The sequence below is a fragment of the Rattus norvegicus genome, chromosome 10 (genome assembly GCF_036323735.1).
Source record: "Rattus norvegicus strain BN/NHsdMcwi chromosome 10, GRCr8, whole genome shotgun sequence".
In the NCBI taxonomy this organism is placed as follows: Eukaryota; Metazoa; Chordata; class Mammalia; order Rodentia; family Muridae; genus Rattus; species Rattus norvegicus.
In genome coordinates, this window is record NC_086028.1 from 54,444,858 (window position 1) to 54,516,497 (window position 71,640).

At 46.8% G+C, this 71,640-nt stretch overlaps 1 protein-coding gene and 1 non-coding gene across 3 annotated transcripts; one reads left to right on the top strand and one right to left on the bottom strand.

Annotated features, from left to right (window-relative positions):
* Positions 1-8,895: 8,895 nt before the first annotated feature.
* Positions 8,896-33,782, bottom strand: Gucy2d (guanylate cyclase 2D, retinal). 2 transcript variants are annotated; one of them, NM_024380.1, is made up of 20 exons: positions 27,986-28,041; positions 26,959-27,697; positions 26,560-26,864; positions 23,636-23,987; positions 23,247-23,331; positions 22,933-23,035; positions 22,528-22,629; positions 21,116-21,196; positions 19,442-19,648; positions 19,168-19,324; positions 18,616-18,765; positions 17,179-17,327; positions 15,998-16,161; positions 15,720-15,912; positions 15,159-15,333; positions 14,817-14,915; positions 14,605-14,699; positions 14,362-14,447; positions 14,048-14,158; positions 12,987-13,122 (listed from the first exon to the last, which is right to left on the bottom strand). In NM_024380.1, exons 2-19 carry the CDS (start codon positions 27,686-27,688, stop codon positions 14,065-14,067), a joined length of 3,327 nt encoding a protein of 1,108 aa, NP_077356.1. In that variant the 5' UTR covers positions 27,689-27,697; positions 27,986-28,041; the 3' UTR covers positions 12,987-13,122; positions 14,048-14,064. The 2 variants fall into 2 exon arrangements, with proteins under 2 accessions (XP_038942841.1, NP_077356.1); XM_039086913.2 differs by having other exon boundaries at positions 8,896-13,122; positions 26,959-33,782.
* On the top strand, positions 30,898-31,002 carry LOC120095371 (U6 spliceosomal RNA). Its single transcript, XR_005490849.1, has one exon. It is a non-coding gene; the product is annotated as a U6 spliceosomal RNA (small nuclear RNA).
* Positions 33,783-71,640: the final 37,858 nt, after the last annotated feature.

Below are 71,640 nucleotides of genomic sequence, written 5' to 3' on the forward strand. Positions count from 1 at the left end.
GGTGGGTCAAGACATTAATAAACTCTTGAAAGCCGGTGACCCTGTGTCCGCAGAATTTTTTAGTTATTGGTGTAAGTGGGGTAGAAAAGGCCTTGATGATTTGGGCTAGTGTAAGTAAAACTTGTAATAAAAAAGGGACAAGGTAATGGTAAAGTGTTTTTGTGTATGCGTTCTTTTGGAGTAATGTTTTAGTCTTTGGACCCTGATTACAGATAGTTTACAGCCTAGACATGAGAGAGAATGGGTTTGGAAAAACCAGTCCTCCCGGACTCTCCGTGGATGCTTTGGAGAAAGAGAAAAACTTTCAGAGCTCTCCTGGGAACAGAAGAAAGGCAGGAGACGTCCTGCCTCTCTGCTGGCTCCTATTGGAGAAATGCTTATTTCTGGTTCTCGGTTCCATAGGTAGGATAGCTGGGTCCCTTCGGTGGGACACCATCTAGTTTTTCCCCTCTATGTCTATTGTCTGTCCTTGGTGCACCAAGCTGTCCATGTCTGTCAGTTTATGTCTGTGGTTTTTGTTTCTCGTTGTTTAAATGTTTTATGTTTCATGTTCAAAAGAAAAAATGGTAAAAACTTTATCTGCCGGTCGTTCACACCTTGATTTGCTTTTAATTCATCTCAAAAAAAAGGGAACAAATGAATAAAAAACAGTTTCAATCGGCCTTTGGAGTCCTGTACCTCTAGCTAGGAGCCTAGGTCGGCTGGAGAAGCTGCCCGGGGGCGGAGCGTCCACAGGAGCCAATCTTAAAACTTTTTTTTTTTTTTTGGAATCTGGGGACCGAACCCAGGGCCTTGCGGGTGCTAGGCATGCGCTCTACCACTGAGCCAAATCCCCAGCCCCTAGGAGCTGATCTTAAAGGCGCCAGCAGCTCCTCAGCTTCTGTGATGTGGGAGCTGATGGCTGTTTCTCTTAGAAAAATCCCTGACTTATTAGACTTAGCAGGTGACAAGGTGCTTCTCTTAAAATCACAGCTAGAAAAGTAAAAATGGTGTTTGGTCTAAATATTAAAGATATGTGTAGCCACTTCAATTTTGTTTTTGACTGGTTCTAAATGTATAAATCCATGCCTTGGTCATGGATTATTGGCTTCTAAGTTATTGGATATGGTTAAAAAATTATGGGGCTGGGGATTTAGCTCAGTGGTAGAGCGCTTACCTAGGAAACGCAAGGCCCTGGGTTCGGTCCCCAGCTCCGAAAAAAAGAACCAAAAAAAAAAATTATAACATCGGTAACAAAAAGTTGACATAAAACTGGTAATTTGGATGGAGTCATTCTAGACAACATGTGGCATGAGCCAACCTAGGGAAACAGGTCTAAATTGAGATAATATTTTTATGGAATTCTTATCCTAGAATCCAGGCTTCTAAAAGAATTTAGGGCAATGTCTCTTTTTTGAGGTATCAGAGCCCGCACCAATGTGGGTTCATATGTAGGAATTGGCAATCAAACTTTGTAGCATGAAGGACAGACTCGGTGTCTTGGAGACTAGAATTTGGAGACTAGATCGTTTGTTGGAGGTTGAGTTTTGCTTTCCAAAGTTGTGGTTTGCCCTGAAGTTACCTGTATTTTGTTGCTAATTCTACTGTCCCAAGGGAAGCTGCCTAGTCCTACTCAGAACTCAGATGACTTCCCAAAGTTGTGGTTGTGCTCTGGTGTTACAAGGAGAATTTAAGGATTGTGATTAAGGATTGCCAGTGTTACATTGACTAACTCAAACTTATTTATAATAAAAAAAAATGGCTAATAGCCTTATTATGTCATTTTGTCACTTCTTCAATGTAAGAAGTTAAAACTTTAAATGTTTCAGCGTATATGGAAATTTTTTACTACAAAACATTGCTCTCAAAATGAGCTTTAATATTTGGGGAGTAGCTGTTACACTACTCCAGAAAAGAATATTTGAAACTAATTTTAAGCTTCTAAGGATATGTTAATTGGCTAAGTACCTCACCTTACCAGAGGACTTAGGCCTTTTTTTGTTATCCTCATTGGAGATAAAGCTTCAGTTGCGTTAATACAGAATTGTAGGCTAGAGTCTTGAAAGTATTTTAAAAAGAAACCTGGTGAAACATACCTTATTCCAAACATCAATTAAATTGGTTATTACAAAATACTGATATTTGGCCTATTACATATACAAATTTTCAGGCAAAATTGATAATTTTACTCTTTGCATGCTTTTCTATTTACTGTAAATTTGTGCATGCAACCCATAGGAAATGCGCTTACTGTATTATAGGTGGTTCATCTAACGCGAAGGCTACATGTATGATTGGATCACTTGTTTATTCTCTTGAGTTTCCCCTGCTTCAGCACAGACTATTAAATTACGTGCTGTAGTCACTGTTTTTTAAATGTGAAGAAATCAAGCTTTCGATTCATATACTGATAGCCAATGTGTGGCTTGTGATTTACAATTGATTTCAATTAGTTAATGCTTTATTGGAGACAAGTTTTCTACATAAAATCAGTGAATGATGATTTCAGTGTAAATTTGTCTGACAACTCACTGTCCTTTCAGTGCTCTGCCTCAGACAACTAAACGAAACCATAGACCCAGCTCTTTGGAAATAGTAATGGAGTTGATAACACACCCTCACAGAAAGAGGAAGACTCCATTTGCTTGCTCTCAATGCCCAGCCTCACCCTGCCAACTCAGGGATTTCTAAATGAGGCTAAATCTGGACTTTGTTACAGGATTTGGCATTTCTAATTAATGCTTATGTTTAGGTAAATAAAGCTGGTGAGGTGCTGGAGAGATGGCTTAGTGGTTAAGAGCACTAAACACTGTTCCTTTATAGGCCATTTAAGAACTCAAACTGGATTGCCTGGACCCCTTAGCAAGGGAGGACAATGATACCAGGCAGATTATAGGCCTTACATAGGAACAGTTAGTGAAAAATTCTCATTCTTTATATCACCAAAACAATAATGCTGGAGACAATAATTTGGTATACAAGGCAATTTATAAATACAGGTGCTCAGTGTCCTCAATTTAATCCTCGAGGACTTATCTTAATAAATAATATCTTAACTATATCTTAATAAATAAAAAAGGGGAGTTATCCCTGTATGCTAAATAATGTTCCTTTTATTTCAATTTTAAAATTTGTATGCCAAGGAACACTCTGAGTTTATGACACTCTACAACTAGGCATACTTCTGCCTAGGTAAAATAGAAAGATCCACATATTGGCATGACCCTGTGCAGGTATTTTTATGGGGAAGAGGGAATCTTTGTGGTTTCTCTACAGGAGGCTACAGGACTGTGCCAGCTGCCTGAGTGCCTGGTGAGACATGCTGATCCTGGGAGCATGAAGATTCAGGTCTCCTGGGTCGGGTCCCTGGAGTCATTCCTGTGCCCTTAGAGGAAGATGGAGACTTTTCAAGATTTACCCTCACCGAAGTATCCTGGGTGGAGAACATATGCTCCCTCCTCACCAGCTGTTAGAAATATGCAACCATACCTTGGTTGTTAACAAACATCATGAGTACCTGCTCGACCCAAACCATACTTATCTGGCATGTTCATCAGGGCTGACTACCTATGTAATAATATATCTGAGTTCTTGCAGCAGCGCGATTATTGCGTATTAGTACAATTACTCCCCAGAATCAGCATACTTGAGCCAGAGACTTTTCTTAAATCCTGGGGAAAGGGCTCGGATATGCCGCACAAAGTAGAAAGAGAACGAGTAACTGCCATCACTCTCGCAGTTCTCCTAGGACTAGGGGCCATGGGTGCAGGCACTGGCATCGCTTCCCTCATTACTTCCCATCAATACTATTACCAGCTTAGTGAAGCCATAGATAAGGATATTGCTGAACTAAGAGATGGATTAGCTAACTTAAAAGACTCAGTTGCCTCGTTGTCTGAAGTAGTCTTACAAAATAGAAGAGGCCTAGACTTAATCTTCCTACAACAAGGAGGACTTTGCGCAGCCTTAAAAGAGGAATGCTGTGTTTATGTAGATAAGACTGGACTTGTAGAAGACAGTCTGCAAAGGTGTGAGATAGCCTAGAAAAATGGAAAGAGAGAGAGAGAGAGCAACAAGAGTCTTGGTACAAAAACTGGTTTTCTACATCCCCATGGCTCTCTACCCTGTTGCCCTCAATTTTGGGACCCCTTGTGGGCCTACTTTTGTTGATTTCCTTTGGTCCTTGGGCCTTTCAGCGACTTACACGCTTTATTAAATCACAAATAGATTCTGCTTTGCCTAGAAATTCTGTTTCAGTACATTATCATTGCTTGGAGACCGGTACAACTAAGAACCAGAGAGACAACGAAAAAGATGAGGTGCCCACTACTTATCGGGAGAGGCTCAACTTCCACAATCTCTTAAATTAATGCCATCTGGTCCCTGCTCTTTCGCCCCTGGGCTCAAATAAGAGGTGTGAGAAGATGACCCAATGTAGCTATCTTCAGCGACGGGCAACTTCCTCTGACCCTTGACCAATCTAAGACATGGAACCTTGAGGGTTACAAGGTGATCCTGTGACAGATAAGGCTGGGGATTGAGAGGTTGATCCTAAGACAGAGGTGGCTACACCCCATTTAAACGTACGGGCCGGTCAAATGCTCCTCTACCCAGTTTCTCCCCCAATAAACACACACGTATAGCCCAGAACGGTGTGTTACAGCATAAGTTCATTCCTAGCCATTGGGGTACAGTCCTAACTGCAAGAGTGGCTCGCCCATGGCCGAGCTGGGCACTCTGTGAAGCATGTCTGATCTCTCTCAGACCACTACTTCCACCTAATGGTCTTTTATAAAAGAAAAACAGGGGAGATGTAGGGAGCCATATTGGATTTGGGCCTGGCCACTTTTTGACTGCATGGCTCAAAGTGGCGTGGTGACTCTGGGCTGTTTGGCCAGAGATATTCACCCCTAAGATGACTGCCATAAGTCTTAAGATTGGTAGACAAAAGCCTCTCCCATGAATTACAGCACAAGAAGATAACATTCAGGGGATGCCTCAGCTGGAGCAGATACCAGTTATTTCCTGAGTCAACACCCGGTGTCTCTACCGCCTGACCTCATCGTCTACCGCCTGACCTCTTTGCCTCCTGCTATCACTTCCTATACCCTCATCCCTCCATTCTTCGTGTTTCACAAAGGACACTCCCACTACCTGAAAGCCTTAAAACTGTAACGTTCACCCCAATAAAGGAGACCTTGACAACAGAACTTTTGCTTGGTCTCCTTCTTCTCTTCACCCCCATTTGGCCTACAGGTAGAAAGCCTCTTCGGACCCTGAATTACTGGGTCCCTGCTGGCGGGGACAATAGTAACTAGGTTGATGTCTTACCTTATCTCCTCTCAGGGTTCGTTGTACCCCCCTACTGAGAAAAATGCACTCTGTAGGAAATATTCTATGAATGACAGCCCTCCCCATGACCCGTCCAATCCATGCTGGGCCGTTATCAGATTGCTCTACTCCAATCTCTGGATCCTTAAAAGGATTGCAATTAACTTTGGATTAGATTTTTCCTCAGGTCCATGCTGCTCAGCCTGAGTGCTGACCACCTTGACCATACAGGCCAAAGAGGCTGTATTGGTTCACCGCTTCAAAATTGGCCTGCTTGAACCTAGATGCAAAGGACCTTACATCATGATTCACTGGATGTCTACTGCTAATAAGGTTGTTGGTATTCCTCCCTGGATTCATCACTCAGCCTCATAAAAGCACCCGAGGAACCTGTGGAAGAGGAGCCCAACCTCCAGAGGTGGAAAGTGACTGAAAAGGAACCATTAAAAAACCAAACTTTCTAAGGATTCAGTAACATAGCTTTAGCATTGTGATTTTGATGTTGGAATTTGCCCATGACTGTCCTATGACTTAACAGTTTTCCTGACTTATTTTCAACCCAAGCCAACAGAACTTTGAAGGGAAATAAAAGGCACCCCTGTCATAGGAAACGCCCTGATAGTGTCTTGCCACTCAAAAGATTACTTTTATCACCATGGCCCATAGCTTGGTCAAAAGAAGCAGCCTTTAGCCATATACGTGAGGTGGACTAATCAAACTGACCAATCCCAGTGTGATAATACAGACTTCATCATAATCAAACAGTCTTTAAAGGCTTCTAATAACAGAAATTACAGTTGTGCTAAATAAGAAGGGGAAGGGAAGATTCTTAGTCACCTCAACTGAAATCAACATATCAGAGTAACCATGTCTGTAACTAAGGGTATGGGTTTTAACCTCTGGCTCCATCTAGCCCTAAAAAGCCACCACGAAAAGTTCTGTATCAAAGGAGATCCCTCTATTCCTGAGTTCTTAACATGAATATGGAATAGAGGTTATATATGAACATTATAAAGGGTTATATATGATAATTATGCAAGAATAACAGGGTGTTGATGGAGCATACCCCAGCAGTATTTCTAGAGCTGTAGCGGACATTCTTATAATAATCTTTCCCCTCTACTATCAATGCTAAGGTTGTGCTCATGTTCCCTCCCATTGTAATTCTGCTTCCTGTCACAGCCTTCCCTCTGGTAAGCCATTGCCCTTGGGATGGGTGGGTTACTGCGAGAATAATTGTTGTTCTGTTCTCCCCCGGGACACACAAAGGTTTGTGTGGGATAGGATGCGCTATCCCCATTCACTCAGCAAATCTTTACAATCAAGAGCTTTCCCTGAAATTGTGGTAATTCCTCCTCACACCTCCTAGACCCCACCCAACATGGCTGCGGCCACCTCAGCAGCTTTTCTTTTTTTCCTTTTTTCTTTTTTCTTTTTTTTTTTGGATGTTTCTACAAAATCTAATTTAATTAATATGCAACAAACACTCACCATGTAAACACATCTTTAAAAAAAATCTGATAGTAACTCCAAGGACCACTTACAGGCTTTCATAAAAACATCTTATAGCAAGAGTTTCAATACAGAATGGTTTCTATGTCAAAATACATTTTATAGAGGGGGAGGAAAAAAAAAGACACTGAGGAATGGCATTGGATTCAACATCAGCAACTGCTCCTGAATAGTCTCTTCACCCTCTAACTCTGACATACAGGCTAACCTACCCCTCTATACCTTGCCCGTGCTTTTTATTCACTCTATTGGCCAGTTACAGAATACCAAGACACGATCACCATGCTTGCTTCACTATGGGCACCTCGGCAGCCTGCCTGAAGCATCACTTCCTGAGGGCCCCAGTCCTGCCCAGGCTGTGGGTCCTCGTTAGATGCTGAGACGCCAGGACTTTTCAAATCTCTCAGCTTCGAGACAACACTTTAGGAGTCACACAGTAGGTACCCAATGCAAAAATGGGGACAAAACCAAAACCGAACCAAAACAAAACAAAAAGTCACATAAAAGCCACATGTGGAGATTGGTCACACGATTTTACTGGTCTTTTGAACAAATGTATTCCTCTGTGAAAAACTCCTGCAAAAGAGACATTGGAGTGTATGAATTCAACCCTGAGCATTAACACTGCATTCCAAGGAGAGCGGTCACGAAGCTGGTTTGATGGAAGTACAAAGCACTGATACTCTCTGTGTGATCAGGTTTTTACAAAAAAAATACATAGTTTTCAATAAATAATGCTTAATTTTACAACTTTGATACAGCAACGCCATACAGTTTCAACACACTACACTCTGCAGGCTAGATAACCTCTACCAGAAGACATGACTTCACCATGCATTTCTCAGCAGCTTTTCTATTGTCCGTCCTAGTTACAGACATAGTTGTCCTCGGTGTCGGGTTACGAAGAGAAATCTCTAAAATAGCCTGTTTAATTGGCAAAAACGGCTAATAGTACAGCAAAAGTATTAGTCAAAATTAATCAAGAAATGGGAGAACTGAGAACAATGGTTCTACAAAATAAGGATGCCAGAGATGGCCTCTGGCTAAAATATAATCTTGATTACCAGCAATTTACCAATATGTACTGTTTTAGTATCTCTAATTTTTCTTATGCCAGTGCCAACCAATTGATGATCTACATTTTAAAAATATAGACAAAATCTCTCACCTTTTAAATAGCTAATATGGCCAATGGTTCTCCCCCTTCTAGTACCTTCTAATATTATCTCTATTGGCTATCCTAGTCAGACACTGCACCTCCTATGTGTTACCAGCTTAATAACTCATCAGATAAAGACGGCTAGAATCATTGCTCTCTGACAACCTTATTAAAAACAGTGCCCTATCCAGGACTTTACAGGAACCTCTCTGCCTCCATTTGGAAGACAGGAATTCTTTTGTTAATGATTATAAGTTCTTATGCTTCTGTTTCCTGAAACTTGGTTGACTTGTTTGTAAAAACACCTTGACCACTGTGGTGGTTTTGAAAGAAAATGGCCCCCATAGAGTCACAGGGAGTGGCACCATTAGGAGGTGTGGCCATGTTGGAGGAGGTGTGGCCTTGTTGGAGGAGGGTGGGCTTTGAGGTCTCAGACACTCAATCCGGGGCCCAGTGTGGCTCTCTCTTCCTGATGCCTACTGATCCCTCTGTTACTGTGCAGCACCATGGTAGTACTTCTATGCTTCCCTTCATAATGATAACGGACCTCTGAGCTGTAAGTGAAATGTTTCTCTTTATAAGAGTTGCTGTGGTCACGGTGTCTCTTCATAGCCATAGAACCCTGACTAAGACAACTGCAGGGACTTGATTTTGAGAACCACGACCTTCTCTAATCAGTGGTGATGACTACCGTCAAAATTTTTCTGTCCTCTTCTAACTGTTCATTGCCCTGCTTCTGCGAACCTGCTTTGTAGCTACTTCTGATTGGACGCCTTAAAAGAGGGCCCAAGACAAGTCAGTGCTGCTCTCTCCGATCTGACTCAGGAGGTAGTCACTGGCCAGCTCTCCGGTGCACCTGAGTAGAATAAAGACCAGGAATTGTGGTGGTGGTAGCAACACACACACACACAGTGGAAGGATGCATATCTTTATTTCAGTCACCACCATCCCAGGACCCAGACACCAGGATACACCACCTGGTGTGCTGGGTGCAAAGTACAAAAGATTCCTATGAACACGGATGACCCTATGATGTTGTGTTACAAGTCCCTGCCTGGGTGTAGTTCACCCCACTTCCTCAAAGGGGAGTGCCTGGGGTCCACCCCAGGTAGGCAGGTAGAGCAGGGACCAGACTGAAAGAACAGTGCACAGGAAGGACTGCCAGTGAGTCCTGAGGCACCCCCTGGGAACCTACACAGCAGCTGAAGAAAGTCCCTGCTTTGGCTATGATTGGTCCCAGCTACAGAGCCATCCCAAAGGCAAGAACAGCCCCAAGGGTGGGCTCCTGGGGCAGGCCTGCTGGCCGAGGTAGCATAGGCACATCTGAAGCCGTGGAGTACCCTGTGACCACGGCAGGTGCTTTCATGGGCTGTGAGTTGCCTGGGTCTGGGGACAACAGAGTGGGAGGCAGAGAATATTTGAGTCAGGACTCTAAGATTGGCAGTTAGTAATCAGAGTCTGGGGTTGGTTGGCGGGGGGGGGGGTGTCCTCAGAAATAGACGAAACTGCTTAGAAAGGCGGGGAGAAACATGGGCAAAGGGGTACTAGGAGAGGGAAGAGAGGAGAGTGGGGCAGAGAAGGAGACAGAGGGGGAAGTGGAGAGTGAGGAATAGAGGGGCCTTGCGAGGAGCCTTGCAACCTTTCTTCTCTTTCTCCCACTGCTTCTGTGAATTCTGGAGCAACAGCTTGCTCTCCCAACCTATCAGTCAGGCACCTGAAACTACAGCCACGATGCTCAGCCCAGGAATCAGTGGGCCTGCTGAACCTTGCCCACTCCTCCTCTAGCCTCAGGTCTGCATGGACCTCAGCTCATCACTCTTCCTACCTGCCGCAGCCTGCCCAGGCTCGGCCTCCAGCTCCTAACCAGAGTAACTCTTCCCCGGGACTTCCTGAGTTATATACTAACTAGCACTACTCCAGGACCTAGGGAGAAGGGGGAGGAAAGGATGAGAGAACAGGAGGGAAGGAAGGACAGGAGTTTTGAGAGCTAATCCCCAGTTGGGTCTAAGGCCAGCAGTTTGGGAGTTTGGAATCTACCCTTCAACCCTGGGACCCAAGTACAGAGAAAAACTTGTATGAAGGATGTTTAACTGTAAAATGCATGTTCTATCTTTTTTGCTTTGTTTCCAGCTTTAATTCATTATTTATGAACACAGTTAAATTTTTTTTAAATTCGCACTAAAAAGCCCATTAGCAGCACCACTTAGCTGACCAGAACTGAAAGGGCTGCGGGCTGCATGTACTTTTATTATTATTATTATTATTATTATTATTATTATTATTATTATTATTATTACTAATTATTGCCGTTAGGAAGCCATTAATCAGTACTAAAAGGAGGAAGAGGAGGAGAAACCCGGCAAGCAGCTAAGGTCCTAAAGCCCTAAGCAGGATGCCCGCAGATGCCAGGCAGGGGAGCTTGCATTACTGGGAGGAGTAGGGGCTGTGAGAACTGGACGGTGGTGTCCTGGATTAAAGCGACTGTGGCCAAGGGGTGATTCAAGCCCCACGAGGTGCTTTTGATCTCAGGAACAGGGAGAATCTAGTGCAGTTAGCCCTTTGTGTTTTTCTGATGTCACATCCATGGATTCAGCTGTGAGGGAAAATTCCTGAAAAAGAAGCTGTTGTCTGCAGAGACTGATGGAGCCCATTGGAATCCCAGACTGGAATTTTGTAGGTCAGAGGCTTACTTCCTTAACTTGGACGGGCCTGGGTTCGTTTTAGCTTCTGGAACAGCCATTCCTTACTTCCCTCTGTATCAGAACTAACACGCCATGACAATAAACGTAAGTCTCTAGAAGCTGTTCACGTACAGCCACCATCTTGTGATAATGAGTAAAAACCTCCTAGAAGCTGTTAATTTAGCAGAACACCAGCTTCCACCAATCCAAGAGCTAAGAATGTCATGAACAGCATCTCCAGCCTGTAGACAGGCTTCCCCCATCTTGTAGGCACCTCTCCGGTATATGCATCAATGTACTTAAAACCCATGTGTCTGCTTCCACATTGGAATACGGAACTTGGGATAACCGAAATCTGTGTTTCTAGGCCAAGGTCACTCAAAATGGCTCCAGAGTAAGCCATCATCTCTTACTTTAAGACGAGACCTGTGGTTTTTATGCCAACACAGCCAAGCATGACTGTGTACTATGCAGTTAGGCCTAGAGGCTGTGTCTGCTATGAACATGTACTGACAGTTTTTCTTGTCATTATTCCCTATCATATACATTATAAATAATACAGAACTTACTTAAAGCACACAGGATAAAGTGCATAGGTGCAATGTAGAAAGTTCCATCTTGAATAAGGGACTTGAGACCCAGGGGATTTAGTGTCCATCGGAATTGTCCTTGAATTCGTACCTTATTTAGATGCTTAGGGCTGACTATAATGTTTTTATTTTTTAGATAAAGGTTTTTTTTTAGATTTATTTTAAAATTATTCATTTTATGTGTATAGGTGTTTTGCCCGAGTGTGTCTGTGCATCGTGTGCATGCCTGGTGCCCACAGAGGCCAGAAGAAAACGTCAGATCCCCTAAAACTGAAGTTACAGATGGCTGTTAGGCTCGATGTAGGTCTTGAATATCAAACCTGGATCCTCTGGAAGATCAGCAAGTGATCTTAACCACTGAGCTATCTATCTCTCTAGCCCTGGCTTATGTATTACATACGTAACTACATATAGTTATTTTGTTCACATAGGTTTTAATGCTGGCTTTGGCTGGACTGAAACTCTCTATGTAGACCAGTCTGGCTTCAAACCCAGATATCCATCTACCTCTGCCTGCTCAGGGCTGCCATTAAAGTCATGTGTGTGCTACCACACCTGACCCTGACCCCAAGCATGCACATATGCCTCTATCTATCTATTGATTTGTCTGTCTGTCTACCTATCTATGTTTAGTATGCCACTTTAAGTTAATTTTCATATACATATACATATACATATACATATACATATACATATATATGTATATATATATATATAACCACTTTAAATTAATTTTCTGTCCTGGGCATTCTATTCTCAGATTAAGAAGTTGTTGTGGGGGGTTGGGGATTTAGCTCAGTGGTAGAGCACTTGCCTAGGAAGCGCAAGGCCCTGGGTTCGGTCCCCAGCTCCGAAAAAAAGAACCAAAAAAAAAAAAAGAAGTTGTTGTGGGCCTATAACGTTTAACATGCAGACTTGATTCCATGGGTGTGGGGTGAGACTGAGGCTCTGTGTGTCTAACAATGATGCCAATGATGCCAATGCTGCTGGCTGCCAGCTGCACCCCCCCATAGCGAGGGGTTAATCCATTTCAGATTCTGTCAACACCTCTCCAGTTCTGCACATCACCAGGTCCTGGACACTCACCGCCTACTGAGTGTCTGGTGCTAACAGCCTCCATCCAGAGTCTGTATCGATGAGAGAAGACAGCCAGAGTCAAACATGCCAAAGCCCAGATCTGGCCCCTCAGAGTTCTGCAAAGGAAACTGGGCATTGGCCAGTACTGGGTGTGGTAGAAATGGTTTTCTTCGACAGTCAATTCACCAGCACCCAGCTAAGTCGAGAGTAAACTATTCATCTACCATTCTGGTTAGCAAAGTTTGGGTGCAGCTAGTTTCCCTCCCCCAGAGCAAGGTTTTCTCTGCACTTGGGCAAGTGCTTTGGTTCTGCCCATTGGAGAAGGAACCAGTTTCTGACCAGTGAGTAATGGAGGTGAGAACAGGACTGAGATGAGTAGAAGCCCTAGTCTTTCCAGGCCACATGATGACCCCTGTCCTGATAGAACATGAGGCCTCCACTTCCTCTGGGTTTCTGAACCCAGGTTCTTACTTTTGGGGTCTTATTTTTGAGGTCCCCATCCACCTCTGCAACCTCCAAAGAGCTCAGGGTCCTTGAAATGGGGGTCATATGCCACAGAATCCTGATCTCAAGATCAGCCATTATAAAGACCGCAGGGTGATGGAAACCACTTAGCCCCTCCTCATTTTACCACCGAGGGGAGCCTGGACAGCACTTCAGAACTTTCCAGGGTCACAGAGCTGGTTTGCAGCAGACTCCTGGCTCAGAATCCTTGGAGGCAGAATTGGACAGAAGCCTTGGGCCTTAGTCCCCCATATCACAGCAACTTCAGGAAGGGCCTTGCAGAATAATCCTGAGGGAATAAAAGCTGTCTCAGAGAGGAAGAAATGGGCATCTAGGGAGGATCATGGCTCAGATTCTTGCATGGAGGCCACCTACTCTGACAGGACTGCAGAAGCAACCTTACACTGACCTCTGGTAAACGCTTTCCCCAAGAATTCTGTCCTCTGTGTAGGACATGCCTGAGGGGCCTCTCTGAGATGCCTGGCTTTTGTTTAGGGGACAGGGTGGGTCATGGCAAACCTGGTTCTGGGATCACTCCAGACCAGCCAAACCAGTCTGCCTGATGCCCTCTAAGGGAAGTCTCTTGTGGGCAGAGGAATCAGCCTCTGCCCCCTAAATCAGAGAGGAATAGGGACACTTGGCTTTCATGGGACACCATTCAGGCAACTCCCAACTAGTCTTTAATCTAGTGAGGAGGTGCTTGACCCCCTAAGAAGTACTTCCACCCTCCCAGAACACCTCTGTCCCCACAGAAGTGAGTAGTCCCTGATCGTTGGGGTACACCATATGAAATTGTGTCTCTGTCCTTTCTCACCTACCTAAGGCATTCTTTGATTGGCTTTAATAAAAAATCTGATGGCCAATTAGCTGGGCAGAAGGGGAAGTGGGACTTTCTGGGAGGGAAAAAGGAACTTGGGGAGAATGAAAAGCCCTGTTACGACACCAGGAGACATGGGAGGAGAGTGGTCTGGTCACAGGCCTGGGATCCATGTGACTGGCTGTGGCCAGGTGGTCGAGTTAACTCAGATGAGCAAGTGAGTGTCTGCCCAGATAAGGCCTAAGGCTTTGAAATAGTAAATGGTCTCTGTGTGGTTGTTTGGGGGAAAGCTGGTTAAGGAATAACTGCTGCTGTATTAATTTCCAGCATTAATTAATGTATACAGAACACAACATTCTTTTTAATCTACTCCTGAGGCTGAGGGAAGACACAGTACCTGTCCCCAGTAGAGCTTCACTTCCCAGTAAACTGGCCTGGCCTGGCTTTCTCTAGCTTCTTGCGTCTCTCTGGGGGAATCTCCTGCAGGCTGATGCCATGGTTGCTGGCCCTGCAGGGAGGAAACTGCAGCCTCAGGGAAGAGAAATGGGGGCCAGAAAAATCAGGGCTTGGGTTGCTACAGCTTGGCATGAGGATGAGGGTTGGTATGGGAGGCAGGAAGAAAGGGCGAAGCCACAAAGGGCCCATTGGCTGGCGCCATGGAGGTGCCCGCATTCAGCTTTCACATTCAGCAGGTTCAAGCCAATCACTCACCCTGGTTGCAGGTCAGGTGGTTTGGGAATGGGCTTGTTGAAGCCGACTCTGCCCACAAGCCAGTACGTGTCCTCAACACCCTTGCCCTAGAGAAACACAAAAGAGGGGAGACTTAGGTAGACCAGGGTGAGGGATGGAGAAGCTTTAGGTCTAGGTGAAACTGGAAGGGGACTCTACATCTGCATAGGCCTCCACAAAGTGGCGGAGTATGGTCTAAAGTGGCGGTGTATGGTCTAGACTCACCTTCAGCTCTGTGCGGCCTCGGCATTCCATCTGGAAGCCTTGGTCCAGAGCCCGAAGAATCCGAACAGTGCTCATGTTTACATGGATGCGATAAGCTGAGGACGTGAGGGGACATTATGATCTCAGGAGTCACCTCTCATGTCCCCATCCTAGGCTATCTCCCCGATCAGCCTCTCCCATTTCCCTCAGCTCTCCTTGTCTGTTACACTCACGCAGTCCAGTGGACTCCATTCGTGAGGCAGTGTTGACCGTGTCCCCAAACAGGCAGTACCGAGGCATGGTGAGGCCCACCACACCGGCCACGCACGGGCCTGGGGAGATAAGCTGGGTTAGAAGACGGGCAGAGAGGGGTTGAAGCCAGCGGTGCTCAGCAGCTAGGCTGCACGAATGGCCTCGAAAGACCTGGATCCCATGCTCTCTACAGCTCCCCCAATATCAAACACTCCGAAGTGTATTTCTTCAAGACAACTCCTCCCCACACCCTACCCCAGTCAAGTCTTTGCCTCCTGTAGCTGAAATCTGGAGCCCAGAAGTGGGGAGGGCTGAGTAGTTACCCGAGTGCAGACCAATGCGGATGCGCACTGGTACCTCCGGCATATGGCGCATGCGGAAGGAGCCGACTGCACTGAGGATGTCCAGTGACATGTTGGCAATCTCTGCAGCATGCCGCTGCCCGTTCCTCTGTGGCAGCCCGGAGGCCACCATGTATGCATCTCCAATTGTTTCCACCTGCGGGGAAGGGGTTGTTTCTGTTCAGTTCTGAGCACTGAACTTATTCAGTTATTCAGATCAATAACACTGGTCGGGAGGTCCAAAGGGGAGACAGAGCTGGGGTTTGAAGTTGCATTTGGGCCTGAAGGAAGAGATTAGGGACAGGAGGGCTGAAGAAAACTAGGCTGGTGTCTTAGGCAGGTAGAACTGCTTCGTTTAAACTAAAAGACAGAGCTGGGAGTGCTGGCACATGCCTCTAACAGCAGGGCTCAAGAAGCAGAGGCAGGAGGATTGCTACCAGTCTGAGGCCAACCTGGTCTACACAGCAAGTTCTAAGCCACCCAGGTATACCTAGAAAACAACAAAACTGAAAGGCAGAAGGTTTTATCTTCTGCACACTCTACCTTATAGACATCGTGGGAACCGATGATGGCATCAAAGAGTGTATAGAGGTCATTAAGCAGGTCGACCACCTCAATGGGCTCACTCATGGCTGAAATGGTGGTAAAGCCCACAATGTCACTGAAATAGAGTGTCACCTCTTCAAAGTATTCAGGCTCCACAGATGTCCCCATTTTCAGGGCCTCAGCCACAGATCTAGGAACGGCAAACAGTGGGGTCACCTGGAGGCTGCCCCAGTCTAGCTACCCTCTCCCCACCCCTCTCTCACTTAGGCACCCACGGAGGGAGCATCTGTGTGAGCAGCCTGTCTGTCTTCTGCTTCTCCTGCTCTAACTCCTCTGTGCGTTCTCGGATCAAGTCCTCCAGGTTACTAGAGTACTGCTCCAGCATCCGAAGCATGGAGTCAATGATGTTCGTCTTCCGGCCCTTGTTGATGCCCTTGAACTAGGAGAGGGGAAATGTAGGCTTAATGTTATTATGCACGGTGTAAAGATTATCCTTGTATTATTCAAATGCTGATTTCTGTGTCCTCATATCTTGTTATAATCCTTATTCTGAGAATCTCCTGTCTTGATGTTGTGTAAACATTGCTCCCCGATTATTCCCTAATTGGTCAATAAAGAAGCTGATCAGCCAATGACTGAGCAGAGGAGAGAATAGGGCTGGACTTCCTCCCAGCCCAGGGAGGTGGAGGGGGAGAGAATAGGTGGGTAATTCAGATGAAGAAATGGTCTAGGAGCCACCATGAAAACACACCCAGAGCAGAGAGAGCCAGATTCAGTACTAAAATGCAAATATCTCAGGGATTTTGGCTGGGAGGTAGCCAGATTAGAGGATTGGATTCATGCTGCTCAGTTGTTGTGCCTTTAAGCTGTTAAATAAATCTAATAGTCCTGTCTCAATTATTTGGGAGCTAGCTGGGTTAAGAGAAAAAAACTGCAACACTTTTTAAAATGAACTACAAGAAAGTTAGGAAAAAAATAGAGACTGCCTAAGACTTTGGCTCTCCTGTACCCTTTCATGAACTAAACATCTGAGTGTCATCTACTCATGAAACGCCCCCAAACTCCTGGCCACTGTTTTCAGATCTTATTAGGAGGTGTGTGGAGAATGAGAGTTCCCAGAGATGGTTGCTCTGAGTTGGAACTGGCAAGGGACTAACGCAGCCAAACTCTTTCTGCTGCACAAACCAAACATGCGTCTGGTTCTCATTCAACGTTATTTGTTTTGAGTTAAATATTTCTCCCACCCAGAGTTCCTTCTTCCATCCCAAAGGTTCCCACAAATACTCATTTGCATTCTAAACCTCCCCTGCCAAATTCTCAGTCCATAGGTTAATCCTTTGGAGAGAGACTAGAAGGTCAGTGATCCTGTCAGCCCACTTGTCTGGAAACAGGATGCCAGACAGCAATCTGGGACCCCAGGGTCCAGCCCAGTCCTTGCCCAATCCCAGCCCCTGACCAGGTCAAAGGTGAGGTCCATGGAAGGCCGAAGCTCTGGATGCTCTGCCCAGCATTGAGCCATCAGCTGGATGCATTCCATAGGTGCCTGGTCCATTGACACCAAGGGCCGGCACAGTGGGGGAGGGCTCCGCACCCTCTGTATCACTTCTAGAGGCAAGGGGAGACCATGAGAAGTAGGCATCCCCACACAAAGCCACCTCCGACCCTAACCTAAATGGGGCATTGAAAGAGAGTCTAATATTCCTAGCTGGTCTCCAACATGCTATGTAGCTGAGGATGACCCTGAAGGATGACCTAGGACTTCTTTTTTTTTTTTTTTTTTGGTTCTTTTTTTCGGAGCTGGGGACCGAACCCAGGGCCTTGCGCTTCCTAGGCAAGCACTCTACCACTGAGCTAAATCCCCAACCCCAACCTAGGACTTCTGATCCTTCTACTTCCACTTCCCAAGCAAGTACTGGGACCAAGGCTCATAGCACCATGCCCAGACTATGGGGTGCTGGGAATTGAACTCAGGGCTTGGTGCACACTAAGCCAGTATGCCATCAGCTGAGCTGCTTCCCAGCCAGAGAGGGTTCTGGTTTTTTGTTTGTTTGTTTTAATGCACACTTCCAAGCCTTAGGAGATGGCGTGGTCATTAAGTGCCTGACATGTGAACCAGAGGATCTGAGCTTGAATCCTCAGCAGCCATAGTTTTAAAGTGTCTGACACAGTGGCACACTCCTGTATGCACTGGGAAGGTGGACATAGGAGGCTCCCTAGAGCATGACGGCCAACTTCAGTGAGAGACTCTGTCTCGAAAAAATAGAGAAGAGGATGTTCGAGGAAGACACCTGACATTGGCCTTTGACCTCTATTTCATACACGCACATAAGCACACACAGCTGTCTGCACATGTGGAGGCGTACATACACCACACACCGATAACTAAGTAAATCAATAAATAATAAATATTAAATGCTTTAGTTAGTGGGAGAGTGTGACGTGTGGGTCTCCAGGAGTAACCAAAGGGACCAGAACTCTGAGTGCCAGTAAGAGGTGACACAAATTAATGTTTACTGAACATAAGAAAAGTAAGGGCCGGGGCGAGACTCTTCTAGACCACGAACAATTTAGATTTTAATCCAATGTGACTGTCCTCTGGACCCCTGCTTGTCCCCTTCTGTCTTCCTAGGGTCTCTGAGAGTCCGAGAGGAACCTGTCTGTGTGGTGGAAGAGCAGTGTGGGTCCAGGGTCAGGACAGAAACCCTTAAGATCTGTGCCCTGAGATATCCACCTCATGCTTGGCTTTTCCTGCTGCTCTCTTCAGACCCCAGCTTTAAGAAAGCCACTTCAAGATTAATAATCGTCACCGGGCTTCCCTTTATTAAGGAGTCACATTGGGTCTGGCCTGGCTGTTTTAACTACAGAGTGCCTATCTGTCCCCAAGCCACCTTACCCTCGGGCGTTAGCTCCAGCATGGCATAAGGTGTGCTGCGGCACACGACCTCCTGCATGATGATGCCCAGGCTAAAGACGTCACCAGCTAGAGTTCCCCGTCTCTCTAGAGCTGGGTCCCGAAGCAGCTCTGGGGCTGTCCATAGCTGATCTAAGAACAGGGAAGAGAGCAAGGGAGAGAGAGAGTGTGATGGCCTGACAGGGTAGACCCTCACTCTCACTGATACTAATCAACCTCACAAACGTCAAATATCTCAGCGCAGAGATTATTTGAGATTCAAAGAATCAGAGAAAACCCTGCTCTCAGGGAGGCGGTGCCTAGAGAAGACTCCGCCTCCAAAATGCCAACCTTCAGCAAAGCACCACTTAACCACAGACCCAGAGCTCAGGCACTCCCACGCACCCAGCCAATCACAGACCTTCTCTGTTAGCTGTTAAGTGCCAGTAGATCTGGAATGGGAAGAGTGTGAGGAAGGGACGAGGGGAAAGCACTTGCAACTATGCAGGTGCTAGCATATGCTACAGAGCCTGGGATGCAGCCGGGGACTCCTACCCTCTGCACTGGGAGGTTCGGGTAAAACCCTCTGCGCTTCCAGAAGTCGCCCGTGGCCATGATCTGTCACCTTGAGCACGAACCTCCCGTCCACCACGCAATTCCGTGACTTAAGCCTCCCGTGGGCCACACCACGATGGTGGAGATATCTCATTCCCTTGGAAGGAGTGGAGGAAGAGGCGACCTCAGTTCTTCCTGACCTTTCTCTCACCAGTTCATCTCCATCACACACACACACACACACACACACACACACACACACACACACACACACCTTTATGAGGTCCAGCAGGAGGGAAGACTTGAACATCCAGTCCAGCTTTATGTCTCTCTGGGCCAGGAGGTCATGGAGGGAGCCCCGAGCACAGTGCTCGGAGACCACAGCCAAGATTCCCTCCCCAGGGGTGGCAGGGCTGTCTGCTGTACCCGCCAGGAAGAGTCCCAGGTAGAGAGCCACATTCTCATGGCGGAGCTCCCGCAGCTGAAAGGCAGAATCGGACTGGCATTTTCTGACCTGGGAGCAATTCCGGGAGCACCAATTATCCCCTCCCCCGCCCCATTTAGTGTCTGTTTGGGGCATCCAAAGTGGGAATATGGGATTGAACGTGATGCGTGAAGTGGGGGAGGGGCTTTCTTCTTTATCTAGTTCTGTCTTCGGACAACACAATGTGGTGAAAAGGCCTTGTTCAGAATGACAGACAATGAAAGACTAAGCTTAAAGTTATGGATGAGAAGACAACCACACACTGGGGGTTAGGACCCATTCAGGGTCTGCTTTGTTAAATGAGGCTGAAGATCTAAATTAACTACAAAGCTCTAATGAAGTCATGAGGGAAAGTGTGAGGTGAAGAAGCCCCGACACCACCCGCTTTTTCAATAGGGCGGTCTTTGATGCAGGGCCAGGCAGACCAAAGGTTGCCTTTCTAACTTTCCCTGGGGCCACACGCTCATTAAGGGGCTGTGCTTCAGTTTAAACACCTGGTGTCAAATGGTGAATTTGTCAGTTCCCAAGTCTAGACCTGAATTTGTTCCCCCAAAAAGCCCACCTTCGTGGAAGGTGAGAACTGGCCCCTGCAAGTCGCTCTCTGATCTCCACATGGATGCCCTGGCACATACATTCCACATGCGTATAAACATGCAGATATGCATGCACACATAATTAAATGAACAAAAACATTTTTAAAAAACGAAAAAAAAAAATACATGACTTTCCCCTTCTCTTAGGGCAGTTGTGCGGAATGGCCCGAACTGGACCGACACAGTGAATAAAGCAGGAAGTTGGCAGGAAGGCAGTGGATTAGCATTCTGCTGCTTTCAGTGTCCCTCTCCTCCCAGCACCAAGCATCCTTGGTTTGGCCTCTTTCCAGGAGGCTGCCGCAGGAGCGAGTGATCACAGCTGTGAGTGACTTAAGGGGGTTCTGAACAAATTCAGGTGACTAGGCTTGTCAGTGGGCACCTTTGTTCCCTGGGGCATCTCGCTGGCTCATTTTCACTATTTTTTTTTCTTTTATTTTATTTCGGAGCTGGGAACCGAATCCAGGGCCTTGCACTTGCTAGGCAAGCGCTCTACCACTGAGCTAAATCCCCAACCCCTCGTTTTCACTATTTTATCATTTCATTCAACACAAATCTACTGGCCTCCGATACTCCAGACACTGTGCTGGGTGCCGCGAATATGGCAGCACCTTCCTTTGACTTTCAGTCCATGATCCGTAAGACATAAACCAGACCGTAGATGTGCACACAACTTATATGCTAAGTTAACGTGTCACTTATCACATATAAGTGTGATTAAGGACATCAAAGAAAAAGCTAATGTCACGAGAGAGAGGATAAGGAGGGGTCAGTCCTCTCAAGAGTGGAAGGAAACCCTGGGGACTACCTCTGTTACCTGCTGCAAACAGAAGCCAAGAATGGTCAAGTTAGTAACTATGGGTCCGACTCTCACCTTGGAGAAGGCCATCTTGGTCGCCGGCCGGATGGCCATGTGGTGTTCTCCTGGAAATTTCTTCAGCCAAACCCAGTCGCCCTGCAGCAGAAGGTTAAGGGATTCAGTCCTTGAAGCCCCAAAATGCAAGGTGCTCTTGGACGCTCACATTTCCACTGCCCTAGTGACCCAGAACCCACCTGTCATGAGACAGAAGGTTATCAGATGCAAACAGCTCAATGTATACCCATACGTTTCATCACAGGTGTCTGGGTCAGAGCCTAGCCAAAGAAGATGCAAGCCCGTGCATGGTGGCCCTCACATCCCCAGATATAACGATCAACAGTCATGCAAGTGAACTGCACATACACAGCCCTCGTCACCACCCCTTGTCATGAGAGAGGCCTGTACTAAGGAGTCATCGGGTCTCACTGTGAACTAGCTATGAAGGGAGGCACCATCCTTCTGGGTCCTGGTCTTATTGTCCCCAGAACCTGTAGGGTCAGTTTATGCTATGTCATGGTGTAGCCACTTGGTTCAGTCATCTGCCGCCATCACGTGGATGGACAAGGAGCCCTTTGTTCTTAATTTTCCCTGGGCCTCGAAAATCAGGTTAGTGTTCCTGCCTGTTGCTAAGAGATGTGAACTAGAAGAGAGTCGTGGAGATTGGGTACTGACTCTTAATCAGCATTTGGAAGTAAGCATGGAGATATTTTTAATGGTCATTAAAAACTGGGGGGTTTCATTTAGTGGACAAGGCCAGAGAGAAGAAAGACCTCGCATAGGCAGAGTGTGTGGTCCCATGTAACAAAGGACAACGAGATTCAAATAACAATAGGGTGTCTCTGAGATGGTCATGATGGTCTCAGGTGACACAGTCAGAACTTTTGCATTTTCTCCAAGACCTTGCTTGAGCTTAGGTGTTCCCCCTACTCCAAACTTCACGGTACCAAGTACCTCTCACACCTCTGCCACATTCACATGTCCTGGCCCAGTTGTTAGTGTCCTCTGACATAACTTTTCGGATGTAGGTTTTGTGTTCATGGGTCTGAGCAGAACTGAATGACAGTGTTGAGGGTGTCAGGTCCTGCAGGGACTCCCACTAGAAAAGGGGTTGCTCTCACTGTCTATTCTAGACCATATGCTAATCCCAGCAGGCTCCACAACACCTCCAGCCTCCAGCTTTGGGTTTGGGAAGCCCTCACCTGGATCTTGGAAAGGTTTTCCAGATTGAAGAGTTAGGTTAGAATCCCTAAATTTATGACTTTTCCCCAGATCCTGCCCAGTGCCATCTCTCTGCCTGGAGCCTGAGGGATTTGACTTGAGGGTGTGTCTTTCCCTTGAGCGTGTTTTTCCTCTGGAGTCAGGTCTGAGCATCCTTCCTTTCCTTCCCTCCTGGAGTACAGGTCAGCCTAAGTGGGGATTAGTCTTACCTCATAGAGGCCAATGTTGGTGCTCTCTTGGGGCTGGCTGGGGACACTGCGAATGTCTGATGTACTCCGGGTAGCCAGACTGGATCTACTTCCCTGGGCCACCTGAGGACAGAGGCCGATGCAAAGAATCAGAATGTATTGTGCAGAAGAGGAAAAGAAATCTGCAGGGTGCGTGGAAACGGTACCATACCATACAGTTTACAAACGTTCACTTTGTAGTTGGTCGTTGACACTATCACCCCTGTTGTATACCGGAGGTCCCTGATTCCCAAGGCTGGGGAAGAAGCTAAGTTCCTCACTTGGGAGCTGGGGGTGGGGGGTGGGGTGGCAGGGACAGCTGGCTCAGGGAAGGGACCAAATATATAGGAGAAAGATGGATGGCTCCTGGCTTCCTGCTTTCCTGACCTTTCGAGAGCTGCCCCCTTGTGGGTGGAGGAAAGTAACATCTTCCAAGGTCAGGATGATCTTATTGGGGCCGGAGACCATTTGCATGTGTAGCAGCCTGTGCCTGTTGGGGGTGTTGGTTATCCCCAGAAATTCCATAAGAGGCCAGCAGAGGAGAGAGCAGAGGGATGACATTAGCTCAGGGAAGTTTACTGGAATATAGCTATCCCCCAAACTTGCCTGGGAACTGTATCAGCTCCTCTCTCCAGGGTGACTTCCCCTCAAGTGGACCTCACCTGCTATCTTTGTGGCACAGTCTCACTTCCCCTACTCACCTCAAGTAATGAGCCAGGAAGGCTCCAGTCAGTCCCACCACTATCACCAGGAGGAAGCCAACAAAGACCAGGCCTGGCTCCACCCCTGAAGGAACAAAGAGAGGGGCACTCTTGATCTTGTCATGAATAGGACCCCTTGAGGTGTTCAAACAGTCATGCCAAATCTAAAGAAATGGGCTCTGGAGCTCCGTAAAAAGTTAGGGATTCCTTACAAGGGAAGTCTGGAGATGCTACAGGGGTCCTTAAGGGCCTTGGAAATCTTCAAGAGGGGTCCTGAGCAAGCCCTGGGCTGAAGGAAGGACCTGGAGGAGTAACAGGAGTTCCCTCCCTCTCTCGAACAACTTTGTGGAGCTGACTGTCCCAGTAGGAGCCTGCGGCTGCTCCCTCACCTCCGTTGCAGATCACATCTGGATCGAACCAGCAGGAAGGATCGGGACCCGGAGCAGGTGCACCTCTAGGGAAGTGCACGGGGGTCCCAGCGGAACGCAGGGAGCCTAAGACAGGATCCAGCAGGTGTGTTGTGAACAGCCGTTCTCCTGCCGCATCTGTGTCCAGCAGCACAAAGGAGGGCTCTTCGGTTCTTCCCAGGATCCCGCAAAAGCCAAAGACTTGAGCTTCCCGCATTTGGCGGGCCACAGATGCACCTGACACCCAGCCGCCACCCACTGCTGCTCTTGCTCTCGTCACGCCCCCAGCCAACAGGAAGACAGCATCATAGATGGTGCCAAACAGCGGAGAGACCTGCAGTAGAGTAAGGACTCAGGGCCAGGACCTAGAGCCAATGAGTGGGTGAGAATTCACTGGCCTGCCCGATCCTTCATTGCACCAGGCTAGCCCTAAGGGTCCCTTTCTCTAAGTGAAGGTTCCCAGTCCTCATGGACTGTTGCAGCGCGTACCTCCTTTCAGGAGTTAGGTTCTTCTCTGACTCTGACTCTCCGTCGTCAGACTCTTTCTCCTTCATCCAGTTTTTTTTTTTTCTTTTTTAAAACTAGCTTATTTTTTAATCTCACCAGCTACTCTCCATCTAATGGCTTTCCTCACCATCCTTTGGTCGTGTCTTTTTGTTGTTTAATTTATTGAGTCATGGTCTTTCAAAATTACTGAGGTTGACCTCAAACTCACTCTGTAACCTAGGCAAATGTTGGCCTTCCTTCCTTCTTCCTCTGTCTTTCTCTCTGTGTTTCTGTCTCTGCCTCTCTGTCTGTGTCTCTGTCTCTCTATCTCTGTCTCTGTCTTTCTGTCTCTGTCTGTCTTTCTGTGTCTCTGTCTCTATCTCTCTGTGTCTGTCTGTCTGTCTGTCTCTCTCTCTCTCTCTCTCTCTCTCTCTCTCTCTCACACACACACACACACACACACACACACACACACACACACCACTTTCTTTCTTTGGGTCATATAGCCCAGACAGGCTTGGAAGGTAGACCTTGAACTTCTGATCCTCCCGATTGTAGGTGGAAACTCTGACGACAGAGGTCCATCCCCAGGCAGATGCTGAAAGTCTGGCATGATTGGCTCACATGATCAGATCTGGCGTGATTATCAGTGTTTCTTCCATTCCCATCCCAAATGGTTACTACCATTAGTGCCTCTCCTCTCTACTCTCCTCAGCCCCCATTCTTGGGGCGTCAGGCACCAGGGAGCACCAGAGACACAGCGGTGTATGAAACAGCCCGTGACTGTGAACTTTAGTGGGGGGAAGGGCAAGAATGTTAAAGGAGTGTGATGTGTGATGGAGGGGGAAGTGAGGGAGCTTTAGAAATGAGGAGAAGGGGTAGAAGGTTCTAGAAGGTGTGGTCGCCACCCAGGTCATGAGTCAGAATTATCATGGGCATGGGGTAGGAAGAGGAAGAGGGCACGCTTAGGAAGCTGAAGTGCTTTCATCTGGCTGACATGGAGGACTCAAGTCCTTTAAGACCATGTGGAGAGACCATCTATAGAGTAATGAAGGCTCCCAACTTGGGATGCAGCATGCCATCCAGAAACTTGAACCAGGAATGCAAACTGTACAGCACACCCCTTTCTGGAGCCTGACGTGGTCATCGATGGAGAGAAGCCTGGGTCGGGTGAGCATCTCCATATTCTGGACTTGGGCCCAGAGTGCTGTGGCTCAAGTCAGGACAGTGTCAGTGAGGAAGGAGAGTACGAGGATTCTAACCTTCAGGACAAGGCCTTAGGTTCAATTTCCCAAAATAAATAAATAGCCATACCCATAGTCAAAAGAGACTATGTAACAGGGCTTCGTGCCTGGGTTTGTGGGGTACAAGGAAGGGAATCCGGTCTCCAGCATGGTCAGCTGGTTGTGCCCCTCATGACGGCTAATGAATGCACCTTTGCTCTTTCCCCTTCTCCCTGACTGACAGGTCCCCCATCCCAACTCACCCTTACTTTATTGGTCATCCCCCAAGCTCTCTTCTCTTCTACCCCAAATATATTCTTAGAGAAGGTTAGAGGCATTGGTGAGGAATACTACAGTGTGCCTTCCCACCCCACACCCCACCTTAGCCTCCTCCCTGTGGTGTCTCTTTTGACTTATTTATTTTGGGAAATTGTACCTAAGACCTTGTCTGAGTCTGGCCAAGTACCAGTGTGCTATGCACAACCATCTGTTGATTTTTTTTGAGACAAGCTCCTCTTGACCAGAGTTTACTATCCTCCTTCAGCCTTTGTATATGGGGGACTCAGGACAGACCTGAGTTTGCTATCCTCCTGTCTCAGCCTTTGTATATGGGGGACTTCCAACCCTAAGAACACCGGTGTGAGGGTTGGGGATTTAGCTCAGCGGTAGAGCGCTTGCCTAGCGAGCGCAAGGCCCTGGGTTCGGTCCCCAGCTCCGAAAAAAAGAACAAAGAAAAAAAAAACAAAAAACAAAAAAAAGAAAGAACACCGGTGTGACCCGAGAACAAAGTCGAGGCCCTAAGGTAATGTCTCTGAGCTAGGTATGAAGGTTGAAACTGTGCAGTCTGCTTTGAAACACACTAAAAATGAAATGGCAATTTAGGGTTTAAGAGGTCTCGTTGCCTCCGGGACAGGGTGGGGGAAGCGTAGACGTAATAATGAGGATGCCCTAAGCCAAACCAGAGCTTCTTACAGCACCCAGGAAACTCCAGATCCGCTGCCTCAACGGTTCACTCCGGATTGGCTCCACCCTCTCCTTTGCCATTGGCTCCACCCTCTCCTTTGCCATTGGCTCCACCCTCCCCGTTCCCATTGGCTCCATCTTCCTCTTCCCATTGGTTCCATCCTTCTCTCCATCTCTGTTCTCTGATCACTTCCCTGGCTTTCCTCCCCCTACTCTTTTCTGTAGTCTATCTACCTGCTTCAGGTCGAGGTCAAGGGGCAGCTCCTGGTGTTCTTGGGCCCTGCGCAAGCTGTCTTGCACGCTGCCTCCAGGAGGACAGCGGCGTGTCAGCGTGAGCACCGCATCGTGAGCCCTGCGGAGCTTGGAGCTGTTGACAAATGCAGCCAGAGCCTCCGGGCCTGGAGACAACGCGTAGTGAAGGGTGTCAAAGGGCAGGAAGACCAGGGAGCCATCAGTCAGACCCAGCTCTTCTGCAGCTTCCAGTAGGTAGCGCTGCTCCTCGCCGCCCAGCAGTACCGAGTGCATCACCATGATAACCACTGCGGACACAGAGGCTGGCTCGCTGCGCTGCCCGCTACCCGCAGGACCCGCCTACCTCCCACCTCCTCACCCGCACTCTACTGGGGGGCTTACCTCTAACTCTAGGCCCGTCTCGGATCCTTCTGAGGGCCTCTCGGGCTCCAGACAGGTCTGAAGGCACCATGGAGGTCACTAGGGCAACTGGCAAACCCCGGGCCCTGAGTGCTGTGGACAGAGCGCGTCCCGCCTCCACCCACAGGTCCTGGGGTGCGGTGATCAGGGCCACGCGGGCCCAGCGGAATGCTTTAAGGAGGACATACAGGGCATCTGCAGCGGGGGTCACCGCCGGGGCTGTAGTACCCGCCGCCCGCGTGCCAGGGCAGCCCCAGGGCACCAGCGCTACTCCAGCTTCCTGGGCTAATAGCTCGGCTGGCCGGCAGGCCGCGGGGTTCACCGGACCCACCAAGCCAGAGACTCGAGTCAGCGCGGAGGACACAGCCCCTAGCGAGCCCGGAGTCAGGCAGGGCTCTGGGAGCAGCGTAACCTCGAACCAGGGGCCGCCGTCTAAGGCAAGGTCACGATTCAGGCGGTCGGTGGCCAGACGCGCAGCCAGATCCGGTCGGGCCCGTGCAAAGATGGGGTCGCAAGCCCAGGGGCCCAGCACCCCCACTTTGAACACAGCGGAGAAGGCAGACGGAGATGGGAGCAGCAGCAGGAGCAGGAGTCCGGGCAGCCCAGGCCCTGGCCAGCGCAGGACCCGCGAGAGGCTGGACCGGGACTGCCACGCAGGGATACAGAACCCAGCGCCGGGAAACCCTCCCGCTGGCAGGAGCCACGCACTCATTGCCCTCTTCTGTGAACACAGAGCGAACAGGATGAGAGTTGAGACCCTCAGCACTCACTCCCGTAGGGCTCTATGCTCAAGTCTGTTTTTCAAATTCCGCCCAACCCCTAGGGTGTCTTGGCTTCCAGGACCCTAGATGGCGGCCCAGCGCATCGCTCCAAGGTCTCTTTGGCCTATCCTGCTTGCCTCAGATTGTTTACTCTCCCTTCCTCATCAGCAGTCTTGGGGGTTCAGTGGGAAATAATCCCACGCCTTCACACAGGACCGAAGTTTCTGTGTGGATCATTCATTACTTACCGGGAAGTCCGGGGCTAGGGCTTGGCTAAAGGGTCACAGGGTCGATGTCCCTTCGGTCTCCCCTGGCAGCCCAGCCCAGGGCGGGGGTGTGGGAACAACCCGCTGCAGTCCTTAATCTCTCCAAGCCGATTAGAATCTTTTAATCAAGCAGAAAGGGGCGGCCTGATAGAGGATGAGAATCCGACCGCTCGTCTCTAGAATGGGGTCTGCTCTGCTTTTAGACAGCCCCGGTTGCTTTAACTAATACAGGAAAAGAACTTAACCGAATCTGGTCTATACCTCACGCTCCTCACGAATTCCAAATCAGACTTACGTGTGAAAACAAAATATTTATCTTCTTTTCAGCTGTCTCTGGAAAAAAAAATGAATCAGATAAGAATCATCTGTGGGAAGGTGGAAAGATGGTTCAGTGGTTAAGAGCACTTGCTGCTTTTTCAGAGGACCTAGGTTCAATTCCCAGCACCCACATGATGGCTCACAACCATCTCTAACTCCAGTTCCAGGGGGACCCAGTGCTAGTTTCTCAAAGAAAGCACCAGGCACACTGGTGGTGCGCAGAAGTGCATAGAAACAAGTGTAAAAAAGATAATAAAGCTATTTTTTTAAAAAAAATCATCCATGGACACTAAAGCTAGGGAGAACTTTTGAAGACCATAAGGATATTTCCACGATTATAAACTGTTACCCCATCTACTGTTTATAGGTTGATTGACAGCAGACATATGATTGCTGCATTTTTAACTGTAAAAAAAATATTTATAGCAGGGTGTGACAACCTTTAGTCCCAGTATAAGGGAAACAGAGGCAGGTGGATCTCTGTGAATTCAAAGTCAGCCAAGTCTACCTAGAGAATTCCAGGGCTACCCATAGACCCTGCCTCAAACATGAATTATTCTTTTCTCTACATATCGATGGGTGCCTAAGTATATGTATGCATACACATGTGTGCACCACATGTGTGCAGTGGCCAGCAGAGAGAAGAAGAGGCATCAGAACGCTGGAGTTACACACAGTGCGAGCCACACGTGGGTGCTGGGAGCCAGTCAATAAGTAAGGTTCTGAACGGTTGGTTGAGTGGTCTCTTCAGGCTTGGAACTGCTGCAGCCTCTCCCCACACCCTCTGCTCCATGCATGGTATTCTGTCTACAGGTACGGGACACCCCTTTGCTCCTCCAGTAATTAGTTTTGAGTAAATTGTCATATTTCATCTCTTACATAATTTCTCTGCTCCCTCCCTCTCCCCCTCCTTCCTTCCAGCTCATATGCAGCCTTTAGGGAAAACTTTAAGTGGAGTTATGAGAATTCTACAACAATATCAGCATCAGTCAGGCATAGTGGGCCTGTAGCCTCAGCGGGAGCCTGTAGCCTCAGGACTCAGGAGGTGGAGATCAGAGGGCAGTGACTTTGAGGCCAGTCTGGCTACATAGTGGAGTCATGTTTTGGAACAAACAAAAGAACACTTTTGAGATGGCTCTTGAAGAATGAATTTGATTCCTGGGACCCATATAATAGAAGGAGAGAATTAACTCCAGCAAGTTATCTTCTAATAATCACACACACACACACACACACACACACACACACTCGCACACACACATATATGCACATGCACACATATATACACACCCATATATACACACATACACACACATTCACAAACATACAAACACATACACATATATACACATACATAACCACACACATACACACCCATATTCACACACACAAACACACATACACATATATATACAAACCCACATATACACCACACACACATATTCACACATGTACAAACACACACATATATACACATACAAACACACACATACACACCCATATTCACACATACATGTACACACATATATACACATTCACATATACACACATATACACACATATACACACATATACACACATATACACACATATACACATATCACACACACATACACTCACACACTCACATACATATATACACACAAACACATACACATACACACACATACACATATACATATACACATACACACATACCTATACATACATGCATGCACATATACACATACACACATACACACACTCAAACAGACTCTCACACACTGTGGCATACTTATACTCACAAAATCAATACATAAATGTTACAAATTAAAAATGACTGTTGTGGTAAGTAATAACAATATGATGTGGGGCACCAGGCACCATGCCGCATTGCCTCCTGCTACTCTCTGTCCCTGGTGATTGCTCCGCCTCCATGGCTAGCCCTGTCAGCAGCCATCTACCTCTTGGCTCTCTGCTGCGGACTCTGCTCACATTCCCAGCTTCCACCCCTGTAGTTATTGTCACAACTCCCAGTAACCTGTTAAAATCAAAACTCTAGAGGCTTGTAATCTATCAATCAGATTTATATCAGTAAATTCTCACTCCACAAAATGTCCACACGATAAACTCAGAGCCAATTGATATTGATATAAACTTCCCACCTAGATAAGATGAATTATCCTATAATAGTCCATCCCTTATAAGATATTCATAGCTAACTGTGGCTAATTAAAGCCACACGGGGGTGGGTCATCCTTCTCCTCCTCTATCTTCTCGTCCCTTCTCCTATCTCTCCGGCCTCTCAAAAACTCTGTACTCACCTTTCTTTTTCACTGTCCAATCACAGGCCTTGCCTTGTCTTGTGCCTGCCCTCGCCTGCATATAGACGTCAATATAGAAAGAAGGCTCAGGACACTTACTGTCTTCCAGAGGCCCCAGGTTTGATTCCCAGCACCCACATGGCAGCTCACAACTTTCTGTAACTCCAGTTCCAGGGGATCCAGTGCCCTCTGCTGGCCTCCTCAGGCAGGTGCACAGACACACATGCAGGCAAAACACCCAGACAAATAGAATAATAAAGTAAAATTTAACAATAGCACAGAGGTGCAGCTTATATACTAAAATTAGAACAACACAGAGAGGATCAGCAGGGCCTCTTTGCAAGGATGAGACACATTCATGATGCTTCCATGGTTTAATTCCTAGAGATGTCAGAGAGGCTATCCCCATTAGGTTTCATCAACACGTCTGCCTAAACAGGACGTGAACAATAACACTAACGGGTATTCTAACACGGAAGGGGCAAGCTCGAGCACCCCATCCTTGCACAAAGAACTATGGGAAGTGCTAAGAGCAGGAGTCTTCTGGGTCTCCCCCAGAAACGAGCCCTCCAATTGACTATCCAATACCAAGTGGTCAGCCCGGAGGTCACATACATACAGGTAACATCCTATGGACTGAGAAGGTTGTATTTGTGTATTTAGAAATTTATACATGTGTGCATGAGAGGTTGCAGGGAGGAAAGGACATGGGAAATGATGTAATTCAATTTCAAGAAATAAAACAATAAGATGGAGAGAGAGAGAGGAATGAATTGATACCAATGTCAATCTCTGGGCATGCATAGGCCAGTGTGCCTAAGTACACGCATGCACATACATGCATAGACCAGTGTGCCCAAGTACACGCATGCACATACATGCATAGACCAGTGTGCCCAAGTACACCCATGCACATACATGCATAGACCAGTGTGTCCAAGTACACTGCCATGCACACACATGCATAGACCAATGTGCCCAAGTATACCCATGCACATACACGCATAGACCACAAACACACATGCTCTTTGAAAAACATAAGTGGATCAGAGTAGAGAGCATGAATAAGTTTCTTGTCATATTTTATAATATTTCATAACTTTGAAGTTATTTCAGGATAAAAGGTCGATAGAAGGCATTAAAAAACAGTATGTCTTTATCAGCTCAGGATAAAAAGGGTTTATTTTTTGAGACATATAAAGTCCAAATGATACAGGGAAAGATGAATACGTTTTTAAATGCCTGACTCCATGGAGAAGCATGCACCAAAGAAATATAAACCACTGAGAAAATTAAAAAAAAAAATCCTTTAAAAAAACACAAGCAAATTTCTATAGGTGCAGCTCAGGTCATGTGGAGCTTGCCTACCATGTGTGTAGCCCTGGGGTCAGTCCCCGGCAGTACATAAAAAAGGAAATGGTAGCACCCACCCGCAATCCTAGCACTTGGGAGGTAGAGGCAAGAGGGTCAGAAGTTTAAAGTCATCCTCAGCTATAAGGTGAATTCAAAGCCAGCCTGGGATTCATGAGACACTGCCATAAATAAATGAATGAATAAATGTGAAACAACCACAAAAGTTGGTATTTATATATCTCTCCTTATCTATATTCATTCAAATCTCTATCTATTTCTATACGTGTCTTAGTTGGGGTTTGCATTGCTGTGAACAGACACCATGACCAAGACAACTCTTATAAAGGACAACATTTAATTGGGGCTGGCCTACAGGTTCAGAGGTTCAATCCATTATCATCATGGCCGGAAGCATGGCAGCATCCAGGCAGACAATTGCCTGGAGGAGCCGAAAGTTCTACATTTTGATCCAAAGGCAGGCAGGAGAAGAGTATATACCACGTGACTAGAAGAAGGGTCTCCAAGCCCACAGCCACAGTGACACACTTCCTCCAACAAGGCCATACCTACTCCAACAAGACCACGCCTCCTAATAGCGCCACTCCCTGGGCCAAGCAGAGTCAAACCACCCCACTACCATACAAAAGATAAACATCCCAGGGCTAAAACGGACAGAGATTATGAGTAGGCTCATCAATGGAAAAACTTCAGTGAAAATACTCAACCTCTCTACTAATCAAGACGGCAGAAACAAAACAGTCAGCAACAAGCCACTCACACTCATCAGATCAGCAAAAACTAGGAGTGTGACAATAGGAGACTGTTGACACACAAACCTGCATTTGCTGCTGACAGTTTCACAAGGGCAGATTGACAGCGGCAGACGTGACAGACGTGCGCGGCAGACGTGCGTGGCAGATGTGGAAAGCCCATTTTCAGGTTACTTTCCCTGACAGTTAATTTGATGGGATTATGTAGAAGCACACCTCTGGGTGGAGCTCTGAGGAAGTTTCTGAAACAATTTAAATGATGCAGAAAGGCCTGCTCTGCGGAGGGAGGCAGCATTCCTTGAACTGGATTCCTTGTACTGAGCAAAAAGAAAGAGGGCCGAGCGCCGGGTTCAGATCTCTACCTCCCAACCAGCCATTTATGCTCCTTCCTCGACCAGTGGCCAGCGAGGACACTGACCAGAGGAAAGCTTTGCTAGTCCCCGGCGCCTGACAGGGAGAAGGCTTTCCACTCCCACAAGTCTGAGGCCCCCTGGTCCTTAAGATAAACAAACCCTTGTCAACAATCCACATTCTTGTAGGACTTCACATTCCTTACACTTCAGCCAGGCCTTCCTCGGCTCCCACACTTATTTAGGGATTATTCTGTAGGTCTGAAATGTTACTAAAACGCCTTTCCCTTGTTGTTGGCTTTTATTCTGTTATTATTCCGTGTGCTCATGGTGTGTGTTGTAAGGGGCGGGGCGCACATGTGACACGGAGCATGTGTAGAGGTCAAAGAGCAACCTTTGGGCATCCGTTCGGTCTCTGCCACGGGGATTGAACTCGGATCATCGGGTTTTTGCAGCAAGTTATGCTACAAAATCAGTATTACTAAAATTTTTGTTACTACTTTAAAGTTTTTGCATTTCCTTATTAATCTGTGTGTATGTGTGTGGGCACAGATACGGATGCAGTATACTTGTGGCGATGAGAGGACAGCATGCACACGTTGTCTCTTTCCTCCTACCATGTGGGGCCGGGAGACTGCGCTCAGGTCATCAGGCTTGGTGACAAGCACCTTCCGCTCCCTATTGATCCATCTCATCAACCCTTACAATTTTAAAAAATTTTAATTTATAGTTGGTTTACTTAGAAAGTACAGTACTTCTCACCTCCCACAAGGTGGTGGACACGGTCTCTCGCGGTCATGGAAATCCCACCCAATCCTTCCATACCTCAGATGACAATGAGGTATGATTTGGAATAATCATATGAGACTGATTTGGAATCATTGATAATTTCCCAATTATCCTTTATTAAACAAGTCTGTGCATAGTGTAGTAAAGATTTGTAGTAAATATTAAAAAAATTTTTGTAGTAAAGTATATTTAACAAAAAAATTTCTACCTTAGCCATTCTAATCGTGCTGTCTGGTGGCATTAAGAACATTCCATTGTGGGGTTGGGGATTTAGCTCAGTGGTAGAGCGCTTGCCTAGCAAGCACAAGGCCCTGGGTTCGGTCCCCAGCTCCGAAGAAAAGAAAAACAAAAAAAAACAAAAAAAAAAAAAAAACATTCCATTGTGCAGTCGCCATTACGATCCATCTCCCGAGCTTCTCTTCCTCAGCGGAAACTGTGGACCCATTAAACCACACCTCAATTCTCCAGCTCCTCCTCATAGTCAACACCATTCTCCTTTTCATTCCTGTGAATTAGATCATATGAGTAAAGTCATACGATATCTGTCCTTTTAAAGTGTGTGTGTGTGTGTGTGTGTGTGTGTGTGTGTGTGACACAAGAGTGTGACAAGTTATGACAGGTAGTGGTCTGAGGACAACTCACGAGAGCCAGTTCCCACCTTCCACCTTGTAGGACCAACTCAGATCTCTCTGCTTTACCCGATGAGCCATCCCGCCGAGCTATCCCGCTGAGCCATCCCGCTGAGCCATCCCGCGGAGCCATCCCGCTGAGCCATCCCGCTGAGCCATCCCACCGAGCCCGTCCTTTTCCCTCTTGGTGTCACGTGCACAAGGCTGTCCTACACTGTAGCATGGGTCACAGTTTCATTTCTTTAAAAATTGTTATTGTTGTGACTGTTTTATTTTGCTTTGTTTTATTTTGTTTTGTTTTTCAAGACAGGGTCTCTCTGTGGAACAGCCCTGGCTGTCCTGGAACTCGCCTTGTAGACCAGGCTGGCCTTGAACTCACAGAGATCCCCCTGCCCTCTGCCTCTGCCTCCAGAGTGCTGAGATTATAAGACCATGCCACCCAAGCCCGGCCCTTAAAATATTCTTGAGAATTTCATACATGCATTCAAATTATGTTGATTTTACACTTTTTCTCCCCCGCAACCCAGAGCCTGAGGTGTGATGCTTAGATACTCTTGGGTGTAGTGAAGGATTAAAAATTAATAATAAGCCGCCTAGCTACCCAAAAAGAAGAGGTAGGGTCTGTGAGAACATGAACTTTTCGCCCCTCCCTTGCTGTACAATGGTTCCCGGAACATTCTTGCATGAAAGGTTTCCTGGAACAGCCACAATGACCCATAGCCTCCGGCCACAATGGTCCAATGGCCCTGTAAAATGTCACTACCCCTAATCACAATGTCACAAAGTCCTAAATTGTATGGGCAGTTTATGGTTTTGGAATTCCCCTCCTCCCTCCCTCTTGATCCCCCTGGTTTGTGGTTTTTTCCTTTATAAGCTCTGTGAAAATTCAGGTCGGGGTCGAACTCCTCTACTCCCTGTGTGGTGTATGAGTCTCGACCCCAGCATGCTGGCCTGAGCTCTCGTTTCATCTCGCTCACAATAAATCTTCCTCGTGTGATTACAGCAGGTCGGTGTCTGTGTCCTACTGGGTGCGCGTCTTTCCCGAGACTTGAGTGGGGGGCTCCCTTCGGGGGTCTTTCATAGCTCCCTCCTCTGGAGTGCGGTGGACCTTGCAGAACCACAGAGAAAACTCTGTCCACCCAGGAGACACCAACTGTCAGTAGCTTCTTGGCTCCAGGCAGGGGTTTTAGTTCTTTTTAAGGCTGAATAACATCCCGCTATACAAACACAGCACACGTTTTATCTGTTCCGTTGTCGATCCACCCTTGAGTTGCTCTCAGTTTTTGCTGCAGAGAGCAAAGCCATTGCAACTTGACAGAGAAGTCATTCTTTGGAGCTTAGAGCCCACAGTGAAATTTCTGGATCAAACAGTAAGGTTTGAGGAGCAGACGTGCTGGGGTTTTAATTTATTTTATTTTGTTTACAGTTGCTGCACTATTTTATGCTCAAGGAGTAGAATGTTTTAAATCTATCCTGGTCTTCATTCCAAGATGGCATAGCCCACTATGCAGCCACCACCCTGACCTCCCTCATTTGTGCTCCTTATCTGCAAACTTGCATCAATCTGTAATGTACAGGAACAGAACAGGTCCTCTTATAGGAAGGGTGGGGCCAAGGCTTAAGGCCAAGTTACCAGAGGGCAGAATTATAATTAAATCCAAAGGCTATAAATACCTCGGCTGCCCAGGGAAGCGCATAAGAAGGTCTGGGTTTCTCTTCCTATGGAAGGAAAGGGAAATGGTCTTCCTCCTGCCTCTCAGCCCCTCTCCTGCCTCCCTCAGAGTCACGGGAGAATTCACAGAAGGAATTCATTTCTATTTGTGGAATCTCTGCTGCAGCAGATAAGAACAAAATTAGTCTTTAAAGGGGCAAAACAACCATGTGTGTGCCTGTGTGTGTGTGTGTGTGTGTGTGTGTGTGTGTGTGTGTGTGTGTGTGTTTGGGATTAAGCCCAGGGCTTTATATGCAAGCACTCTGGTAGTGAGTTATAACCCCCAAGCCCCAAACAACTTTTGAAACAAAGAAACTTGGCTTAAACCTGATTCAAAAAACTAAGTGACTAAGTGAATGATTTGGTTTGAGTGAAAAAACAAAGAACAAGCAAACAAACATCGCAACACTGAAGCTAAAACAGGAGAGTAGACACCAGGAGATTCTGTTACACTACAGTTTATAGTGGTTACAGACTAGTGAGGAAGTGACATAGAAATAAATACATGTCCATTTAACCAGGGGGGGGGGGGAGATGGAGAATAGCTCAATGGTACAAAACAAAGACATGAGGCCCTGGCTTCTACCATGTCCTACACAGCTCCGTCCTAGAAACCTAACTGAGACAATGACAGGCACTCTTACAGGGAAACTGGGACTAAGGGTGTCTGCGCTCACCCTGATGGAGGACACCTATTACAAAACAACCAGGCTGAGTTTATTATGTACAACACAAGGAAGAGTTAGCCGGTCTCAGTAGGAGTCTCTGTGGGGGGAAGGTGACAGACTTCAAACATCTAGGAGGCGGAAACTGCAGTGGCTGCTTCCTGTCCACTCTGCCAACTTTCCAACACGGAGCAGCGGGAGGGTCTGCCAGTTCCCTGAGCCTGAGCCAGGAAGTGCTTTTGCCAGTTCCCATGAGCCTGGCATCGGGACCTTGTCAATAGGACACTCGCAGTTTCCTCTGCTTCCTGCAGGGTTAAAGCCTCAGCATCAATCAATCAATCAACCAATCAGGAAGTAATTTAAAAGTATCTCTATGTTTTCTGATTCCAGAAGCAATGTACATCCCTCATGGAAATTAAAACATACAAAAACATTGTAACTAAAACCAAGAAGCCCTACCAGATGACTACCGTTAACAGCTTGTATGCCTATACAGTCAGGAGTGGTTGTCCACTGGAAAGTGCTAGACCAAGCCAGGGCCATACTCTTAAAAAAAAAAAAAAAAAAAAAAAAAAAAGCATCTATTCCTTTCTCAGCAGCTACCTTTCTCAATAGCTCCTCAGTGTGGGCAGCACACCACGGTCACCTCCAGCTCCACACTGGCATCTTGTACAGCTTGACCTTGTGCAGATTTCATATATGCTATCACAGGCACTGTGGGTTCGTACATGCAACTGTCCTGCAGAGTCTAGAAAATGGACTTCTTGTCATCCACTGTCTCTGGCTTTTATACTCTTTCTATCTATGCTGGCTGGTTTTGTGTGTCAACTTGACACAAGCTGGAGTTATCACGGAGAATAACTTCATTAGACCCTGCTGTAGACTCCCTGAGCTGGTAGGTAGTCTTGGGTTCTATAAGAGAGCAAGCTGAGCAAGCCAGGGGAATCGAGCCAGTAAGAAACATCCCTCCATGGCCTCTGCATCAGCTCCTGCTTCCTGACCTGCTTGAGTTCCAGTCCTGGCTTCCTTTGGTGATGAACAGCATGTGGAAGTGTAAGCTGAATAACCCTTTCCTCCCCAACTTGCTTCCTGGTCCTGATGTTTGTGCAGGAATAGAAACACCCCCCCCTTCCACAATAATCCTTGAGCCTTGAGAATGTAGTGCCAGGGAAATGTTAGTGGTCCCCAAAAAAGACAGGCACCAATCTGATATAACTCACATCAGGGTCTTTATTTTATTTGAACTAGCTCTCTCTCTCTCTCTCTCTCTCTCTCTCTCTCTCTCTCTCTCTCACACACACACACACACACACACACACACACCAACGCACTTCCATCACGCAGGATGGTTTTGGTGGTGGGGGAGCCCTGAATATCTATAGGGGCAAGGCTTTATAGTAAGCAGCAAGTGGAGGGTAAGTGTGCAAGCATCTGATTGGAAAACTATTGTGGCCTTTAACATAATCGGCTGCTGCTGGGAGTCATATCATAAACTTAATTTCTGTTTCCTTCTGAGTTGGTGGTCATTAGGCATGGGGTGAGCTCATAACCTGGGGGTACAGGTTTGTTGGAGGAATAACCTGGAGACACTAGTCTTGTTGAGGGTGTAACCTGGAGATGCTGGTCTTGCTGGGGACTAGCCTAGAGACTGGAGCTTGGCTCGGGTTGTGTTGGGGTGGCAACTTGGAAACTACGTTAGTTTACCTGAGTTTAAACGTAGGTCAGGTTCTCTAGAATGGAGTCTGGGCTTAAAAGACTTGGCCTCTCAAGAGAAGGGAACGGGCATTGGCTCGTCTTGGCTGTCAACTTGATTATATCTGAAGTTGCCTACACCCCAGGCAGCTGGACATACCTGTGAGGGGTTTTTCTTGATTAGATCATCTGCAGTGGGAAGACGTCCTTAGAATCCCAGTGTATACTGAGGACCAGCTGAGATATCCAACCTTGTGGATAGAAAAATGAACTGCTGGGTTCTTGGGCTCTTGCACTGCTGGACCACAGTTTGTAAGCCACTCTAATATCTCCTGCATGTATTTGCTCATTCTATTAGTTCTGACGCTTTGGAGACCCCTGACTAACACAGGGGGTAATATAGATGTCCCGTTTAGGGGTACACACTCAGCAGTCACTCTGCTGACTGAGCTGTCTCCCCAACACTGCTGATAGCCAGTCAAAGGCATACACAAGAAGACAGGTAACGTTTATGTTCTGCCTCTGTATGTGATGCTGGGAGTTAAAACCAGGGCTAGAATGTGGCTCGGCTAGATAGCTCTTCTTAGCCTATATAAAGCTTAGAGTTCAATGACCAGGACACTGTGTGTGTGTGTGTGTGTGTGTGTGTGTGTGTGTGTGTGTGTGTGTGTGTGTGTGTGTGTGTGTGGAGGGTATGTTTTATGAAAACAAAATAAACAAAAAAGTATACAGTGAAAACTTTCCCTCCCCAACCCATTCCCTGTCATCTCAGCTGGGGTGGGGGGGTCTCTCTAGCCTTTCCATGTCCTTCTAGATACACAAATACGTAAGAAAAAGCTTTAACATTTTGTTTGTTTGTGCATGTCTTTGTGAGTGCACACATCTCTATGCACAGAGGCCAGAAGAGATGTGAGATCATCTCGAGGTGGAAGCAGCCATTTTTTCCACACATCTATCTGCCTTGTTACATGGTGCTGTGATCTAAACTGTGCTCCTCAGAGCTCCCCTATGGGAGTGCTGTAAGCCACTGAGCTCTCTCTTCAGCCCACTTCCCCTCTTGGGCAGACTCTCACTTTGTAGCCCAGACTGAATAAAATAAATCTCTCTCTGGTTCCCCCCTTGCTTCTCTCTCTAATTGGCATCCTGCAGATGGTGGCTGAGCCAAGCTTGTTGGGACTCCATAGCCCATATTTTGACCCTAAGACCTGGGATAACTATAGGATTTAGGAGAAATAATCGGTTTATACGCTTTCTGTTTGCTTTACATGTGGGTTTGCGTTTGTTAACCATGTTGATAGATGCGGTCTGTTTTTGGATGGGGGGAGGGTGCATTTTCAAAACAGGATCTCACTATGTAGTCCTTGCTGTCCTAGAACCAGCTCTGTAGACCAAGCTGGCTTCGAAGTCACAGAAAGCCACTGCCTTTGTCTCCCAAGTACTGGAATTAAAGGTGTGCACCACCAGGCCTAGCATTAGACGCAGATTCTTAGCTTCCTTATTTACGAACGTTAGAGAAGATCTTCTGGATTCAAGGTCATTGTCTGAGAAGCTGATCCTACAAACTCTCCAGCGTCTCCTTTGTTTACTTTCACCCTTACATGCAAACAATGGTTTCTCCGTCCTTCGTTTATTCTGTCTACTTAAATAGTAATATTTACAAATAAAAAATAATGTATCAATAGCATAAGCAATACAATACACAAAGTCCTATAATATACAATATGATATTAATAATTGAAATTATAATTAGTAATCAATTGTGTTGTGTCATATATTATATGATTAATACTATAATTAATAATACATAAATAATAGTAATAATAATTGTTGTTATTGTCCTTGTTTTGTTTTTTTGAGACAGGGTCTCTCTCTATAGCTCTGGCTGTCCTGGAACTCTCTTTGTAGACTAGGCTAGCCTTGAACTCCTGGAGCTCCGCCTGCCACTGCGTCCTGAGTGCACCGCCACGGTCCTTTATCTGGAGTGAGGCACCGGTGACAGCCAGCTTAGCTTTCTTCTATCTGGAGCCTGGTCATCCTGTTGAATAATTCACTTTCCCCCTCATTTTCATCGTAAGGAATGTCCCTGAGTGCATCTGCATGTACCTCTGGGGTTTTTTCTTCTGTTCCATTAGTTTGTCTGATAAAAACCAGCTACATACTGTCCCATTGCCGGACTACAAAGAATGCTTTCAGTAAGCCAATGCAATTACCCTGTCTCATTGGATCTCCTCCAAAGGTGTCCTTTTTGAAAATATTGAATTAATACTTAAAATTTAGAGCATGAGTGTGGGGCTATCCAATAGGGGCCACACCCCCTCAGAAAATTAAATCTCCCTTCTTCAGCGGCCACCAACTGCCATTAGCTCCTCAGCTAGGGGCAGGGCCTCAAGAGCCCCCCCTTCTACCCATCTCCATGCAGGAATTTCAGCTGACTTGATCTTGCTCAGGAAACCATATAATGGCCGTTGTGTCTGGAAATGGAGCATTTTAAAGCACTCCCCAACATCCTCTGGCCCTCGAATTCTTTCTGTTTCATTTAGGGCTGAGCACCACAGCCATCAGTTCTCAGCCCTCTGAGCAGGTATGAGCCTCTGCATTGCCTTCTGTCCTTGCAAAAGCAGCATCTGTGGCCAAGGTTAAGAGAGCGCTTATCTAAGGGTATAAACACAAATACTTGGAAGGCAGTTTGACAACATGATCATTCAGCAAAACATTAGTAAAATTTCTCCCGTAAGAACCTTGACATCCTCAGTCTTGGGCTTTTAGTCATGCATTCAGTACCAATTCTGAATCCCCTCCCATGGGGCAAGCCTCAAATGCAACTGAATGCAGCTGGATTGCCTGATAAAGGAGACTCAATTGAAGTGATTATCGTCATTAGTTTTATTTTCATCTTTCGAGACAGGGTTTCCCTGCGCACCTCTGGCTGTTGTGAAATTCACTCTGTAGATTAGGCTGGCCTGGAACTCAGAGACCTGGCTGCCTCTGCCTCAGAGTGCTGGGATTAAAGGTGTGTGCCAACACTTCTGTCGCTGCCATCACAGCCTGGTAAGTAAGTAGGGAGCTGGTGAGCCAGGTTTTCCCTCAAGATGCTATGGTTGGGTGGTTTGGATCACAGCAACAGAACGCAACTAAACACTACTATTCTTTATTTGTTTGTGATTACATGTGCCTGTGTGTATAATGTGTGCAGGTGCCTCTGGAAGCCAGAAGAGGACACTGGGTCCCCTGAAGCTAGAGTCAAAGGGAGTTGTGAACTGCCTTGTGGGTTCTGAGAATCAAACACAGGACCTCTGGAAAAACAGCCAGTCCTCTTAACCACCAAGCCATCTCTCCAAATCCCCTCTCCTGTTTTAGACAGGACCTCAGTATGCAGCCTTGGCTGATCTGGAACTCACTGTGTAGGCAAGCTGGCTTCCACCTCACCAGAGTTCCTCCTGCCTCCGCCCCTGCAGGCTGGGATTAAAGGCCGTGCACCTCCAGACCTCGCAACGTTTTTGTCCTTTTCTCAATAGTATCCAGTTTAAGAGAGTTTGTTCTTGACACTTCAATTTCCTATAACCTAGATAAGTTAGATAATGGCAAAAAACAAGCACGGTTGTATACTTTTTAAAGTTGTGTGGTGGTGGGGTGGGCGTGGTGGTGCAGGAGAAATGTGGCTCAGTGATTAAGAGCATCGACTGCTCATCCGGAGGTCCTTAGTCAACCAACACAACCATCTGTAATGAGATCTGGTGCCCTCTTCTGGCCTCAAGGCGTACGTGCAAGCAAACGCTGTGTATATCTAATAAAAATGAAAGTTGAATGAAGCCTGAAGAGGGAGGCTCCACCTTTGGGGATATCCAAGTCCTGGAGACAACGAGACATTAAAAGCTGATGCCGACAGATGCTGCGTCTCGGTTGCCGAGAGACTTTCCATACTCATGTGGTCCCAGGAATGCAGAAGTTATTCCAGATATGTTGGCAGGCTGTAAAGATGTTACTGGAATTTCAGGGCGAGCTCTTGACCACCCCACAGGTTGGGCAGATCTCACTTAAAATTATTTTACTGCTTCCCTTTATTTATCTGAGAGGAGGTAACATGACATTCATGGAAGTCCAAGGTTCTCTCCTACTAGTGATCGAAGTTGGTGTCTGTCTTTCTATCCACTGGGTCATCCTGCAGCCCTAGATCTCACTTTTCACTGGGAACGGACACTCCAGAGTTTCAAAAGGTCGGTGAACCTCATGTGTGAAGCCTCGTTCTCATCTGGGCCTGATTTGGTTGCTGAAATCCTAGACTCCCAGGATGCCATGGTGGGATGAGACTTGTGTTTTATGTGTGAGGAATGTGAACTGTTGTGGCCAGAGGTGAGCTGTAGATATGCGGTCACAGCACCATTCCCTGTGTCCCACCATGTGGTTTTGGCACTTCCCTTTGAGTTTCTGCGTCCCCTCCCTTGGAGTCTAGGTGGGCTTGTGGTAGTGACACAAATGGTGTTGTGGGGCTCCACAGGCTACAGTATAAATCTCAACATGCAGTAGATAACACGAGGCCACCTATCGGGCGGAGAGGGAGCCCAAGTCAGGCAGCTCATGCACAGAGTTGACAGACTGATGGAGAGAAGGGGTCAGGGGAGAGAGAGCACACACTGCAAGATTTTCCTTTTCAAAAATTATTAAGGTATAATTTTATAAGCCATAAATACCTCCAGGTTAGTGAAAGAGTCTTGGCTGTAGTCCTATCAGCCTTTTTTTTTTTTTTTTCGGAGCTGGGGATCGAACCCAGGGCCTTGCGTTTGCTAGGCAAGCGCTCTACCACTGAGCTAAATCCCCAACCCCCTCTTATCAGCCTTTTAATAGTTATTTTAGTCTTTAAAATTAGAGACTTGGTCTCACACCGCAGCCCTTCATTTTATAGCCCAGGCTAGTCTCAAACTTGCAATTCTCCTGCCTCAGCTGCCCGAGTGTTGAGGATTATAGGCATAAGCTACCATACCCAGATAGCTCCAGAAGTTTAGAAAGATCCATTTTTACGTTCCCTTCTGTGTATGTTTGTGGTTGCATGCAGTGGAAGTCAGAGGACAGCTTGCAGGAGTCAGTTCTCTCCTCCCACCATGTGTGGGCCTTGGGGATCGAACTCACATCCTCAGACTTGGCAGCAAATGCTTTAACCCTCTGAACCATCATGCTGGCTCTGGAGCTCCAGAGACCAAATAATCTCTCTCATTCGTTGCATAAAGTTTTCCAACAGCAACAGCAGCAATTAAGATTCAGCCATGTGATTCTGGCTGCCTTCCCACCATTGTTCCCCGTCCACTGTGCCTTTCCTTCTGATTTGTTTATGGAGCTGGCTATAAATGTACACAGCACACGAGACGTCCCTGATGTGTAGACTCTTTATTCCTGTGACCAATCTCTCCATCCCTTCTTCCCATTGGCCGTGGGAGAAAGCACAGCTTGAGAGTTATTGGAGGCGCTGTCTCCTCCAGAGGAGATGTTGTCTTTGGCGTAAACATGCCCTCCTTTTAAAGTTCGTCTTCTCCACAGGACCTCCCTTTATCTTTCCATTGCTTTCCCCATCACAGCATCTGAGCACAGTAGGGATGGAGCCAGTGCCTGTACTGACCTCATTTGGTCCGGGACCTGAGGTGGCAGACCTTCTCTGTTCTTATCCTGATCCCTGTTGGCTGCAGCTCCCCATACACTTCCGGTTCAAAGTCTCCCTTTGCTCAGGTCCACAAGCCTGCAGATGGTCACATCTGGACATTTCTGCCATACTGAAGTCGCTGGTTCCAAACTGAGCAGTGGGAATAACAGTGTGCCTAATGTCTCTCCTCTGCCTCTCTCTCCCCGGGATAGCGTTCTCTCACAGTGACAAACGTTTCTCTAGAGTTAAGAGCTTGTACTGCTCTTGTAGGGGACCTGAGATCGGTCTCCCGCACCCGCGTCTGGTACAACCACCAGACAACCACCTTTAACTCTGGCTTCATCTGACACCCTCTTCTGAACACCAGAGGCTCCTGAACTCACACTAGTTGCTGGAGCACATGTGTGCATGCACACAAACACACACACTGAAGAGTAATAAAAGTAAAAAAAGAGTAAAGCTCTTGGAGATTCTTCTAGAAGCCCACACGCGTCTCTCCACATGCGTCTCTCAGACTCGCCTTTCTTGCTTGCGCTTCATTTTCATCTACACAGTGAGTTCCAGGACAACAGAGTTACATAACAGAGAGAACTTGCCTCAAAAAAATGCATTTGTTTGTTTGTTTGTTTGTTTGTTTGAGACAGAGTTTCTTTGTGTAGCCCTGTCTGCCCTAGAACTCACTCTCTAGAACAGGCTGGCCTCCAACTCACTGAAATCTGCCTCCCTCTGCTTCCCAAGTGTTGGGATTAAAGACATGCACTACCACTGCCCAGCAGTTTATTTTGTACATGTGTGTTTCTATACATTTTGTTTGCCAGAAGAGCCTCATACCCACAGAGGCCAGAAGAGGGCATCGGACCCTTCGGAACCCGAGTTAGACAATTGAGAGCAGCTGACTTACTAGGGCTAGGAATTGAACCTGGGTCCTCTGGAAGAACAGCCATCTCTCCAGTCCCCTTTTCTCTCTTAGCCAGCATGCCTATCATTGTGAGGACTTTCCTCAGAGCCTGGGAACTACTGATCTGAGTATTTAGCTGTGCCCCCTTGCAGAAGGATGATCCCAGCTGGACTTGTGACTGCCAATACCCTCGTGGAGGGACGGGGAGGGTCGTGAGACCCTCAACTGCACAGCCAGCTGCTCCCTGCCCCCTGTCGTAGGCCCTAATGCACATGGCCTCAGGAAGGGGCTAGCCTCTAGCCCTCCAGCCTCCAGAGTACATGGGAGCAGTGGGGTATAGAAGAGGACTCCATCTGTCAGCCACGGGGAAGTTCTTCTCCATGCTAGGAAAGGCTTTTCAGGTGTAGACCATTGGAGGAGGAGCAGTGACCCCTCTAAGGAACCCCTCGCCTTTGCTCTGGAAGGAAGCACAGAGAACTCATTGATTCCCCAGGGTAAACTGTGACAGCACCATGCCTCAGTTTGCTACTGGGATCTTTGAGGGATGGGGATGGGGTGGTAGATATCGTTTCTGGCTCCTTCTTGAAAGGAATGTTAGCAATGTCTATATTAAACATCTTTATTAAACCCCTACCTTGCTTCACTAAATATAAGAACTCCAATTCTGCTTTATTAAAAAAAAAAAAAAAAGTCATGCTCTTGCTGGGCATGGTGCCTTGGGGCTGGAATTCCATCATTTAGGAAGCTGAGGCAGGAGGATTGGGCTGAGCTTCAGGCCAGCCTGGGACATGTGTAAGATCACATCTAACATAAATGAGCGGTGTGCGGGGGAACAGGAGAGAGATGTCAACACTCTGATTCTAGAATGGTTCCCAGCACCCACAGAAGGGGTTGACGATCACCTGTGAGCAGCCCCAAGGGTCAGCCGCTTCCATGAGCACTCACCCCAGTGGGGAAAAAGCCAAGCTCTTCCTCCCCTAGATCCTGCCCCTACTTCTGTTAAGGTCCCCCTGCTTGCCTTCACCTTGAGGAGTGATGCAAAAGATGTTTTATGATATTATTAACTTGTTATTATAGGGGTTGGGGATTTAGCTCAGTGGTAGAGCGCTTGCGTAGCAAGCGCAAGGCCCTGGGTTCGGTCCCCAGCTCCGAAAAAAAACAAAAACAAAACTTGTTATTATAACAACGTGTGTGTGCTTACACGTATGGAGGTCAGAGGACAACTTTGTGGAGTGAGTTTTCTCCTGCCTTTCCCAGCAATTTTGGGATCAAACTCAGACGGACAGGCTTGTGGGACAAGTGCTGTTACTCATTGAACTATCTCAACAGCCAAAGGACTGGTTTTTGTTTTTGTTTTTTTTTAAGATTTATTTATTTATTTATTATGTGAGTAGTACACTGTCTTCAGACACACCAGTAGAGGGCATCGGATCCCATTACAGATGGTTGTGAGCCACCATGTGGTTCCTGGGAATTGAACTCAGGACCTCTGGAAGAGCAGTCAGTGCTCTTAACCGCTGAGCCGTCTCTCCAGCCCCCAAGGGCTTTTTTTTTTTTTTTAACATTGTGAAATAAACACTGTACTTTTAGTTTGTGCCTGATTTTTTTCTTTTTCTTTTTTTTTTTTTTAACATTGAGACCATAGAATTGTTTGGAAATAGAACTGACTAAAGATGGAAATTATTATGAATCCACATAGAGTCCTCAGGATTTTTTTTTTTCCTAAGCAAGTTCCTTGGCTGCCTTTCTGAGTCATACTGATTTTAAAGCAGCCCTTCCCATGATTCCCTGCTCCTATTTAGTTTTTCATTTTTGCCATTATGTTCTAAATTTCCAAGAATTTTTTATTCTCTGGTTGCTTCTTTTTCTTCAGCTATATGTAAATTTTTCCATTTTTACCTTTTGTAAATGCAAAAGGGGGGATGGGGGGTTAGGCTCCGGTGCCTCGGGCTTGAGCGGTCTGTTGAGACCACGTGTATCTGGGGTTCCTTTGCCTATGGTCCTATGGAGGCCATGGCAAGGCTCTACTGCTCTCTAGGGTTCAGCTCCCGACCCCGACCCCGACCCCGACCCCGACCCCGTGGGAGCTGATCTCACAGTGGATCATCGCAGCAGGAGGACGGCAGACATAGCCACTGGTTGGTGGCTGAGATTTGCTGAGGGCTTTTCAGCAAGCTTCCTTCTCTGGCTTAGCAAAACCAGACAGACCATAGATAATGACAGATCTGCCTCCTAGGATCCTACAGCTTGGAAACTCTGCTGCCCAGGACCCTTAGCCTACCTGCCTCCCCGGAGCCTCCCTTGAGGCCGGCCTAGGACAGCTCGGTTCTCAACAGAAAAATGGCCCTTCCTCCTTTTTTCTCCTGATGCCTTTTCTCCAGTTTTGGATTTGCTGGAAATGAACATCTTTGACGATGTTGTCTGACTCTCTCTGCTCATTTGTGTGTATATGGTTCGGAGAAAAGAGGCAAGCGAGAGGTACGAAGCCTGACGTCGGTGCGTTACTGAGCTGTAATGTTCGACTGCCTTACATTTGCAGTGTCGTTTCTACTCCGTTGTCTTTAATTCTTTTTGGATGGTTGTGACAATTGAATCCTGACATTCTAGCCCATTCTCAATTAACTGCACAATTTGGGGACATGTTTTCTTTGGAATTGTACTTTCGAATCACAAAGTATTGTAAGAATGTGATGTGATCCGGACTATAAATAGCAACAATTACATGCTTTTGAATCAAGAAAGATGTTTTAAATTAACCTAGATGCAGACTACCAGGCCTCAGGGTGGAGTGAAGTAAAGGCCTGGTATTTAGACTCTGAAAAAACAATATTATCCACCAGGGGGAGCTATAGACCACGTTTGAAGTTCATTTTATTTATTTATATTTTTCTTTTGTTTTGTTGGGTTGGGTTAGTTTTTTGTTTTGCTTTTTTTTTTTTTTTTTTTTTTTTTTTTGTTAAAGAGAATTGTTGCTTACTGTCTTTCTTAAGCCACTTTAGAGCAAGATTCTCTGGACAGTGGGTTTAGTGAAGCCGAAAGAGCATCCTGGGTATAAAGTCAGTCAGTGAGCTGTAGGTTTGGTTCCAGGCAGACAACTCTGGGGTTTCTGGGTTTGACTCTTCCCCTGTAACTGTCTTTGTTTGACCACGAGGCTTACCTTTATTTTCTTTTTAAAATTTATTTTTTGACAACTTCACACATGTATATAGTACATTCTGGTCACAAGCATCCACCCTCTCTTAGCTCCCTCCTACCCTCGTCCTCCCCATAAGTCCCCCGTCCATCACTGTCTTTTTCAGTTTTGTTCTGTGGCGCAGTATGTTTAACCAGGGCCTCCTGCATAAGTACACACAGTGGCTTCATCCCCCAAGACGACTCCCTTCCCCGCAGCAGCATTAGCTGCCAATAGGGGGAGCCCCTTCCCCATCCATGAATGAATGCAGCCCAAGTGCCGGGTGAGTTCCCGACTACAATGGCCTTCCTGCGCCCAGAGCAGCAGCACTTCCCAGCAATCCTCCCTACCTTCTTCCCACTTCCCTCTTCTTTGATGTTCCCTAGCCTTGGCAGGGATACTATGGATGTCCCGTTGATAACCGAGCGCTCCACAGTCATTCTCAGCACTTTGACCAGTCGTGCATCTGCAGTGAGCACCGTTCGCTGAAAAAAGAGCCCTCTTTGACGAGGCTAAGGGTAGAAGCACAAATATTTGGGAGGTAGTTTGACAATATGTCCTTTTAGTCGTGTATTCACTCTTAAGACCTAGGACCTCTCCAGCTATGGACTTTGAACCAGGTCTACAAACACTGAGTATGAATGAATGCCCTCTTGTGGGACAGACCTCAGATCCTCTCAGGACACAGGTGGTTACCCCGTGACAATCCTGCCACTATTGCATCCATGGGCACATCTTGCCTAGAGGTTGTCATGGAAGCAGGCATAGGAGACTCCTTTCACAGAGGTGGATGTGACTGCAAAGTTCTGACCTTTCAGCCTCCCAGACTTAAATGAAAATAGCCCTGCTTGCCTGGAGGATTCAACGAATGTCTAAAATCCAGCTCTTGATGCAGAATGTACCCCTAGACATCTCTGTAACCTTACCCCAACTTCCCACACACGCCCAGGAATTGCAAGCACGAGCCACCACAATGGAAATTGATCTATCTTGGTTGAGTATCTACCCTGAACCCAACTCTGACACCAGGCAATGTGATGGGTTAGCCTGAGTTACACAGGGCTAATGGTGGAGCCTATGTGACCCATGTGACAAGAACTGAGAGATCCACATAAACCCAGCCCTGCTACTGAGGCTGAGTGGGAGGACCTCTGCACAGCCCTCAGAAAGCAGGCTGAAAGAAGAGAGAGGGTGGACAAGACCCAAGACATACCACGGGGCTCGTGAGACCAACACAGGTCTCAGGATCAGCTTTGCACCCAAGGAGACTCCTGCCTCACACGGTGATGAATGGGAAGTCGGCAGTGGTGACTTCAGAGTTGTGGCTCTAGGAGGTGACACAGTCAGGGTTTGGCCGTGGCCACAGGGGTGCTGGCATGGCTGCTGGAGGTGGAGGAGAAAGCTAGACAAGCAAAAAAGCCAAAGGGCGGCTGGGCTGAGGGTGGGGATGCTGCTGTCACTAGAAGGAAAACCTCAAACACTGGGTGTCCTTGTTGCTCAAGAAATGGTGGGACTTCAGGGATGGGGGCTGATGGGAGAGAGAAGTGGTAAGCCCCTCAAAGAACAAGAAGGAGCCTGAGCTCAGACTCCAGCTCCAGACTCCAGCTCTGGAAGTCACAGAGCCTAGGATGAAAGGCTGAGAACACAGAAGTTAACCTAGGTGGGGTGGTGCAAGCCTTTAATCCCAGCACTTGGGAGGCAGAGGCAGGAGGATCTCTGTGAGTTCAAGGCTATCCTGGTTAGCTAGAACTCCATGGTGAGACCTTGTTGGAGGTGCAGGGGGTTGGGGGGGGGAGAAACTTCAAATTAAACAAGCAGAGTAACCAGATAAAATTGTCTCTCAACTCCCACTCAGATTACAACAAAAGGATTTTTAAAGGCATAAACCAAGAGCTGGAGAGATGACTCAATGGTTAAGAACACTGGCTGCTGCTCTTCCAGATTCTGGATTTGACTCATGGCACCTGCATGGCGGCTCACAACTGTCTCTGATTCCAGTCTCAGGGAACCTAATGCCCTTTCAGGTCTTTGCAGCACCAGGAACATATGTGGTACACAGAAGCACAGAAGCACATGCAGACAAAACATCCCACATATAAAGATAAGTGGATAAACGAGAGAGAGAGAGAGAGAGAGAGAGAGAGAGAGAGAGAGAGAGGAAGAAAGAAAGAAAGAAAGAAAGAAAGAAAGAAAGAAAGAAAGAAAGAAAGGAAGGAAGGAAGAAAAAAGAAGGAAGAAAAAGGCCAAAATTTTAGAAGGCATAAACCCTTAGGGTCAAGAAGAACAGAAGTTAGAAACACGAGGAAGGTGAGCATTCTGGATGTTGGGGCAGTGGGTGAGGAATGATTGACCTTGCAGGGCACAGAAACCCAAATATTGTCAGAGTCAGGGGTGAACAGGGAACCCTGGAGGATCAAGAACTGAAAATGTCAGGAATTTGTCTACTCGTTGCTAGGAAATATAAGACTGCTATTTGGTGGCTTAAAGCACTAACCATTTGTTATCTAATGATTCTGCAAATGTAGTGGGCGAACCTGGGCAGCTCCACTCATGCCCTGCTTGTTGGGCATCCAAGGCAGCTCAAAGAAATGACTGATGGTCAACAACTGTGTTTTCTGTTTGCCCAGTCGTAAGGATCTCTGCAGTTCTGTGTAGTGTGTCCCCAGAGCTTGGGCTCCTCAGAGATTGATAGACTAGAAATGAGGCAATTCTTGTTCATTCCCTGAGCCTGTCCTTTTCCCAAATCATGTGACTATCAGCACAAGGCCTGTGTCTGTGAGCTACTGAGCGTTAGAGCCATGGACAATGCTAGCACCATGCTTCCAGGGGACCAGGGTTTGGTTCCTGCAACCCAGATGGTAGGTTGCAATTGCCCAGTTCCAAGGGATCTGACACCTTCATCTGGTCTTTGCAGGCACCAGGCACCAATGTGGTGAATGGACATATATCCAGGCAAAATACCCAAACATTAACTTTTATTTTTAAAGTTATTTTTAAGACATGCCCTGGTCATTCTGGAACTCACTATATAGACCAGACTGGCCTTGAACTCACAGAGTCTTCACTCTGCCTCCTCCCAAGTGCTAGAATTAAAGGCATGTACCATCCCCACAAATTTAATAATAATAAGAACCACAAGTTATTGTTCCGTACTCTGAGTCCTCAGTGGAATACTTGATGACCTCCGGTGTCCTTTCTGTGATACCATCTCTCCTACTATCTTCCAGAGACCAAGTAGTCTTTGATACACACACCCCACATACTTTCTCTTTTCGAATTCTTTTACACATCTGCCTAATTTCCTCCGATAACTGGATTCAGACATACTGGTTACGGTCTGGGGCACTGTGAGATTGGCAGCTGTAACTCAGACTGGCCCAAACACAGCCTCGGATCAGTAAGATTCACCACATCACTCCTCGGGCACGTTATCTATTACAGAAAACAACTACCCAGAGACTATATATTTAGTTTGTTTCTTTTGCTTTGCATTTCCATGTACACCCAAAGAATTAGCTACCAGGGGGTCTGAGCCATCATTTCTAAACCACATCTATCACCTTTGCTTTGGGTTTCGGATCACAGTGGAGACGCGTGGGCCATGTCTTGGTTCGCTTTGTATAGTACTTTGATAAACACTGTCCTCCAAAGGCAACTTGGGGAGGAAAGGGTTTATTTTAGCTGCTGCAGGAACTGAAGCAGAGGCCAAGAAGGAGCTCTGTAAACTGGCTGGCTCTCATGGCTTGCTCAGCTGCTTTCTTACATCACGCGGGACCGCCTGCCCAGGGATGGCCCCGCCCACAGTGATCTGGGTCCGCCCACATCCATCATTAATGCCCCCTGGACTTGCCTACGGGCCGCCTGATGGCATTTTCCCAGTTGAGGTTCTTCTTCCCAGATGACTCTAGCTTGTCATGTTGGTAAAGTTAGCAAGACTGGAAGACTAGGCTGGGATGTATCTTCTGTTTCATTTCTATCTTCCCCAAACCATGTAGTTGCATGAATTAGAGTGACTTGCCTAACTGTAGAACTAATTTTAAAAATCTGTATGGTTCGAATTTGAAAGTCAGCCTCAGGCTCATAGTTTGGAACCTTGCTTACCCGTCTGGTGGTGATGTTTTGAAAGCTGTATACCAAATTTAGCAAGTAGGACCGAACTGGCAGATGTAAGTCACTGAAAATGTGTTTTTTTTTTTTAGGTGGGGGGCATTAAGATAGGATCTCTCTACACAGCCCTGGTTGTCCTGGAACTCACGCTATAGACCAGGCTGGCCTCAAATTCATGGCGATCCGCCCACTTGTCTCTGCCTCCCAAGTGCTGGGGTTAAAGTCTTGCACCACCGTGTTTGGCAAGGATGGGCTTTTAAAACAAATATTAGCAGCTCCTCAAAACCTGGTGTAAGTTATATGAAAAGCAGAATCCTTATCATGCTCCAGTCTGTTCCTCTTGCCTTCTGCCTGAGTAGATGAACTGCCCCCCTAGGCTCCATGAACCTTCTGAGTCTGACTAGGAAATTGGAGAATTTCTCCTATGTCCCATCACAGTGGTGTGCGGTCATTTAATAAGGGCCACCCTCTGACAATCCCGGTAGATGGTGGGGCTGACCCTAGTACAGAGCAGACCCCTTGTAGCCGTAGGGTGATCAGCTGTCTAGAGAAGCTGCAGGTCTGTTTGGCTGTCACTCTGTCCGGAAAAGAGGTCAGTTTTCCTTGTGATGAAGCACGACCCTGGCTCCGCGTGTTATCTGCACACTGTGTGTACTGTGAGTCCTCGGGTAAGTGAGTCCGGGCTTTCTCTCCTCATGTCTTACTCTCTAGAACCATGGGGAAAAGAAATAATTTTAATCACTACAGAACTGGGCTGGCTCAGGGGTTAAGAGTGCTGGCTGTGGGGCTGGAGAGATGGCTCAGCGGTTAAGAGCACCCGACTGCTCTTTCAGAGGTCATGAGTTCAATTCCCAGCAACCACATGGTGGCTCACAACCATCTGTAAAGAGATCCGATTCCCTCTTCTGGTGTATCTGAAGACAGCTACAGTGTACTTATATATAATAAATAAATAAATCTTAAAAAAAAAAAGAGTGCTGGCTGTTCGGGGTTGGGGATTTAGCTCAGTGGTAAGCAAAAAGAAGCAAAAAAAAAAAAAAAAAGAGTGCTGGCTGTTCTTTCAGAGGACAAGGGTTCGATTCCTAGCAACCACATGGTGGGTCACAACCATCTGTAACTCCAGTTCCAGGGAACCTGACATCTTGTTCTGGTCTCCCTGGGCACCAAGCACATGTGTGATACACAGATATACATATGGGCAAAGAACACATACATAGTTTTTAAAACGTTAAGTACAGAACTGTGGGCTGCGGTGTGTTTGTGGCAGAGCACTGCCTAGTGCCACCCTGGGTTCCATCCCAGACCCCACAAGGCAAACGGATACAGTTCGCTGGCTGCTAAGGCCACCTCCCTAACACTGCTAAGTTCTATGCCTCCAGCTATGGGGAAGGGGTCCAGAAATGCTCTCTGCCTTGTAATTCATTAATATTTTCCTACCTCTCAAAGGGCAAGTTCAACTCCACTACCCTGTGGACCATCTCCCTATTTCTGGAAATTTTTAAAATAGAGATGTATATCTTTAAGAATCACGGTGTTCTAAAAGGACGTCATGGAACAACAACTCCTCCCGTCTTCTCTGTCCTCTTCCAGTAAAGGAGACATTTCCCCCAAATGTGTGCTCCGCCTCCTCCTTTCTGTTGAAGAGGCAGCACATCCTCTCTCCTTCAGCACCTGCATTACTCAGTGATGGCCGACTAGGAATTCAAATCAGTACATAGAATTCTTCCTCCTCCCCCGCCCCCACACTTTGTATTATATTTAGTCCACCACGTGACTTACACATAGGCAGTCTCCCAGGATCGGGCACTTGGGTTGCTTTCATTGTGGCTGTGAGCGTCTCAGTGAAGGTTTTCTGTTATTCTGCATGGATGTGCACGTACTGTGCTGTCAAGGGGGAAATGCAAGGTTATCAGGGTCTCTCAAATTACCATCAGAATGTTTCATCCAACCTTGGATCTGGGGGCCCTTGCCAGTCTATTACGTAGGAAAAACATGGCATTACTGTTTTCTCTTAAATTTCCCTTTGAGTTTATACTTCACTTCTGTTCATGCGTTTAAAAGCTCTTTGGTATTTATATCTTCCCTCACTCTGTGTGTGTGTGTGTGTGTGTGTGTGTGTGTGTGTGTGTGCATGTGTGTCTGTGTGTATGTCTGTCTGTAAGAGTGTGTGAGTGTGCATGGGTGTCTCTGTATGTGTGTGTATCTGTCTGTATGAGTGTGTGCGTGTGTGTATGTGTGTGTGTGTCTGTCTGTCTGTCTGTGTCTAGATCAGAGGAGAACTTTTGAGCATTGCTGCCCTTCTTCCACAGTGTGGGTCCTAGGGATCCAATGCAGGTCATCGGGCATGTCCTTACCCACCGAACCATCTCCCCAACTATCATCATCATCATCACCACCACCACCACCACCATCACCACCACCACCACCACCATCATCATCATCGTCATCATCATCATCATCAACAGGGTCTCTCTATGTTGCCCAAGCCATCCTCAAACTCACAGAGTCCTGCCTGCCTCTGAATGCTGGATTAAAGGTGTGCACCATCATGTCCAGCCAAAAGCCTTTTAAATGTAGTGTATTCAGTTGTTTTATTTAGTTTCTGGGTCTTTTGTTTGGTTGGTTGGTTGGTTGCTTGGGTTTATTGCTTTGCTTTGCTTTGTTTTAATTTACAAACTTGCTTTTGTAAAACCCTGTGTGACCACTAGAGGGGGAATGACTCCATGTTTAACAGAGAAAGCGCCTCCCAACCTTGCCCTCTTAAGGAGTTAAGACTTTTCTTCCACCGCACTGTCCGTGACTGGGCACTAAAGTTTCTGTCCACGCAGATCGCACACGCGGTGCTGCGGCTCCCTCCTGGGTCGTGGTGGTCCCTCCCATGGCCTCGAGTCACCCATCACAACGGTAACTGAGCTAAGTGTGGGTCCTTTGCAGCTCCCGCCGCGGTGCTTGGCTTAGACCCTGGGTGGTCAGCTTGAGCCTGTAGGAGCCTCTTCCTCTGACAGCTCCTGCCTCTCACTGCGATCCAGGGACTCTGAAGTCCAACTCATCCCCAGGCAGCTATCGACCGCCTGTCATGTCTGCTGCTTAAGCCACCGCTAGCCTGCTTCCTACACTTGACCTCTAATTGAATTTCCTTGGAAACTCAGTGACAAGATTGATTCCGCCTAATTGAGTCAAAGATGGACTCTGGGTGCCATTCATGCTGTCCTTGTTTGCCGGGGGCTCTCTGGTCTGAGGCGCCCAGATTTTCTTTATCTCAGTAAAGAACCTTTTACTTTAAAGGATCCTATGGATGTTTTGTGGGGAGGAAGGGATAAGGAGGCAGGTTTTAATGAGCAGAGGACAGGAAATGCTTGTTTTTAAATTTGCCTTGAGTCCTTGTTCAGGTGCAATTCTGAGGAAAAAAAAAACTAGAACAGAACAAACTTGCTCAAAGGCAAGTTTGGGGATGAGTACAGTTGTCGTCTGGGTTCTAGGAAGTCAGCGACTTAAACTTTTCTTTTTCTTCAGTGTTCCTGATATGACTCAGTAACGCAAAGGCAAGTGAGGAGCCGTGGGGGCTGCTGATCGCTCGAAACTAAGCTCCAGAGAGACAGCAGGGAGGCGCTCCGGGTGCTGTTATGTAGTAGGGTGGACAGAGACATTAACTACATACCCCGAAAAGCCAGAGAAAGGACCGTGGGTAACAACAGAGATCAAGAGCCCCTCCCCCTCCCTAAGGTTATTGGGTTAAAGGTTAAAAACTGTCAGGAAAAAAAAATGATGAAAAGAAATCCTTAACTGTGGGTTATCTTTGTCACAAGCACCCCACGTACATTTTTTACCTTGCAAAAGATGAAATCTGTCTGGTGGGGTAAGTGGGAGATTTGACTGACAGCAGCCAAACCTTTCACAAGCCCCCCCCCCCGCTCCCCCCCCCCCCCCCCCCGCTAAAGCAACTGTTGCCAAGGACAAAGCCAAGCACCTACCCCAGGACCCACAGAGAGGAAGGCTGGATCAGGAACTAAAGTTGTCACCTCCACAGTTCCTGAGTCCGCTGATACTGGGTGTGGCATTGCCCCTGTTGCCGAAGGACCTGTGGCCATTTCCACAGAGGCAGTGGGAGCTGTCAATCAAGTCATCTTAGTAATCCAGCTGCTGCCAAGGCAATCAATTTTTTTTTTCCAGAGCTGGGGTCCGAACCCAGGGCCTTGCGCTCACTAAGCAAGCGCTCTACCGCTGAGCTAAATCCCCAACCCCCAAGGCAATCAATTTTAAAGCCCGTGTAACCTGGGAGAGATCCAGATCTAGCCAATGACACTGGGAGGAGACTTCAGAATAGTTGCAGATATCCCAAAGAAACTTCCTTTCAGTTGAGGGGAGCTAACACAGCTCTCTTGCCTACCACCCTAAGACTGGAGGCTTTGGGGAGCCTCTACCTAGGCCATGACAGCTTCGGATGACCAGATCCACTGTGTCTTCAGATAGCCCCACCTACACGTGACAACCCAGTGAGGAGAAGCCCCCATGAGAGCTAGAGCAAAGAACTGGTGATGAAGGATGCTCCTCTCTAGAGGTCTGGGACACTCCCCCCACCCCCATAAACTACCTAACGTTATCACAGAAGAGCGATAACTAATGGTGGTTTGCCTTTATCACAGGTAGAATAGGCCAAACTAGTTGAATGAGGAACAGGCGATTCCTGGGGCTGCTAGTTCCAAGCACACCAGCAGCCCCTAGAAGGGGACAGAGGAGTCCATCAAAGAGCTGTGGGCAGAGGCTTTGTAGAGCTGAAGCTATGAAGAACCGCTGGGATTTCAGCAAAGGAGAGCGACGTCTTCGGTGAGTAAAGACTTCAGAAGATGAAAGGCTCTAAAGACCGAAGACAAGAGACTACTGAAGACCAGAGGTAAGCCCTTGCTCGGAAGCACTCGTGGGTCCTGACAGTCACCAAGATGTTATCCAAAGCTGCAACAGCAGGGGCTGAGGGCCAGCTGACCTACGAAAGCTAGAGTTACAGAGTGTCCTTAAAACCTCAGCATACAGATGGCTGCAGAACAGCCCCACAATTACGTGACAGCAATCCTCTCCAAAACCTGACCGCCGCACATGGTAAAGAGAAACACTTCAGACTCCTAGAACACCAGGGTGTATGCGAGGCATTGCTTACCTGATAAATCAGTCCTTCAGCAGTCCAGTGCCCTCTAATTCAGTCCATTTTTACCTCCAGATGGCATCAGATCCTGCAGGCTAAGGGCTCAGTCCCACCGACTGACCCACCATACAGCACAGCTGAGCCTCAGATTCCCTGCTTGTAAATCCCTGAGGAGACACACACACATACACACACACACACACACACACACACACCCCAAAAGCAATGAGGGTATCATGTGGTTTAAGCTATAATATTTTGAGTACTTTGTGATAAAGCAGAGTCTAGTTACAGCAGTCCGGTCACCAGAAATCAGAAGGCATGATTAGCTAAGGATCCCGTGTCTGAATAATAATAACTGATTTAATATCATATACCAGGATCTGGGCATTTATTTCATTACCTAAATTTAAAATGACTTCATATACCTCCCAGGCAGTTAGTTAGCTGGTTTAGGACATCATAAAAGCAAACAAAGAAGCCGGGTATGATGGCGCATGTGTGGAGATCTAATACTGGAGATGTTCACAAGAGCGTCAAATTTGAGGGCAGCCTCCATTTCCTGAGGAGATTCTGTCAAAGAAAGAAGTGGAGAACAGGAGAAAATGGGACTGGCCTAACCCCATGCCGACCAGAAAATACAACCCCACCTTTCTTACACAGGCCCTTAATGTCACGTGGATGTGATGTCCCTCTATCTCCTCTATAGTCAGTGACCGTACATAACTGCTGCTTATCAATGTTTGAAAACAAGTGTGAACACGTTCAAATGCTAGGTTAAACATTGGGCAACAGAGAAAGTGGAGGGCAACACCCCAACTACAGACCACATGCTAGCAAGTAAAGTCCCCATTACCAGGAATGTCTACCTGTTTCTGACTTGTTTCCTACCGATCAAATACATTGTATGAAATTGTTTTTTAAAGAAGGTATGAGTTGGAGAGATGGCTTAGCAGTTAAGAGCACTTGCTGCTTCTCACGTAGGACCTATGTTCAATTCCTAGCAGCCACACTGTGTCTCACAACCATCTGTAACTCCAGTTCCCAGGGATCTTCTGGTGTCAGAACTTCCTCCACAGGCACACATGTGGTGCACACACGTATAAGCACTCACACATTTTAAAAGGCGTGTATAGGACTTAGCTATAAAATCATGGTGTTTTCCTAAAGGATGAACGGGAGAGGGATAACAGTGGTTGACACTGTTGTGAGGAGGAACCCAAGTTCATTTGAGCTGTACCTTGGTTCTCTCCAGCATCAGCTATCACTTGTAAAACATGATAGTCGGCTTTCTTCCTTCTCTTTGATTGTATCATTCTGCCTCCAACCCGAAGGCTTTGTTAGAATTTTTAGAGCCAAGTTAAATAGGGGTGATTGTCCTCGGCTGGCCCATTTTAAACAGGAATAATTCATGGCTCTCCCATTAAGGGTAATTCTGACTTTTGGCTTTAAATAGTCTTTTTGTCATGTTAAAGAGACAACCTTTTATTTCTTCTAGGGAGCATTTCAATGAAGAACCCCTTTGGGTATTCATGGAATTAGCTGGATGCATTTTTACAATGTTTTCCAGGAGTATGATTGGTTATGCTCACACCTGAGCTTTTAGAAGAGAAAAAATAGAAATAGTAAAAAGTGTGTTCTTTTTACAGTTATGTTAAAGTGAGATGTTAAAGGCAGTGGTATAGAGGGTTTAAGGGGATACTGGAACAGGAAGGGTTAAATGGGGTTGAGGCAGAAGGGCAGGGTAGAGGAGGATCAGGGGAAGCTAACTAACACTACAGGCTTTTTGAAAAGCCATACAGAAACATGCTACTGTAAATGCTTCCTAAAATATATATATAAAAAGACATATATAAAAGACTTTAAATGGGGTTACCCTATAAAGGGGCGACAGTGCCCCTTCTAGACACCATAGGCTACCAAAACCCCCAGCACCAGGAATGGGTTCCTGCTTTGGAGCTGCTGCTTCCTGAGGTCCCAAGAATTACAGGCCAGTGCCAGTTTGCTTGATGATAAGACCCTCTTACGGAGCACACTGTGTACTTGAGTCATAGAATACAGAGAGGTTAAGCTGGCACTCACCTTCGTCCCTTCTGGTTAGCTTTCATAGTACTAGAAAATCCTACACCCTGGGAACCCTTCAAACCACGACAATGGCTGGCCTGGCAGGACATGACAGCTGGTACAATAGCAGCACAAATGTCACGGGAGGAGTCAACCACTTTCTGATTTGCACATGAGATTTTAACATTTCTTATTGCAGCTTTATCGAGAATGCTTCCAAACTAGATATAACTCAAATACCTATTAAAGGAGATCCGGCTGTTTGGGTACATTACCAACATACTGTGGACACGAAGCGTGGGTAATTAGCGTGTGGAACTGTGTGAAAGACTCTCACAGACTCTGTGTTGTGATGAAGAAGCCAGACACGAGACTACATACTACATAGAATATTTATGCGACGTTTAGTAACAGGCAAACAGATTTGCTGGTTAGTAAAGTGCTCGAGTGATGAGTTTCACTGCCTGAACTCCATCCCCAGGAGACACAGTGGAAAGGGCAAACTGACTCCTGAAAGTTGTCCTCTGACCTGCAAGGGCAAGACACTGCGAGATTGTGAATATGTGCACATGCATACACACACGTGCACATGCTCACACGCGCACACACACGTGAACACACGAACACATGCATGAGCATACGCACGCTGAATTTGATTTAATTTTAAGAACAGTTATGGGTGATGGGAACAGGGTTTCTCTGAAGAGTGTATGAGCCTTAACCAATAGGGGGCACTGGTGAGTTTTCTAGCTGCTGGCAATGGAAGTAACGCGTTTGGACGGCAGTTACTTGTGCCTTCTCAACTACAAACTTTCATCAAGACTAGGGCCTGGGCACTTGAGCTGGGCGCATGACTCAGTGGCCCAGCACTTGCTTAGCATGCACAAGGTTTACTCACCAGCGTTTAAAAAACAAAAACAGAAACAAAACTAAAAATAAGAACGGAAGCCAGATGTGGTCACGGGCTCTGAGAGGGGAAGTAGACACGGGGTCCCACCCCTCACCAAGAAGCTTTTTGCAGCTGATACCTGCAGGCAAAGGGGAAACCCATTCTCAAATGGAGTGTCAGCCGGCAAGTCATCTGTTCCCCACGCAAGCCCGGGCCCAGGAGCAGGAGGCCAGCACAAAAGGAACTCTCTGATTTGGGGGTGGGGTAGCATTTTGTTTCATTTTGGCTTTTTGTTTTGTTTTATTGGGGTTTTTTTTTGTTCGTTTGTTTGTCTTGTTGTGTTTTGTTTTGAAAGGGAACATAAAGTTAGGTGAATAGGGAGGTAGCGAAGGAACCGGGAGGAGTCAGAAGAAGAAAAACATTACCAAAATATGCTTTATTAAAAAATAAATAAAAACAAGCGAGTGAGTAAAGGAATAAATACAATCCCACTGGTGACAATGGTAATGCAAGGAGGACTGAAGAGCTGGCTCAGCAGGGTATAGAGTGCTCTGCTGCTTCAGAGCACAGGGCTGGCCCCCAAGGCCTACACTGGGCAGCTCAGATTGCCTGTGATTCTAGCCCCTGGGGATTCAATGCTCTCATCTGCTCTTTTTGGGCATCTGCACATATGTGTTCTTATCCTTGTACACACAAATATATAAAAAAAATAAAAATAAAAGCTTCAGGGGCTGGAGAGACAGCTCAGTGGTTAAGAGTACTGGCTGCACTGGCTGAGGTCCTGAGTTCAGTTCCCAGTAACCACACCGTGATGGTGGCCCACGGCCATCCGTAACTCCAGTCCCAGGGACTCCAAAGTCCTCTCTGGGCACTGCATGCATGTAGTGCACAGGCACACATGCAGACAAAACACCCATGCACGTTAAATAAATGATAACGTGAAAGCCTTTAGTGACAAGGCCAGGAAGACCTGGCCCTGCTGAGGGCATCAATCAGGTAGCATGAACCTCTTTGGCCTCTCCCTAATCGCCAGCCAAAGAATAAAATGGCCTGACCTCTCCTCCCATAAGAAAACCAAAAATAAAATATTAAAAAACCTTCCGGGGCTTGAGGAGATGGCTCAGTGAGTAAAATGCTTGCTCTGCATCCATGAGCACCTGATCTTCAGTGCCGTGCAGGATTTCTAAGCTCATCGCTGGGCAGTCTCGCTCACTGAGCGCCAGGTTCTGTGAGACCTTTGTCTCAAAAGAGAAAAAACAGAGAAAAGAAAGAGGAGAAAAAAACTGGGCAGTTGGATCTCTGTAACTTTAAGGCCAGCCTGGTCTACAAAGTAAGTTTCAGGATATCTAGGGCTACACAGAGAAAACTTGTCTCAAAAGCTAAGTAATAATAATAATTATTATTATTACATTATTACAAAGGTAATAAATAGGAATATAATAGTAATCAGATGTAGTGCGATGGAGGAAGATGCCCAACAGCAGCCACGCACAGGAGAGCAGTACATACCTGTAATAAACATGTGCACCACACAATCAAAAATAAATTTTAAAAGAGCAAAGTTTAGAAAGACTTATGAACTTCACAGAACTTTTTTGCAATAAAATTAAAAATTAAAGCGTTCAATGTATATATCCTTTCATTGGGTAATTCTACCTCCAGGAAATCATGCCGAAGAAGTAATTCTAGCTGAAATAATTCTGTCCAAAGAAGTTTAATGTAACAATAAGCCATTCTTGGGGTTGGGGATTTAGCTCAGTGGTAGAGCGCTTGCCTAGGAAGCGCAAGGCCCTGGGTTCAGTCCCCAGCTCCGAAAAAAAAGAACCAAAAAAAAAAAAAAAAAAAACAATAAACCATTCTTGTCAAATATTAAAGGAAAAATCTTATTGCATAAAACTGACCTGGAGACACAATGCACCCCATCAGCTGCTCACGTCATACACTCGTCCACTATATCTCTTAGCCATAGCGGCCTAGGATGCAGGCTGAGGATATGACCCAGCGGTAGCACACTTGCCTAGCACAGGCAAAGCCCTGGGTGTGAACCCCGGCACCCCTAAAACAAACAATATTTAATATACAGGTAAGTTAAGGTTTAAGTTACAACCATATGCATACTTGTCAGTCTGATTGTGTAGAAAACAAAAATATATGAAACTAGAAAGAAGACTAAATCTGGAAAAGGAGACGGAAGGAATACTGTTGTGTTGTTGGCCCCGAAAACACAAAGGTTCTGCACTTCGGTCCTTCCCGGGCATTAGAAGAGCTGCCTGGAGCTGGTGTGGTAGTCTCTGAAACTCCAGGCTTCTTTATGACGATGCCTCTTTCTTGGGCTCAGGCTGACAAGCTTATGAATGAGGAAGCTAATAGAAATTGCCTGACCTCCATGGGTTAGAATTTAAGATCTCCCTGATGGAACAGGATCCTTAAACATCAAGAAGACTTAAGCTAGTGTCTGGAAGGAAATGATTCTCTTCACAACTCTTGCACGATTTTCAGGGAGCCTGTGAACGATGCTGACAAAGGAGAAATTAGCGAGTGAGAAAAGACAAAGCTATTCACTTACATATGTGGGAACTCACACGGAAATCGGCTCAGTTCGCTCAGTGCCGGTGGGGCCCTGATCAGAGACCTGACTCAAGGGATAGAGAAAAGGCTCAGCTAGTAGGAGCAATGGCTGCTGGAGCAGAGGACCTGTGTTTGGTTCCCAGCACCCACAAGGCAGCTCCCAACTTCCTTAACTCCAGGGGATCTGTCGCCCTCTGATGCCCTCCTTCGGTACTGCATTGGTGGCGCACATACATACATACATACATACATACATACATACATACATACATTCAGGAAAAACAACAGGTATACATAAAATGCAAACAGACAAATCTTTATAAACCTACTTTAACTGGCACTATCTAGAAGAAGAAAAAAATAAATGTCTCTGTGGATAATAATTAGACTCTTGTGGAGAACAGGCAGGATATAAGTTGTGGTGGGTTTGGTTACGAAGGGTCTGGATGGGGGATGCTGGAAGTTCACCTTCTCCTCCTTCGGGGATGTGTGGCTGTGAAGAGGGGTTTGTGGCTGTTTTAATACCCAGAAGTTCCTGTTGTTAGACAGGGCAGATGGGATGGGCTGGCCTCTCTCTGACAGATGCTTCTCAAATGTCATCAGCTCAGAATAACGCCATGCCAGTGTACGGTAATTCATAGTGCCCTTTTGTTCACATAGACAATATTCTGAAGTATTATCAACTCATATGCCCCACCCAGCCACCCCCAGTTTCCTGTTAGATCTCTCTTCACCCATGCTGGTTTGGGGGTTTGTTTAATTTTTTTTTGAAGACAGTATCTCGTGTAACCCAGGCTGCCTCAAAGTCACTATGTAGCTGAGGGTGACCTTGGGCTTCTGATCCTCCTCCGTTCACATCCCAAGTGCTGGGCTTGCAGGCATGAGTCACACTTCTCTCTAGGGAGAAGGGGACAGATCTGCCTGCCCAGAAAAGAATGGAATGAGATGGTTCAACAGCTTTTAAGCTTCCAAAACCTAGGCCTTGTGGGAAATAGTCTGGCCAATGAGATGTGACAATATGATTCTTCAGTCCCCAGAGAGAAGACCAGAGCTGAAGAGGGATGACTGTGCCATGGGCTGAGCACACTTTGAGTCAACACTCAAGGTCAGGGACAGAGTCAGAAATCACGGAAAAGTTTTCAGATAACTGGTTAGGGGGAAGTTCCAGATGGAGAAAGACCCCAGCCCAGGAACAGCTGGGTGGCGTGCGCAGATCTGGGACTCTGAGGCAGACCCCACAGAGGTGCGGTAGTCCAGCCTGCAACAGAGTTTCAAAGGTCTGGGGAACCCCGCAGCATCACCCCAGCAGTCTGGAATCCCAGAGAACATGGTGGTTCCCAGGGGCATCGCTGACTCTGAGAGCCCTATGGGAGGAGAAATTCAAGGGCTCCCACCAGGATAGGCTCCGGTGCCTGGAACTTGATACGGTGGGAGAGGGTTCTGACAAAATGGGTGGGGGCACAAATCTATAGGCTCACACAACTATAGGTTTAGAAAGTCCTATCCTGCACCCTGATGAGAAAGCTAGGTCAGACGGCACACGCAGCCCACAGAGGCCTCTAAAGGGACAGCTGACAGGATCTGGCAACTGTCATGGCCCCCACAGCTTTATGTTTAGGGTGCTGGGATCCAGTTTGCAGCAGGATTTGGGAAGCCATGGAGATTCTAGGAGGCGGAGCCTGGCTGCTGGAAGGCTCACTAGAGGCCGGCTGTGTTCTCTCACCTGTTCCGCATCTCTCTTCCTGCCCCGCCACGAGGCAAGGGAGTTCTGAAATCATGAGTCCAAATCATGCCCTTTCCCCTTTCATTTCCCCGGAGTATTTTGTTTACAGTGGCATGAAAGTGGCAAACGTGGGTATGCGGGGCACTAAGAGTGTGGTAGGGACCCAGAGGTCTTGCCTCTTAGGAAAGCCAAGGGAACAAACAAAGAAGCAAACAAACAAACAAACAGCCATGGGGCTGAGTAACGACCTTGAGTAGACAGAAACTTGACCGCATTTCTCCTGAAACCCACTCCTCATTAACCCTCCCCAGAGACTTTGAGGGAAAGGCCCACCGTGGTAAGTCTCTGCCAAAATGCTTCTATGAGACTTCACAGCACCAGCCAAGCGGCTCCCTCCCTCCCTCCCTCCCTCCCTTCCTCTCTATCCTGTCCCTCTTTAGAATCCCACCGTATGATTTTCAAATGACCAACGAAGGTGTGAGTTGTTATACACAGGAGACAAATAAACAAAAATCATATATAAAAACCTCTACTCCATCATCCTTGAGATGATTCTTCTTCTTCTTCTTCTTCTTTTTTCTTTCTTTTTTTTTTTTTTTGGTTCTTTTTTTTTCGGAGCTGGGGACCGAACCCAGGGCCTTGTGCTTCCTAGGTAAGCGCTCTACCACTGAGCTAAATCCCCAGCCCCCTTCTTCTTCTTCTTCTTCTTCTTCTTCTTCTTCTTCTTCTTCTTCTTCTTCTTCTTCTTCTTCTTCTTCTTCTTCTTCTTCTTCTTCTTCTTCTTCCTCCTCCTCCTCCTCCTCCTCCTCCTCCTCTTCCTCCTCCTCCTCCTCCTCCTTTTCTTCTTTCTCCTCCTCCTCCTCCCCCTCCTCCTCCCCCTCTTCCTCCTCTTCCTCCTCCTCCTCCTCCTTCTTTTCTTCTTCCTCCTCCTCCACCACCATCATCATCGTCATTAGTTTTTCAAGACAGGTTTCTCTGTGTAGCCTTCATGTCTGTCCTGGCACTTGTTCTGCAGATGTTTCGTTCTTCCACAGAGACGTTTGCTAGACCACGTTCATTGCTGCTCTATTCACTATAGCCAGAAACTGGGGACAAACTAGTTACCCCTCAGTAGAAGAATGGATAGAGAAACGTGGTACATTTATACAGTGACGTATTCCTCCGCCGTTGTATGGTGGTACACATGTTTAATCCCAGCACTTTCGGAGGCAGAGGGAGCTGGGTCTCTGTGAATTTGAGGCCAGCCTGGTCTACAAAGTAAGTCCAGGATAGCCAGGGCTACACAGAGAAACCCCGTGTCAAAAAAAAAAAAAAAAAAAAAAAACCTGCATGATGAAATTTGCAAGCAAATGGATGGAATGAGGGAAAAAATCATCCCGAATGAGGATGATTCTCAGACTCCGAAAGACAAATATAACCAGTGGGATTGGATAGGGAGAGGGGAACAGATTATAGAGACCCAGCCAGACATTACAGAGAATCAGAGACCTTGGAATGAGATGCTGCCGCCACCAAATCCCTCCCCTCAGAGCTCAGGGAACCCTGAAGAAAAGGAGGTAGAAAGAATGTAACAGTCAAAGGGGACAGAGGACAGCAGGAAAACAAGGCCCCTAAAGCAGCAGGAGCATAGCTCATATGAACTCACAGGGGTGAGCACGTGCGGGGCCTGCACCTGTCTGCACCCAGTCCTCTGTGTAAGTATTATGGCTTCCAGTCTGGTGTTTTCACGGATCCCGAGTGTGTTAATGAGGGGGTCTCTGATTCTTGTGCCTTGGCTCTCCGGCTCTCTTCCATCTGCTGGTTTGTCTTGTCCAACTTCAATGCGATAATTCTTGTTTTCTCTTACATCTTCTATTATATTTTTTAAGTGAATGAATGAAAACCTAGCCAGCCACCAGGGTAAAGACTAACACTGAACTGTCACTTACATCTGCTGGGAGACAGAAAATCAATTTTCTTCCATGGAGTGACACTGGGTATGCCAACCACTCCAGGACAGAGCTCATGCAGCCAGCCAACACATAATGAGGTCCACTGGTTTGTGTGTGTGTGTGTGTGTGTGTGTGTGTGTGTGTGTGTGCTTTTATTTGGTTGCAGTGTGAAGTTTTGCTCTGCTTTTCCTTTTCTGGCATGCTTTTATTCTGTTTTCTTGGTTTGGGGAGGTTTTGTTGTTGCATTGTGCTTTTGTTTGCTTTTTGAGAAAATTCTTAACATTGGGTGGTTGAAGAGGGGGAGAGGGGATCTGGAAGGACTTGGGAAGGGGATCAATATGATCAAAACACGTTTAAATTTAAACATTGTTTTAAAGGGGTTGGAGAGATGACTCAGAGGTTAAGAGCACTGACTGCTCTTCCAGAGGTCCTGAGTTCAAATCCCAGCAACCACATGGTGGCTCACAACCATCTGTAATGGGATCTGATGCCCTCTTCTGGTGTGTCTGAAGACAGCTACAGTAATGACTTTATCCAGGCTTTGTGGCACATGATTGTAATCCTAGAGGCAGGAGGATCAGGAGTTCAAGGCCACCTCAGCTACACAGCAAATTTGAGGTCAGTCTGGACAACAAGACTGTACTGGCTAGTTTTGTGTGTCAACTTGACACAAGCTGGAGTTATCACAGAAAAGGAACCTCAGTTGTGGAAATGCCTTCATGAGACCCAGCTGTAAGGCATTTTCTCGTGATCCTCCTGCCTCTGCCTCCTTCAGCAAATCCTACTGGTGTGCGCCACCACAACCGGTGGCATTTTCTCAACTAGTGGTCAATAGGGGAGGATTCAGCCCATTGTGGGTAGTGTCCCTGGGCTGGTAGTCTTGGGTTCTATAAGAAAGCAGGCTGAGCGGGGTTGGGGATTTAGCTCAGTGGTAGAGCGCTTGCCTAGCAAGCGCAAGGCCCTGGGTTCGGTCCCCAGTTCTGGAAAAAAAAAAAAAAGTTTCCTGACCTGCTTGAGTTCCAGTCCTGATATCCTCTGGTGATGAACAGCAATGTGGAAGTGTAAGCTGAATAAACCCTTTCCTCCCCAACTTGCTTCTTGGTCGTGATATTTGTGCAGGAATAGAAACCCTGACTAAGACAAAGACCCCGTCTCAAAACAAAACAAAATTGGTTTTTTCCCCTCTTTGAGGTGCTGGGGACCCACTGTTTGCTGCTGAACTCCAAACTCTTTTATGCAGCAAGTAACAGTACCATCGTTTGTAAGGACACAATTTGAGGAGAAGTTTCTAGGAGCGAAAATGTGGTAATTTATTAATTGTATTGAATATATTATATATCTTTATTGTATAACATTTCATTGTATGCACTCAGCACTAGCCTGTCCACAAAGGACATAGGAATGAGGGAAAACTAATTCTGCCTGTCTGTCTGTCTGTCTGTCTGTCTGTCTGTCTGTCTGCCTGTCTGTCTGCCTGTCTCTGTTTGTTTGACATTTTGGTCCTGGGATGTTATAAATTTTTTTTTGCTTTATTATGACAGTAAATTTGTTGAAGAGAAAGGGTTTGTTTTTTGAGATGGGACTCATGGAGCCCAGGGTGGCCTTAACCTCACTATGTAACTGAAGATGACCTTGAACCCCTGATTCTCCAAAAACCATACCTATCTGACTGGGATTGATTTTTGTGTGGATTGTGGAGCAGCTCCTGGACCCCAACACTCCATAGGATTGAATTTTATCTAATTTCTTTTTACATATTTATAATTTTGTTCTTTTTTTCTAAAACTCCGATGGCAGGCAAGCTTTATAGGGGAAAATAAAAATTGAAACCTCCAGTCAACAAAAATCAATTGAGCCTGCAGGATGCTTCAAGCCTGGACTCAAAGCCAAAGATGCTTAATGCCTAGTTAGAGCAACTAGCAGGGTTCGGTGGGATAAGCAGGGTTTGGTGGGATTCACCAATATGGGCTTCTAACCTTCAGTAACCGGATGACTACTAGAGAAGCAGAAACAGAAAGATCTTATGTTTTACTTTGGTATTTTTTTTAAAGATTTATTTATTATATGTAAGTACACTATAGCCATCCTCAGACACAACAGAAGAGGGAATCAGATCTTATTACAGATGGTTGTGAGCCACCATGTGGTTGCTGGGATTTGAACTCAGGACCTCTGGAAGAGCAGACAGTGCTCTTAACCACTGAGCCATCTCTCCAGCCCTCACTTTGGTATTTTGGGGATAGAATCTCTTTGTGCTCTTCAGGCTGGCCTCAAAATTGTACAACCACAGCGCATGCGTTGGAGAGTTTAGGGCAAACGTTTTACACATGAGCTAATGCAGTACTCTTAGGAGATGGGGAACTTTTAGTGCTTTCATTGAAAAATCACATGAAAAGAGCAAGAAATGGAAACCTCTCCACATTCACTGTAGAGACCACTAAATGGAATTTAAATGCAGTCCCAGGTTCCAAGTGCTGGGCTTAAGGCATGAGTCATTCTACCTGGCTTCGAGTGTTTTTTGTTGACTTTTGTTTTCTTCTGACAGTGGGGGCTGAACCCAGGGCTTTACACATGTGGGGAAAGTGCCCTGCTGCCCAGCTACATACCTGACTCAACACTGGAAAGATGGCTCAGGGGCCAAGAGCGCAGCTTCCCCTGCAGAGGACTCAAGTTCAGTTCACCCACACAGGTATCACAGCAAAATCTTGTAAGTGCAGATCTGGGAGAGCCTGGGATCTTCTGACTTCTGACCTCTTCAAGTTGTACATGAGTCGACATAACTGCCTTCCCCAACACACATACATGCACATAATTAAAATAAAAAATCAGTCTTCTCAGGGTTTTGGGATATGACTCAGTGGTAGCATGTATGAAGCCCTGGGTTCAATCTCCAGCACTAACAAAATAAAAAATAAAAAGGATTTTGCAAGTGGTGGTGCACACCTCTAATCCCCTTAATCTCAGCGCTTTGGGGGCAGAGGTGGGCAGATCTCTGAGTTCAAGGCCAGCCTGGTCTACAGAGTGAGTTCTAAAACAGCCAGGGCTGCATAGAGAAACCCTGTCTTGACAGTCTCCCCACCCCCGATAAAAGAGGATTCGTTTCAGTGCAGCCTGATGGTACATGCCTGTAATCTACCATTTGGGAGGCGGGGCAAGATCAGGAGTTCAAGGCCAGTTTAAGGCACAGAGAGAATTTGGGGATGTTGTTTCCAAACATCTGTACGTACACATGGAGAGAGAAAACCCATGTATATATAGAGTCATCTTGAGCTGTCAAAGTACAACTGTAGTTATAGGCCCACCATAACCGGGAGGCTGATACCAGTCACGCTGTAGTCTAATCCTCAGAGCTGACTCGGCCTGCTCTGTCATCCTCCTGGTGTTCTCTGTGAGAAGATGTCCTAGTCATGGTCACATTACAGTTAGTCTTTTCAAAAAGACTGAAATTATAATGACTTTATTTGTATGTGTGTGTGGTGGGTGTTCATATGCCACACTACATGGTGAGATCAGAGCACTTTTGGGGATCAGTACTTTTCTTGCAACATGTAGTCCCTGGAATGGAACTCATGTCATTAAGTGTGTTTTAAATCAGCTCCCCAGACGCCGCGACAACAACATTTTTGTCACTCAGAAACAAGCTGAATAAGAATTTTTAAAAATGAACTGGAGATGTAGTTCACTAGTAGTTTCTCTCTCTCTCTCTCTCTCTCTCTCTCTCTCTCTCTCTCTCTCTCTCTCTGCCTTTGTGAGGCGACAGGAGTGATGTTTGTGAGGTTGGTAGTGCAGCATGCATAACTGCATTCTTGTACTGCATAACTGCATGGACTGCTTGAAGCTTGTGGTCCCAACTGAAGCAGGAGGAACATCTGAGTCCAGAACTTTGGGCCCAGCCTGGGAACATAGGGAGGCATGTTTGTAAACAACGAAGACAACAGAGTGCTCACATTGTTTATTGCTGGAATCCTGCATTTCAGACCGCCAGACTGCAGTTGACTGCGGATGGCAGAAATGATAGAAAGCCAAACTGCTTACAAACGGGGCTACTGTATTTAAATTGGTTTTGAGGATATCGAGTTAAGTTGAAGTCATAATGGATTAAGTGGGATCCTAAATCCAGTAAATATGGTGGCCTTATAAGAAGGCCAAGGAGGGCCCAGGGATTCTGGGAGAAGCTTATGCTGCATGCTAAGGGGCTTCAGGGCTGTTGGCAGCCACTGACGGAAGCCAAGAAAACAGAGGTCCTCCCTATAGTCCCCACAGAGCATGGTCCTGCCCAACCTTGATTTCAGACCTTCAGCCTCAGAATAGTAAGAGATGCCTGTCACTTACGACTACGCAGTCCTTAGTGACTCATCATAGCAGACTGGGGAAATAGTGGCATTGCTCGGAAACGCCACAGACATGCACACAGCTTGCATTCATGTGTGTTTCCATGTTCATCTCTGTTTATTTCCTCCCTGACACGTCTAACCTAATGCAGTAGCAGAATTGGCTCATTTTTCCCTCTCCACGTCTGTACATCCACTCTCCCACAACACAAACTGGACTCCCTCTATTTGTAACATAGCCACTATTTGATTACCCCCCAAAAGGCAGCAGTTTCCACTGTGTGCTCCCTCACATAGCTGCTCTGTCTCACCCTGCCCTGTCTCTGACTCCTGTGGCACTTCAGACACACCCCTTTCCTCCAACACCCAGAGCCAGGTGAGCCCCTGCATTGTGGGGCTCCTTCTCACCCAGCTCTGCCTCTAATCACACACACTGGACCGGGCTAGCCTGCACTGATTCTGATGTTATGCAAGCAGCATGTGCTGCCCATTTCCTCCTGCAGTCTGCGTTGCCCCTCAGTACCGTGTTTAGGACCGTCACCGAGACAGAGAGACGGACGCCTGTAACTACAGCTCACCCATCTGACCTGCTGGGAGTACTTCCTGAT

Excerpts from the sequence above, each read along its gene's own strand:
- Gucy2d (XM_039086913.2), bottom strand. The coding sequence starts at position 27,688 with ATGAGTGCGTGGCTCCTGCCAGCGGGAGGGTTTCCCGGCGCTGGGTTC. Across the intron at positions 23,988-26,559 it reads TTGACCTCGACCTGAAGCAG|GTCTCTCCGCTGTTTGGCAC; the intron begins GTAGATAGACTA and ends ACTCTACTGCAG. Across the intron at positions 22,630-22,932 it reads AAGGGGGCAGCTCTCGAAAG|GTGGCCCAGGGAAGTAGATC; the intron begins GTCAGGAAAGCA and ends CTCTGTCCTCAG.